General features: G+C 43.5%; 9 protein-coding genes across 12 annotated transcripts; 3 read left to right on the top strand and 6 right to left on the bottom strand.

Annotated features, from left to right (window-relative positions):
• LOC110432855 (succinate dehydrogenase [ubiquinone] flavoprotein subunit, mitochondrial) lies at positions 8,822-14,633 on the top strand. Its single transcript, XM_021453840.1, has 16 exons — positions 8,822-9,081; positions 9,322-9,477; positions 10,870-10,957; positions 11,136-11,282; positions 11,361-11,501; positions 11,873-11,958; positions 12,040-12,132; positions 12,218-12,281; positions 12,412-12,555; positions 12,645-12,832; positions 12,921-13,095; positions 13,184-13,354; positions 13,510-13,579; positions 13,682-13,802; positions 13,885-13,922; positions 14,245-14,633. Exons 1-16 carry the CDS (start codon positions 9,007-9,009, stop codon positions 14,345-14,347), a joined length of 1,860 nt encoding a protein of 619 aa, XP_021309515.1. The 5' UTR covers positions 8,822-9,006; the 3' UTR covers positions 14,348-14,633.
• LOC8086387 (protein app1) lies at positions 35,819-36,607 on the top strand. The gene has a single exon (XM_002461386.2). The coding sequence runs from the start codon at positions 35,910-35,912 to the stop codon at positions 36,396-36,398; it is 489 nt and encodes a 162-aa protein (XP_002461431.1). The 5' UTR covers positions 35,819-35,909; the 3' UTR covers positions 36,399-36,607.
• Positions 36,613-40,239, bottom strand: LOC8086386 (transcription termination factor MTERF2, chloroplastic). The gene is made up of 6 exons (XM_002459280.2): positions 39,677-40,239; positions 39,089-39,494; positions 38,449-38,664; positions 38,141-38,248; positions 37,151-37,425; positions 36,613-37,039 (listed from the first exon to the last, which is right to left on the bottom strand). The coding sequence occupies exons 1-6, from the start codon at positions 40,213-40,215 to the stop codon at positions 36,775-36,777; spliced, it is 1,809 nt and encodes a 602-aa protein (XP_002459325.1). The 5' UTR covers positions 40,216-40,239; the 3' UTR covers positions 36,613-36,774.
• Positions 41,390-42,554, bottom strand: LOC8079904 (BTB/POZ and MATH domain-containing protein 3). The gene is made up of 2 exons (XM_002459279.2): positions 42,529-42,554; positions 41,390-42,098 (listed from the first exon to the last, which is right to left on the bottom strand). The coding sequence occupies exons 1-2, from the start codon at positions 42,552-42,554 to the stop codon at positions 41,390-41,392; spliced, it is 735 nt and encodes a 244-aa protein (XP_002459324.2).
• LOC8086385 (BTB/POZ and MATH domain-containing protein 1) lies at positions 42,553-44,022 on the top strand. The gene has a single exon (XM_002461385.1). The coding sequence runs from the start codon at positions 42,553-42,555 to the stop codon at positions 44,020-44,022; it is 1,470 nt and encodes a 489-aa protein (XP_002461430.1).
• On the bottom strand, positions 45,747-46,317 carry LOC8086384 (alpha-amylase inhibitor 5-like). Its single transcript, XM_002459278.2, has one exon. It carries the CDS (start codon positions 46,259-46,261, stop codon positions 45,818-45,820), a length of 444 nt encoding a protein of 147 aa, XP_002459323.1. The 5' UTR covers positions 46,262-46,317; the 3' UTR covers positions 45,747-45,817.
• Positions 48,941-49,327, bottom strand: LOC8079903 (alpha-amylase inhibitor 4-like). Its single transcript, XM_002459277.2, has one exon. The coding sequence runs from the start codon at positions 49,325-49,327 to the stop codon at positions 48,941-48,943; it is 387 nt and encodes a 128-aa protein (XP_002459322.2).
• LOC110432552 (60S ribosomal protein L5, mitochondrial) lies at positions 59,237-62,203 on the bottom strand. Of its 4 annotated transcripts, none has more exons than XM_021453227.1 (3): positions 61,969-62,203; positions 59,811-60,489; positions 59,237-59,719 (listed from the first exon to the last, which is right to left on the bottom strand). In XM_021453227.1, exons 1-2 carry the CDS (start codon positions 62,092-62,094, stop codon positions 59,812-59,814), a joined length of 804 nt encoding a protein of 267 aa, XP_021308902.1. In that variant the 5' UTR covers positions 62,095-62,203; the 3' UTR covers positions 59,237-59,719; position 59,811. The 4 variants fall into 4 exon arrangements, with proteins under 4 accessions (XP_021308902.1, XP_021308904.1, XP_021308903.1 ...); XM_021453229.1 differs by having other exon boundaries at positions 59,237-59,734; positions 61,969-62,196; XM_021453228.1 differs by having other exon boundaries at positions 59,237-59,734; positions 59,816-60,489; positions 61,969-62,194.
• On the bottom strand, positions 62,365-66,910 carry LOC8060696 (probable LRR receptor-like serine/threonine-protein kinase At2g16250). Its single transcript, XM_002459276.2, has 4 exons — positions 64,943-66,910; positions 63,919-64,047; positions 63,293-63,315; positions 62,365-63,153 (listed from the first exon to the last, which is right to left on the bottom strand). Exons 1-4 carry the CDS (start codon positions 66,523-66,525, stop codon positions 62,570-62,572), a joined length of 2,319 nt encoding a protein of 772 aa, XP_002459321.1. The 5' UTR covers positions 66,526-66,910; the 3' UTR covers positions 62,365-62,569.

Genomic DNA, 69,840 nt, shown 5'->3' with positions numbered 1-69,840 from the left:
TGAAGATTGCTTCATTCCTCGCTTTCCATATCGTCCAACTCATCAAAATGATTGCTATCATGAAAAACTGGGACCGCAGTTGAGTTCTCAGTGCCTGGATGTTTTGCACCGTGTCCCCATCTTCTACTATCTGTAAGCCAATAGTTCCCCAATAGTGTTGTGCGTATGGGCATCCCCAGAACAAGTGAAGTGTTGTTTCTTCCTGGGCTGATGTACAGAAAGCACAATTGAATGAATCCAGTTGCATTTTCCTTCTCTTCAGGATGTTTTTTGTGCTCAATCTATCTTTCATTAGTAGCCAGAAGAAGACTCTATGCTTCGGCTGGCAGTACGACTTCCATAACCATTTGATGGCAGGTTGAACCGGCTGATGACCCATTAGTAATTTGTATGTTGTTTGAACTTTGTAGGTAGCGCCTTGTGTTGAGTATGTCCATACATCTTTGTCCTGGTCGTTTCTGCTGTACATTTCCATCTGTTGTTTTATTTCCTGGGCTTGTTGAAAAGCTATTTGGGATAGTGGTAAATTGAATAGGTTGGTGATATCCTCAATGGTGAAAGCTCTCCTGACATTGATATTCTTGTCCTTTGCAAAGGAGAATGCTTGCGGGAATTTGTTCTGCAGAATTTATGTTCCCCATTTGTCCTTCCAGAACTGGCAAGTCAAGCCAGTGTTCACCTGAACTGTGGCCATTTCCTTGAATTTTGGCAATCCTTTTAGCACGTCCCTCCACCAGAATGATCCTTTTTTGACAGTTCCTGGGAGTTTGTCATTTGGGTAGTGTTTTTCCCAGACCATGTTGACCCAAGGCACATCCTTTCTGTTATAGAATTTATCTAGGTCTTCATCAGCAATGCTTGATTCTGAACTTCTAGATTGATTATTCCCAGTCCCCCTTGTTCTTTGGTTTTGCAGACTAATTTCCAGGCAGCTTTCGGCATTCCTCTCCCATTAACATCACTACCCCTCCACGGACAACTTTTCCTCAGTTTATCGATTTGTTTGATAATTGCCTTTGGCAGTTCCAAGGTACACATGTAGTAAGTTGGCAAAGCAGACAGCACAACATTTGTTATTTGTAATGTCCCAGCTTGGTTAATTTAGTCCTCACCAATAACTGAGGCCTTGTTTAATTTAGTCCTCACCAATAACAACTAATGTAATAGCACAGGCTTTGGTAGCCAGGAGCTGATGGAGTATAAAGCAACTTTGTTGAATGCATGCTAGCTGCTTCTCGCCTGTTGACCACGAGGCCTGCAGGGTGCCGGATGTTTCCTTGTTGAGCTACCCGCTAGGTACTGCACAAGTGCAGCACGCTGCACAGTGCACCGGCCGATCGATGGGCAACACACACGGCTCACCTATAGCCACACTGGTGCCAGCCCAAGCCGTGTCACGGGGGACATCACTGGCATTGGGTCCTTGCTGCAGTTAGTTTGTGGAAGAGTACCCTTGTTTGTAAAGAACGTTAGTGAAACAGGTCCATATATATCGATGATAAAATCATCTGGTTGAAGTTTCCTTAGTTTGTATAATACGATATAAAGGATCCTTATTAGCTTATTACTATAATAACAATCTCCGATTGATATTGGGAGATTACGGTGGGTGTCACTTTAAACTCATGCATGGGACTGATGATTGATTTTGGATAACAAAGGCGGCGACATGCGTTAGTACACTGATCCATCATGTCCTGGAGGGGCAGTGTATCATCGTCTCAACTGATCTATGTTGCTGGCAGAAGATGAAGCAACCACTGCTGCAATGCTTGCTGTGAGGTTAGGGCTATATACAAGCGTAGTCTTCTACTCGTTTCCTCCCACACCTTGTGGCTGCAACTTTCTTTGCACAAAACGCTGCATTCAGTCTCCATCTGACCAGATGTGCATGTGTTCTTTTTGTTTCCTGCAGTTGGTAGCAGGGAGGGTACCCACTTACGGATGGAACGAAGATCAGAGTTCATGTAGCTCATTGTCTAAATTCCTATTGCATCTCACTCCCTATTAGGAACATGGACCGTATATGGCAGTCCATATTCTCTAGTCTCCCTCGGTCTGCCATTCTGTTTGGTGAGAAGATAGCTATTTAAAGGCGAAATGTAGGTGTGCCGTGTGACAAAGTGACTTGATTTCTTCACCCACATCTTGTACTCAGTGGCTCGTTTCAATACACTGTTTCCAAAACAAATTCGCTGACAGGACATCAATGAAACGAATAATGAAACAACCTCCACAAGACCACAATGCATGAGTTTCACCTTGACGTTTTCTAGGCTGGGCAAAGCATTTAATTACTGCAAAATGATTTGATCACATGCAAGATGGTGAAACGATTTAGCCCTCAGTGGGGATTTCATCCCGTTTCACCGCGTGGGAAACAACACCCGCGAGGTTTCACCATGGTGAAACTACTTCCTTCTCTCTCCTCTTCGTTTCATGCAAAAAGTACAGTTTTGCTGACATAACGCTCTAATAAATGTGCATGACATCCTGGTGAAACCCCTACTGAGATTGGTCTTAACCCATCTTGTTTCTAGCAACACTTATATCCAATTAATCCATGATTAAATAGGACCAAGAGTAGTACTATATATATGTAGCTAGGTATATAACTACGTACGGGGGAGATGATGGACCTTGCTTCCTACTACGTACGTACTCTCTGCGCTCCATTAACTTATAGGTCACTTTGGTTTCATTCCGAGTCAAACTTTAATAGTCTTGATTAGTAGGTTTAGACAAGAAATACACCAATAATTCATTTATTCATCAATTTCTAGCTACTCACGCCTAGTTACATTGGGTTTATATATACCCGCCTCGGGCACTGCCTTGCAACCTCACACACACCACTGACATCACAATAATGACAACTCGGGCCAGGCACATATATACATCAAAATTAGCCACTCCCAGCTAGCACCATAACACTGTTGCCTAGCTATGGATTTGGTGCTTAGCTTGGCTGCAGTTCTTTTTTTTTTTTTGAGAATATTGGCTGCAGTTCCTCGACTGGAAGGCGCGAAGGGCAGTACTGATTCAGCTCTACATACAAAATCACTACTCTACTACAAAAACTAATTGTAGAGACAGCTTTTTTTTAAGGTGGCTTAATCTAAAACCGCCTCTAGAATTGTTCCCAAAACGAACGACCTCTAGAAAAGCATTTGTATGGGTCGCTAGTATTTTCAGACGCTTCTACAAATATTCGTAGTAGAGGCGGCTCTAGATCTGACCGCCCTACAAATCAATTTCTAGATATGGTTGGATCTAGAACTGTCTCTAAAAATAGACGCCAAATATAGTAAAATTATATATTGAAATTCAAAATTTTCAAATGACATCAGATAGAGAAATGACCAAAATAAAAATTATAGATTTTAATAAGTTGTATAACATAATAGTTGATATTTTTTTTATTTGAAATCATCTATAAAAAATAAATTTGAAATATAAACTTTTCCAAACGATCTCAAATGGAGAAATAACCAAAACAAAAGTTGTAAAGCTTGAGAAGCTATATAACTTTATATATGAAAGGAAAGTTACATTTGAATTTCTCACATTTTTAGAAAAAAAATCAAACGACCTCAGATGAAGAAATGGACAAAAACAAAAACTGTGAATCTCGAAAAAGTTATACAACTTTATAGTGGATAACTTTTTATTTTAAATAATCTATCCAAAGAAAAGTTATGATTAATTTTTTAACATTTAAAATCCAAAATTTTCAAACGACCTCAGATAGAGAAAAGACCCAAATTAAAGCTGTAGGTCCCAAAAAAAGTTATAAAAATTTGTAGTTGATAACTTTTTTTTGAAGCTGTTTAGGATCCCAATAACACACTTTAAAATCAGATGAAGATAAAATAAGGATAAAGCCCCAAATAAACACAAGTGTCTTGTGGGTAGAGTGGTTAGGAGAGGAACATACAAGGGCAGAGGTTGTGGTTTTAAACACACGCTTGAGCGTGAGTTTAAACCCCCGCGGCCGCATAGTGCTTGTTCGTTGCGGGACTTGCCGCTTCAGAAGGCGCATTACCGCTTCCCAGATTTAAAATAGTACTTTTTTGCTATTTTTTGGACTTAGATTTGTATTTAAAAAACATTTTGTAGAGGTGGCTCAGTTTTTCAACTGCCCCTAAACATATTCAGCCACCCATACAAACTGCTGATTTAAGAGGCAGACGGATATGGGGGTGGTTGGCTCAACCACCCCTAGAAATTCCTTGTACCGTAGCGTAAAAAAAGTAAAGTTAGGCAAATCCAATCATAAGCATATCTAGTTTAGCAAGAGAACAACATTATTTAATCAGTCTTATAGTCCACAAATCTTACCAAGCATTAAAAGGCTCTTGATGCATGTTCAGTGAGTGAGATAATGTCTACTCAATACTAAATGCTTTCGACAGGATGAGTAAAAACATTTATATATGCACGGACCTGAATCCACTAGTTGGTGCTCCTTCCACACATTAGTTCGCTCTAAGAGAAGCATTGAAGGCTAAAGATTTGGACACTTTCAACAAGAAATGAATGGTGAAACAACGATTGACTTCAACTATATGGCCTTATTTAGTTCTAAAAAAATTTGCAAAATTTTTAGATTCTCGTCACATCGAATCTTGTGCGCATGCATGAAGCATAAAAATAATAACTAATTGCACAGTTTGTTTGTAATTTGTGAGAGGAATCTTTTGAGCCTAGTTAGTCTATGTTTTGACAATATTTGTCAAATACAAACGAAAGTGCTACAGTATCCGTTTTGTAAAATTTTTTCGAACTAAACCTATGGCTATTTCCTAGCCTGTGCCCTCATTTATCCCTCTTACACGATCAGTATAAGAAACAGACCGCTGTGTGTTGACGACTTGACGTTAAAAATCAACACACATGGTCCCAAGTAATGAGATTGCTTCGCTTTTTCTAGAAATGCACTGATTTCAAAGCAAACTAGCAAAACTAATTTTTAATTGGAGGTGAAGAACCAGCTATTCTACGTACGAGCAAGTACAGCTATGGAGAATTGCCAAGATTGACTCAATGTTCCTAAACCTAAACTGAATCAGTTTTGCTTCCACAGTCCCACATGCCATCAGCCACTACTAACAGCCTGTTGCACACCAGGCCTGAGTTGTCACACTTTTGCTCCACGTACGTAGCTGTTGTTCATTGCAACTATAACTAAAAAGAAATAATGAAGCAACTCGAAGGGCACTCCCAGTGCTAAAAATTATATGTAGTTTCTATAACTATTAATTTTTACAGACACTATATATAGAAACTATGGTTACAATGGATAGTTTCTATACAATAATTTTTTATCCAATCACATTCATATTCATTCTCTCTCTATTCTCAACCATTCATATCACTTCATGTCTTGATCTCGTGTAGACATAGTTTCTAACTTAGACCCAGTTTCTATGATTTTTGCTATTTCTCTCTCTCTTCAATAACTACCTTGCCACATCAGTAAAATACTAATTAGGTGACACCATAATTAATATTTATAGAAACTATGATGTACAGTCACCTCCTACTGCACGGTGTCCCAAATCAGTTTGCAGATCACACATGTCATGCACCGAGTCCAGAACAAACCAGTTGCAATGGATGCAAGAGAAGGTGTGGCGGTGCCTTTTAAGTTGCAGCAAGTAATAAGTATACAAAGTTAAGAAACGAAAAAACGAAACAAAGAAAATCAAAAGAATTATACATAAGCTTCTAGCCATATGAACGAAGTTGAGGTCGAAGCTGCTCTTTTCCCCGGCCGGAGGATATAATAACCCCCTGCAAACCCTTCTCTGAAAATTGACTGGCACCTTTTTGGACCGTTACTGGCCGATTCTTGAAGAAATGGTCATTGCGCACTTCCAAACACCCCAGGACATGCAAATCAGAAGTTCCAGAAAGAAAGGAACTGCAAGTTGGTTCTTGAAGCTAACCAGAATATCAAAAGGATCCAACAAGCCTCCAACTTGAAAATGTAGTGTGCCCCAACATCGATCTGACAGCGAATGGACAGGCTAGGAGGAGGTGGATGAGGCTTTCTTCGACACCAGCTGCAAGGTTTCTCCACTTCCATTAATGATTGGCATATGTACTCAACACTTGTAACATCTATTTAATTATTTACTTCCAGCATTCAAAGCCACTAATACTAGAATTAGCTGTACCAGTAGTCATCATCCATGCATGCATGCATGGTAGCTGGTCAACAATATAATGCACTGATAAAACATAACACACTGTGTGTCTGTGTTGGCCGTTTAACATTAGGTAGGAACGTGCATGGACTGACTGACTGACAATTAACACCTATCCACGGAGTCTTTCTCGATCTTCTAAGTTATGATGCTCAGTACAGTGATATTACGCGTGAGAGTGAGAGCTTTACCACCTGACAACGACAAAGCTGGAATGGGCCGAAGAGTCGAATAGGATATCGTGTGCTGGGCTGATCGATCGGGCCTTGTAACAGACTATGGGCGTATTGTACGTACATGTGCGTCTGTCTGGCCTGAGCTCATATAGGCCGTATTTAGTTTCTGAAGCGAAAAATTTCGCGACGATGTTCGTTTGTTTGTGATAATTATTATCCAACGATGGACTAATTAGGCTCAAAAGATTCGTCTCGTCAATTTTGATCAAACTGTGCAATTAGTTTTTATTTTTATCTATATTTAATACTCCATGCACGCGTCTAAAGATTCGATGTGACGGGAAATCTTGAAAAAATTTAGATTTTTTGGTGCAACTAAACAATGCCATAATATAACCGGATATAAGCAGTGCTTCGACGTTCAACAGGAGAATATGACCAGCTTCATAAGGGTAGAGTGTGCGTATGTGCGTTTATAGGGATGAGTGTGCCCTCGTATATGAGAGCGTCTGCGTCTGTAACTAAGTCTCGCAAAAAAATAAAAGTGGCAAGCAATGCAATGGGAGGAGAATCGAAACCGAAACAACCTTCAACCCTACTGTCACGTCACGTGAGTACGTACAAACGCTGAATCCTTTCTGATTTTGAATCACCGGCTGAAGTAGCGGTTTGAGCCGATTCTTCCGATTTGTGTGAGGAACAGAAACAGAAACAGAAACGTTTCTCTTCTCCGGCCCAATCCCAATTAGCAGTAGGTGACAGGGAAACAGGGCCCAATCCCATCTTCCTTGCCATTTTTAAGCCCATGGGCCAGGCCAAGCGTAGCCATGGATGCATCTCATTCTCGTGGGCCGTCAGCTTCGTTGCGTTTGCGTGTGTGAAGACTCGAACGCTACTGGAAAAGTGTAATCCCTTGTTCTCAGGTATCTTCTTATCCACCAACTCCAAATACCATTTTGTGTCAAAAAAAAAAAACTCCAAATACCATTTCTCATATAACTTGTTCACCTCCTTATCTCGTCTCTCGTGGAATTTTTATTCTATCGATTGATTGAGAAGGAAATCTCTTTTCGTTCCAAAAACTTTGTCTTTTGGTTCAAAAATTTGCATGGTCTCTCACCACCTCCAAAACTACACAAGTGTTGCTTGTACTGTAACTAGTAGTTTTGAAGTCTGCTCGGTCGGAATACACAAGTGACATGTCATGTAAAATATTTTTTGTTTTCTAGTACAAATTTAGCCCAAGTCTGATCCAGAATAAAATTAGAACCAGCTTACATGCTAGATAATAGATTATTAACAGGGATCAGTTAAGTAAGATATATGCTAGAAACAGCTGCTGCATGCCTTAGGTTTCTGCGTGCATGGGGGACGTTTGTGCCGCGTATCCCTCTGTGAAGCCACATTCGTGGCCATGGCACTCTCCACTCATCAAAAGAGCAAAAAAAAGAAGAGTTCCCTCACGACAAGGAAACGAACCAAGCAAGCCAAGCCGGTCCAGCCACCGTGAATTAATGCATCCATGATTCCGAATTTACCATCCACTCCTTTTCGAAAGTCAAGCTACCATCATCTGCCCATGATTATTTGCACAAGAAAAATTAACCCATGGGTTCTTCTTTATCATCTGTCTGCTAAATATATATCCCCTTAGAATTTGCCACTAATCGGATCCATCTATTACGATTTTCTCGGTAGGATTATCTGTGCTAAGACGTGCCTTGGTTGGTCTGATTTGTTGCCTATGAGGATTCCTCTACCTTAATGCGAAATGATGAGGAGGCACATGATATCTTCCGCAGTCTGAATTTTTTTTATATATATGTATGATGTCATAATGTAAATCCTAGTTTATCTACCTCTTCCCCTCAAGACAAATGATTGTGAATTGTTTACACTAATAACTGGATAAATCATCTGGGAACAACAAATCTAGAATGCAAACCCAAGTTTTGGGTAAGGGGAGACGTGGTTTGATAATCAACCAAATGTAGCACAATAGCTACGCCCTATGTCCATCAATATAAATATATTTTTTTTCACTCAAGGAACCCTTTAAATTTTCTTTTATATTGTATTATATGAATAATAATACCAATTGTTAAAGGAGCACATAATCTTAACACCATTTTTAGTGTGAATGGTTTGATGATTTTTTCTACATAAATGTGCACTTAAAAGGTGGCAAACTTATACAATTTGACTTTTCTATCTATATCAAAACTTGTCTTGATTTGATGAACTTGTTAAAATATTTCATTCTGAGGAAATAAACACAGCTCAAAATTCTCATAACAATTAAAAAACTGAAAAAAATCACAAAAGAATGGAAGAAATAAAAAAAAAAAGAAACAGAAAAAGGGCCATGGGCGCACTATAGAGAAGAGAATCTTCAAATCGGAAGGGCAGAATGGTCCCGTGAAAAGCCCTACTTTCCTCGAATAAACAAAACGACCTCCCCTTGCCAACCTCCCCCGCCGTCGTCATCTCCACCTCCACCGCCGCTCTCCTCTCCTCTCCTCTCCAGTCTCCACCCCGGTCCGCGTCTCCCCGGCCGCGCCGCCGCCCCCAAACCCACCTCCCCGCGCGTGCGCCGCTGCCGCGAGATCCGGGGCGCGATGTGGCGCAGCTGCGTCTCGCGGGGCCTCTCCAGGGCCAAGGCCTCCGCCTCCAGGCTCCTCTCCACGGCATCGGTACGCCTGATCCGCCCCACTCTGCTCGATCGATCCTTCGGGATTTTCCCGCACTTTATTTGGGTTCGTTGATCGTGGATTCGGCAGCGATTTGCGGTTGTTCAGATGGATGGGTTGTTTGGGATGGGCAACTTGCCTATTTTCAGAGCAATTTAGTCTGTAGTGTGATCCGGTGGGAGTGTTTACTTCCGAGAATGTGGGGATTGATTCCACTTGTTCATGGGATTTGCCCGCCTGCAGTCGTCCTACACGGTGGTGGACCACACCTACGACGCGGTGGTGGTGGGGGCCGGCGGCGCGGGGCTACGGGCGGCGATCGGCCTCTCCGAGCACGGCTTCAACACCGCGTGCATCACCAAGCTCTTCCCCACGCGCTCGCACACCGTCGCGGCACAGGTGAGACTACGCCCCTGCGGCATAACATTCCTGCTACTCTAGCTGATGGTTTGTGGGGGAAAAAAATGGAATCAGTTGTTTTTGTTTAACAAATCAGAAGTGCAGTTGATGAGAGGATATTGTTTTCTATGGACAACTGGACATGGCTTGTTGATAGTTGCTGTTGTTTGTTTCGAGTCCCACTGATATGTCGAAGATGTGCAAAATAGTTACTGTTTTGTTAGGGTCCTTATTTGGTCAGTGGAACGACTTTAGTGTAGTATTCTAATTGGATGTGTGCAAGAATGCAATTTACTTGTCTGGATATCAGCTACTACATAGACCGCTCGATTGGATTGCATCCATGATGTTGCAAGTAGTAGAATGGGCCATCGCCCATCGGCTCTTAGGTATCCACTTCCTGGAGGAGGAAGGAGGATGCTGGCTTTCAGAACTCACTGTCAGTTATGTCAGTTAAGGTTATTTTTGTGTGGAATAAACAGAGCTTCTTTTCCTATATGATTAGAATATGGAAGCTAGTATAGCTTTCCACCTGTATCATTTTGCCTTCTGTTTATACTCTCAAGCTTCCATGGTGCTATTCTTTGTTGAAACATAGTTGGCATGCAGGAACCGTTGTGTCATCAGCATAGGTCTAAGCTTGTGTAGAAGTTTTAGCTTTTAGTCATGGCACAGTTTGCTCTGTTTGTATTCCCTATCATAGAAGATCAGAGTTTCCTGTAATAAGGTGGCACTTGTTTTCTGTGGACATGTTTGTTGACAAATAATTTTTGTTTGGCTCAATTTGTAATGAGACTGATGCAACTACCATTTGATTGTGCTTCTCATTTGTTCAGTGGCATGATTTCTTTGGAGCTATGTTCTAATTGAATGCTTGAGGCCTTAAGCTTGTCAGATGTAGTTAACTGGTGCTGAACTGCTAGCTTGATTAGTAGCTTGCATCCATTGTGTTTCACCGAGACATGGGCGATCTGCTTCTAATCCAGCATTTCCTTATGGAGGGAGTCTGGTGTTGTGGTTTTACAATTGGCATTCAGTTATGAGCGCAAAATATGATGCACAAAACTGGTATATATTTTAATCAAAATCAGTTCCAAGTTTATACATATTGTTGATGCACGACTAATGTGCATATATATGGTTTGCCATTGAATTACTCCTATACTCCATTGTTATGCCAGTTATTTCTAGTTGGGACTTTTCTTTTTTTGAGACTTTGTATAACCCTAGTTCACATTGGTCAACCAGCAACAACAGTTTATCCTTTTAAGTAGGCCTAAGGTTGCACAAAAGTTTTTCAGCATGAGTGCATGGTATATTTTTCTCTAGTACCATGCACTGCCAATTTATGACCTTCAGTTGTGCCCTAACCTGCAAGAACATGTTATGTAGGGAGGCATAAATGCTGCGCTTGGAAACATGAGTGAAGATGATTGGAGGTGGCATATGTATGACACTGTTAAGGGAAGCGATTGGCTCGGTGAGCTACTTCATCATGATTTTACCCAACATCTATTTTTATGTTTTAGTGGAAAGGAACTGATATCTTTGGTTCATAATATATTTCCTTGATAAGAACAGGGAAACCTTTAAGCAATTATTGATTTGTCTTATGTTTTGACATTCTTTTTTTATTTGACATTCTCATCCATTTCCAGGTGACCAGGATTCTATTCAGTATATGTGCAGAGAAGCACCAAAAGCTGTTATAGAGCTTGAGAACTATGGATTACCATTTTCAAGAACTGAAGAGGGAAAGATATACCAACGTGCCTTTGGAGGACAGAGCTTAGATTTTGGCAAAGGTCATAGTCTGTAACTTTGTTTGGAAAGCACCCTTTTACTTATTGTATTCTGCTTGGTCTAACTATTTACTACATCAGGTGGACAAGCCTACCGTTGTGCATGTGCTGCTGACAGAACAGGACATGCTATGCTACACACACTATATGGTCAAGCAATGAAGCACAATACTCAATTTTTTGTGGAATACTTTGCATTGGACCTTCTCATGGACAATGAAGGTAAGATATTTTGCATTGCAAGATCTAAAAGGTGAATCACAGGGGCATGTCTTTAAGGTCCTGTTAGTTGTTTTATTTTAAATTTCCCAGCATGTCTGCTCCTTAGTCCATTGTTTCTATGTTGGCCTGTTTAAATCACTATGCTTTTTCATGAACCTTGGTTTGCTTATAATTGTTTTCTTTTGTGGTCGATGAAAGACAGTAGTTGGCAATACTTGGTTACTCCTATGTAATTGCACTTTTGTTCACAATGCAATTCATGTCCCTGTATTTTTCTTGCTGCTGTTTTGATTTGATGATATATGAAACTCATTGCAACTTTTAAGTATAGTTATAATTCATATATTAATCAACTAGCAACAATATTCCAGGAAAGTGTCAGGGAATCATTGCCTTAAACATGGAGGATGGAACTCTTCACCGTTTCCGTGCTTCTAATACAATTCTAGCCACAGGAGTAAGGGTTCTTCCAATTTTTAAGTACTGATTTTTTTTGTTTGCACCAACTCTGGTGATGAATTTTGCTTTATGAACACAGGGTTATGGCAGAGCATATTTCTCAGCAACCTCAGCACACACTTGTACTGGAGATGGCAATGCTATGGTTGCACGTGCTGGTTTACCTCTTCAGGTCAGTCTTTTCATCCAGGGTTCGATTACTAGTTATTGGTCCATTTCCTGTCCTGATCATGCTTACCTGATACATGCAATTGCAGGATCTTGAGTTTGTACAATTCCATCCTACAGGAATTTATGGTGCTGGATGCCTGATTACTGAAGGTTGTATATATGCAACCATTGCTTCCTGTGCTTAGCTTAGGCAATTCATTTGTTTGTGAACAAAGTCCCTTTATAGTGAAGGTTTTCTTTTACTGAGAATTTGTGTGTCCTGTTCTCATTGTGTCACCAGGTTCCCGTGGTGAAGGTGGTATCCTTAGAAACAGTGAAGGTGAACGGTTCATGGAACGATATGCTCCTACTGCAAAAGATCTTGCTTCTCGTGATGTTGTTTCAAGATCAATGACAATGGAAATTAGAGAAGGACGTGGTGTAGGTATGTGCTACAGCACTAGATTTGTGTTAGATGCCTGATTTTCTTTTCTTCCTCTGCTTGGAACTTATCTTTTGATCTGATTACTACAGGGCCATTGAAGGATCACATTTATTTGCATCTGAACCATCTGCCGCCTGAGGTTCTCAAGGAAAGGCTTCCTGGTATTTCTGAAACTGCTGCTATTTTTGCTGGTGTTGATGTCACCAAGGAGCCCATTCCAGTTTTGCCTACTGTGCACTACAATATGGGTGGTATCCCAACAAACTACCATGGGGAGGTTTGTATTGAGCATGTAGTAGACATGATTAGTATGGGTCAAAACCTGCTGGTATTATAATAGAAATATATTCTGCTATGCATAACAGGTAGTGGATATCAAGGGTGATAATCCAGATGCTGTTGTTCCTGGTCTAATGGCTGCTGGTGAAGCAGCCTGTGCATCTGTCCATGGTGCAAATAGGCTAGGCGCAAATTCACTTCTTGACATAGTTGTTTTTGGCAGAGCTTGTGCAAACAGGGTAGCAGATATTTCTAAACCAGGCAGGTTCCTTATCTTTACTTGGTTTTTTGTTTCCTTTTGCTCTTCCTACGCTCCTAATATCCATGTTGCACTCTGACTCTGTTATAGGTGAGAAGCAGAAACCTCTGGAAAAAGATGCTGGAGAGAAGACCATAGCCTGGTTGGACAAGCTGAGGAATGCGAATGGGTCATTGCCAACTTCCAAGATCCGTCTGAACATGCAACGTGTTATGCAAAATAATGCTGCTGTGTTCCGTACACAAGAAACACTTGAAGAAGGTATTGTTCATGCTATTTGTGTAGTTCCTCTTACTACTATTATCAGCACTTGAAGGAAGCATGGCGGAAAAATAGCATAGATAAATAAACACCGCTAGGAGTGCATTTTGGAAAATGTATTCACCATGTGTTCTCACTGACCTTCTGTCTATTAGGTTGTGAACTGATTAGCAAAACATGGGAAAGTTTCCATGATGTGAAGCTCAGTGATCGGAGTCTCATTTGGTATGTTCTTCCTCATAAGGAAGTGTCAGATTCATTTGATTTTCGCTTTTTGCATTTATGATCCATTTTTTTCCTTTGTAATTTTGTAATTTGTTTTGACAGGAACTCTGATTTGATAGAGACCCTTGAGCTGGAAAATCTTTTGATAAATGCATGCATAACTATGTATTCGGCAGAGGCTCGGAAGGAAAGCAGGGGAGCTCATGCTCGTGAAGATTTCACGGTTTGAAGCTACTCTTAACTCTTTGTATTTTGATGGCATGCTTCTATGTCAATTAACAGTAACTTTTCCTACTTGCTTACAGACAAGAGATGACGAGAAGTGGATGAAGCACTCACTGGGGTAATTATCTTCTGTTCACTAAGCTACCAGAAATAAAATCAAAATAAGTTTTCTGCTGATTGTTGCACTGTTTGACATGCTTGTCAGTGTCGTAAAAAGCCAATCTGTTGACACTAGACAAATCGTACGTTGTTTAATTTGTGTTTACGCGAATTGTTAAAGGATACCTGTGCACCACTAGTGACGTGTGTCATGCATCAGCAGGTCATAAAAAGGCTCAACACATCATAAATTCAACAACTTATATCTCTGGTGGCATGATCCGAAATGTACTGCCCTTTCAGTAGCGTTATCCTGATTCACTGATGTTACATGTACACAGGTACTGGGAGAACGAGAAGGTTCGATTGGCATACAGACCGGTGCACATGAACACATTGGACGATGAAGTAGAGTCATTCCCGCCGAAAGCTCGTGTCTATTGATCGATTCGAGCCTCACACCTCAGGAATTCCTTGTAAGGTGTTAATAAAGCAGATGGGCATTCCTGGCTGAGAACATGACCTCAATTTGTGTCCCTCTTTTTTTTCTGTGGTTCTGTAATTTGTCTAATTTGCTAGAAATAAAAGGGTAAGGTAGAACACAAGCTAATGCCTGACTGACGTTTGTGTACATGAATTTTGCATGGGTTACTTGTTGATGCCTACCTGGTGTCCTGAACTCATGATGATTCAAGAATGTTTGGTGAATAGTGAGTGATTCATGGTGTGATGTTGGTTGACAACGTAGATTTGTGCGTCTAGTCCTTGCCGCTTGGATACACCTAAGTAGAAATGGTTTGGCCATCAGCAAGAAAAATAATATTATCCAGCAGTGATCAGTTCGTGGCCCGACAATTCAGATTCTGGCAAAGTGGCAATGATGTTTATATACATTTAGAAGTCTTGTGTCCTTACAAATTTAACCGTAACGAACTTACATGAGTACTTGCAGTGTTCCAATAAAATACACTCGTCTCTAGCTACAGCTGTTGTAGCAGTAGCTATAGCTGTCGTAAGGAAAAAATAGTCTGTAAACTGAAACTGAGGCCTTGTTTAGTTCCCACCAAAATCCAAAAAGTTTCGTGAGACGAATTTTTTGACCCTAGTTAGTCTATGATTGAACAATATTTGGCACAAACAAACGAAAGTGCTACGGTAGCGAAATCCAAAAAGATTTCGCATGTAAACAAGGCCTGAATCGTTGTCCCGCGAACCCACTGCTGGATACGTATTACTTTTCTAAAAGATGGTCAAACAATTTCTTATTGTATTATATCATTTATCATAGTGTGCGTGGATCTTGTTCAACTTGTTATACCCACAAGTCGGTGGCCTTAAGTAGAAGACCACCGAAGTCCACAATATATCAGAACTTTTTTTTTGCGAAGAATATATATCAGAACTTAAGTGTACTTAACCCAAATATACTTAACCTAAAAGACTAACATGATCACAATATATCAGAACTTAAGTGTACTTAACCCAAATATACTTAACCTAAAAGACTAACATGATAGGTGAGGTCATGAGAGTTGTCTAGCTTTACATGTTATGTTCTTTCATCGTCAATATTCAATGTAGGATTAAATCTAATAATCTCCTCCCATAGTAAAATTGAATAAAAAGGTACATTGTGGATAACCAATTCTCTTGAAATATGTAGTGCAAGCACAATAAAGACCCGTAGCATGCACAGGACACACATAGTATCCATTGTTCACAGTACAAACATACTAAGAAAGTAAGAAATTCTAGTTCAGCGGGCAGGTCATTTCAAATTTTTCAAATCTAATTTGGAAGGCTTAGGTGACGCCACGATGTAAGTTCTTCATGTGGCTGCTCCTACAAGACCGAATGTGGACAGCGGCCAAACTTCAGTTAAGAGATGGGAGACCAATTATTTCTGTGTACTATGCGAAAGGAGCCTAGAGACGGCGATCCACCTCGTACATCGAATGCCCCTATGCAAGGAGGGTTTGGCACCTGGTTGCATTGTGGAGTAATTCTCCAAAATTACATCCTAGCTGTTGGGCAGCATCGTCTGATATAGAGGATTGGTTCCATGTCATGATCATAGGGGGGAACAAGGATACACACTCGATCTCCATTCTGACGCTATGGCACATTTGGAAGGAGAGAAATGCCAGAGTTTTCAACAGGACAAGAAACTCCGAGGAGGTGGTGGTCACAAGAATAAATGATGTATTCGCTAATTGGGTCTCAGCTCGGAGGGGTAATCACCCGCGGATCGATATAGCTAATATGAGTAATTAGCTTTAGAACCTTGTAAAACTCATGTGGCGATCTGCCATATGAGTTAGCGCCTCTCGTACATATAAAGCTACAACTCTACTTCTTGTTTATCAATATAATGCCGGTAAAACCAGATCTTTCAAAAAAAAAAAGAGTAAGAAACGCCAACACGCAAACACTGCCATATATTTGGAAATAAGCATACTGATGGATGGGAAATGACAAGCTAACAAATTTGTGGCCAAAGGGAAATCACAAGGGGGCAGGGCTTGAGAAGGCTCCTGTGGCGCCGTTGACATGAATCATTCATACAATCTCTGCCTGTGATGAGGGAGCAGATGAGCTGAGATTAGTAGCCACCTGCGTCACCTGGACGCCCTGGCCCTGCTGATCCTTGTCCCTGTCAAGAATGCCAGCGTGAGCAAGCAGAGCCCAGATGTGGGTGAGGAACTCTCCGCCATTTTCAAGCTGCTGCATGTGTTGCTTGGTGGTGTAGTGCAAGTCTGCGGCATGGATGATTTTCTTGGCCCAGAAATCTTGCATCACAAACCAGCGATCCCCATCCGTCATTTCCTCCAGCTGCTTACCGAGCTTCACCCCTTTTTTGAAGACCGTTGTAGGGTTATCGCCCTCCTCTGTCCCTTGTAAATTCTTCATTTTATAGTAACGCTCCCAAGAATGTATACAGGATCCAAAAAGCTCATCACCTTCTTCCCTAACCTTTTCTGTCACTTCTCTTATATAAGCCTGGTGGTATGGAACAAGTTCTGGGACAGACCCAATCAAGTATGCGCAGTATCTAGACAAATGAACTGCAACGCCTCGGTCACCATCTCGAGCAATATTGTTTCTTCTCGGGTTTGGACGAAGCAGTTGTAGCACATACCCAAACAAGTGTGCGCCTCGGCGATTACTACTTGGAGTAGTCCCATTCCCATCACTAGGATCATCAGAAATTGCATCGCAGTATTCAGTTGCAATGTGCCAGATTAACATGACCTCCAGCTGAGAGAGATCCTTGAGTGCCCAAGAATACTCGCCCAATATTTCGTTCCGCACCATTACTGATTCTTTTTCATTGACAGTTAGGTTGTTGGCATACGTTAACCTGAGCGATATAGCAATAGCTTCCTTCACTGCATCAGAAACCTCTACCGGGTCTGGCTGCTGTTTCGGTGCGAAAATGAGCGAGTGCTGGTCAATCTTGTTTCTCAACTTCGTAGAAATCATAATCCACCTGAGAAGACAAATGAATTTTCCAAAAATATATGCATTGGGCTCAAACCAATGTTTCTTGACATGCATGCAGGCTAGTGATACCTGGGCCCAATTTGAAGCCAAATAAAACGCTGCCTGCACTAGCTCCACTAGGAGGGCTATACTGAGAACTAGTAGAGTGATGATGTAATCAGCTCTTGAAATTTGCACTTCTATGATAGGATTTGGTGTCTCAAGAACCAGTGATTTTCTGATGGCAAACACTCCAACGATTAAAACTGAAAAGATCTTGAGTAAAAACAAAGATTGAATGAGCGGCAACGGTGAACCCATCAAGATGAAGTTATAGTAGTACTTTGTGAAGAAGAAATCGTAGCAAAAACCCAACTCTACCTCAATAATTCTGAATGCTCTTTTGAAATCCCCTTGAGGTGGCAACATCTTTTTGAATACAAAATCATGGTTTGTAGGAATCATGGGATTGAGATAGACTTCCCCAAAATAGCGCTGTCGCACGAGCTGCCCAAATAAGGCACAGGATAGGCACAGGTCTTTCAACGCTTTGCCATAACCAGCTGAGTTGATGACACAGCAACACCATATGTGGTCAATGCTAATGAGTCGACCATAACGGACTATATAGTTGCAGCCCTTCATGTTGAGAGGGTCAGAGTTGTCACACGCACCATCATTTCCATTTTCCTCCACATCTTGTCGGCGACGGCTCAGCATCGTTGTGGCTAAAACAATCCCCTTCTTATGATATCCAAAAACTACTAGAACGTAGGATTCAATGGCCTTTGTGAAGAAAACGACAGTAACAAGACCGGAGACACAGTATGAACTTGCTGTACCATTAATCTCTTCTAGGCTAAAGACTTTCCGTATCTCAGTATCTGGATCCAATAGCAGAACGAACATCGTTATGTAAAATAAATCCCGAAAAAGCTCACAAGGAACCTGTATATACATCTTGTAAAAAAAGCTGCCATCGAAATCATATTGCCGGACGGCGGTGGTGCCTGCTGATGCCATGATGAGAAAACCAGCACAGACCGGATACGACGAATTCTTGATCGGAGAGGATTGCATCGTGCCCAAGGTGTAGACGGTGAGAGGGAACATAATTCCATTACACACCTGCAGGCCATATTTGAGGAAGGAGTTGTGCCACCGCCGCTTGCAGGAGCCCAAGATGAGCTGGAGAAGCAGTAGCGCAGCGGCCGCTACCACTAGACCTTCCATCTGGATGATCGTCTTCCTTGGGTGGTTCAGCCAAGGGGACAATGCCTCCATCGCCCTCGTCATGTTAACCGCTCCATCTTGCTTGGAGTTGGAGCTCGGCTCCATGGAGGGATATAGATCAGAGATGAATGGAGGGGTGTGTGTGTGTGTGTGTGTGTGTGTGTGTGTGTTTTGCTATTGCTCTTGAGGAAGTGGGTGTTTGTCTCGGAGGTTGTACAGGTTAATATGGTGCTGGCTAATTCCTTCAACTAACACCTACTCTTTTTGAACCGGTGGTCCGATTGATGAATGGAAGGGTAATAGCATCAATTTCGTATTATAAAAGTTTGAAATTACATATTGCTCAAAGAGTCTTTTGTTAACACATATCAGGTACTCTGCTGCTTCCTTTTACTTTCGCTTTTTTCTGTCCACCGTGATGAGCACTCGCGAGTCGCGACTCTCTAGATTGGCAGCCTATGGTGTAAAGGTCCTAAAGGATCCTATAAATTACAGGTAGATTGTTTGATTATGCCAAGTTGCTGACAATTGTTTGATTATGCCAAGTTACTGACAGGTAGATTGTAATTTATAGGCCAAGTTGCTGACAATTGTTTGATTATGCCAAGTTACGCTTTGGGCACAGCTGCAGTGTGATGAGACAGCCAAGGACGTGCTCTCCGTGATGAGCAAGAAATTGGAAATCATTGCTTTAGAGATATCCAATAAAAGATGGAAACATTTGTATTGTTTGAATTAGCGTCTCTGGTCGATCTATGAGACTATGACTTTCTCTTTACATATCCTCAAAACTTTGTAATAATGGGCTGTGTACACCTCTGGGTGTAGAGGCCGGATATTTAGTATCCATTATTTAAAAAAATGTATAAATATATAAATATAATATAGTTATGCACGTGTTGCAAAAAAAGATTCCAATTGAGCTATGTTATATACTCCTATATACTAGGTGAAAAAGCAGAAACCTCTCTGAAAAGATGCTTTATGCATGAAAATATTTTTTGCTGATTTATTGTGAGAGAAAAATACCGTTACCTAACAGAATAAGTACGGCTCCAACTCATGCTGCTCACAAGACCCCACCCCGAGGCATACGAAAGTGCTTTAGGAATATATAAATCGCTGCTTAATTTAGGAGACATATCCTTTTTTCCTGCACAAAAATGAACATATCTGATTAAATTGGCTCAAAAAGAACTAGGTCACTGTTACAAAATGAATTCTATGGTCAAAATCAATTTTGAGGGCTACTCCCTTTGTCCTGAAAGCTGCAACTTTTAGAGTTGTCCTAAGTCAATTTTTTTAAACTTTGACCAAATTTATAGAAAAAAAAAACGCTAAGATTTATAGTACCAAATTAATACCATTAGATTTATCGTTGAATATATTTTCATAAGATACTCATTTTATGTCATAGATATTGATGCTCTTTTCTATAAAGTTGGTCAAAGTTAAATAAATTTAACTGGCACGGATTCTACGAGTTGAAGCTTTTAGGGACAGTATTTCAGAGGTGGGCAGACCTCGTAAACTTCCCAACTCTATTAATCGGATTAAGAGCAAGTATTATAGCAGGCTGTAAGCTGGCTAAATGCTGAGGTGGAAGAGAGAGAATAGGAGAGAGAGTAAAAGCGGGCTGTAAGCTTACAGCTGGCTCAGACACAAAAACCAAGAAAATTTGTGAGACAGATAAGTGGGTCATGTATTAATAGTGATGAGCTAACCATTATATGAATGGGCTGCAAGAAGGCTGTAAAGAAACCTTACAGCCAGCAGCTGACTGTATTATTATTATTAGCCTTGCTCTAATAACCTGGTTGGACAAGCGCTAAGGAATGCAAATGGGTCATTGCCAACTTCCAAGACCCTGATGGGTAATGCTGCTGTGCTCCGTACACAAGAAACACTTGAAGAAGGTATTGTTCATGCTCTTTGTGTAATTTCTGTTACTACGGCCCTGTTTGGTAGAACTTCCACCGGCTCCAGCTTCTATGACATATTTACTGTTTATGACCATTCATAAGAGTTTCTTTTCTCTCTCCTCTCTCCTCTCATAGAGCTAGTTGAAGCAATTGAAGCTAAAAAACTGGTTTCACTTGCTCCCACTGCTCTGTGAGAGGAGAGAGAGAAAGAGCACATGTGAACAGCGTATGAAGGAGCGGTAGGAGCTTTACCAAATGAGGCCTACTATTACGAGCACTTGAAGCATGACAAAAAAAAATAGCATAGATAAATAAACATTGATAGGAGTGCCTTTTGGAAAATCTATTCACCATGTGTTCTCACTGACCTTCTGTCTACTAGCTTGTGAACTGATTAGCAAAACATCGGAAAGTTTCCATGATGTGAAGTGAAGCTCAGTGATCGGAGTCTCATTTGGTATGTTCTTCCTCATAAGCATCATTTTTTTTCGCTGTTGCATTTATGATCCATTTTTCTTCCTTTGTAATTTTGTAATTTGTTTGAACAGGAATTCTGACTTGATAGAGAGCCTTGAGCTGGAAAATCTTTTGATAAATGCATGCATAACTATGTATTCGGCTGAGGCTCGGAAGGAAAGCAGGGGGAGCTCATGCTCGTGAAGATTTCATGGTTTGAAGCTACTCTTTTAACTCTTACTCTTTTAACTCTTACACTTTCATGAGTTCGTACTAGGTCGAATTGTTTTGATTCCGATTTCGTTGATTTGGTAGCCGCCTCTTTCTCTGAATCTCTGTGTGTTCGTTGTTTTTCTCTCTGTTCGTAGAAGCCGAGCACTAGAACAGGCTCAGCGGCAGCGGTATCCACGCCGGCGCCAGGCACCGTGCGCGCTCCTCACAGCAGTGCTCGCACCACTGTCCAGGCTGGCTCGGCCCCAAGCGCCCTCGTTTCGTGCGAGATCTGCTCTCTCTGTCTGTTCATATTTTCCAGCGTTGGGAGTTGGATTCAGACCCCTTAGTTCGATTTCCAGGCAGAGGAGAGGAGTCCGGTTGCTGGCTCTGTTTTTGCTGCACGTCGAGGTGCTGGCAGTCCAGCATCAAGTGCGTCAGCTCTGTGCACTAGTCCAGCACCTGATGCACTTATAAATAGAGTTGTGATTCTTCCTTACGCTAAGCGCATGGCCCATATAGACATAGGATACTCCTACCTAAAATAGCATAGATCTATGTCCGGAATACTACCCCTATGATGTACTATCGCAATACATAAACTACCAACCGAACACTAAATCATACTATAGTTAGCACGAGTTGGGAAAACTACCATGCGACCAAAGGGCTTATCGGCAAGATTAACCCTTAGAACACCTCTCTTGTGTTGAGAGCAGGTGAAGTCTTCGCAATGAGGGAGTCTTCGCATTGAGGACGGTGGCAAACAAGCCTTTGCATCGACGATGATGACAACATCGGCGCTGATAGGAGTCTTCGCGCCAAGGATGGCTGCAAAGAAGCCTATGCATCATGGATCGCGTCGATAGCGGCAAAACTGCCGACAGAAGTCTTCGCCCCATGGACGATGGCAGAAAAGGCTTCGCACCACGTTTGGCATTGGCATCGGCAAAACAGCCAACAGCATCGGCCAAATGGCCATCCGGAGCCTCAACGCCATGGGCTGCGACAGGCGGTCTCCTCACTACGAACAATGTCGACCCAAGTCTCCACGCTGAAACAACAAAGACAGTACGAAGACCAACGCTCTGCGAAGACTGATGCCCTACGAAGATTGCACATGGATTGTAAGTTGGACCTCTTCATGGGCCGAGATGCTAGAATTGGCAAGGGCCCATTAGCCAAAGGAGTTGTAGAAGTAAAAGACCTAAATGCCCTCGAGAGTACATGTAAGGGAGCATAATATTCTGGCATATGTTGTAGTTGTTGCATGGGCATTTATTTACTGTAAACAGATTGTAACTGTACTCTATAAAAGGAGAGCTCGACCTTGAGGAGCGACGAGAATTTTGAGTGACTTGAAACCCTAATTGTTGTCTCGGCAAACATGCAAGTTGCATCTCAACATTTGAACCTTTGCTAGTCGAAGGCCTTAGCCCTCGAGCGGAGCCTCCGACCCCTTGTGTGTCGAGCAGCAACGAGCTTGCCCCTCATCTTCACTCTCTGTTGGGATCCCCATACGCCAACATTGGTGCCCACCGCGTGTTGGCCAGCAAAAACCCAAGATGGCAGGAAAGAGAAGTGCCTCCACAAGAGCCCCAGTAGCCTCCGCACCAAGGGGAAGGCCAAGGCATAACACTCGTAGCACGTATGCTACAACACCAAATAATGAAGCGGAGGATGATCAAATGGTACAAGATCAACCTCCGCCCGCAGAAGAACAACCACAACCACAATCCATAGCAGCTCAAGAGCTTCAGCAACTGTAGGCCTAGCTGCAAAGCATGCAGCAGGAAAGAGATAGTCACAATAGCTTTTATGGCCAGCCCGTGAGCAGCCCAAGCCTCAGCTCAAGTAGCGGAGATCAGGCAACAACTCATAGTCCTGCAGGTAGAAATACAGATCATGCAGCCCTCGCTACAACCTTCTGCTACCCTCAGTGGCAGACATCCTATAGATCAAAACAACACCAATCCTTTGCCAGCTTAGCTACACAGCTGAGAGTGAAGACCCAAAGCCTCTAGACATGCCAAAAGGCAAAACAGATTTGGCGGATCAAGAGGAAACAAAAGCCATCCCACTGGAACAAGCAATACTAGATAGGAAAGTCATCATTGGTGCCAACCTAAGCGAAGAGGAAGAGTTAGAGCTCATGGAAACACTAGCCAAGAATAAAGATATCTTTGCCTGGCCTTCGAACTCAAAGGAGTCAGCAGAGACATAATACAACATGCCGTGGACATCAACCCGAAAATGGGGCCAAAGAAATAATGACAAAGGCAGCAAAGGCCAAAGTGCAAATGCTTTTGGACACAGACGTCATTAGAGAAGTCAAGTACTCGGAATGGCTTGCAAATATGGTCCTAGTCCCAAAAAAGAATGGAAAGATGAGAATGTGCATAGATTTCACCAATCTAAACAAAGCTTGCTTTAGACCTCTTTCCATTACCACATATAGACGCCTCCGTCGACAAGGCAGCAAGTTACCAAAGATTTTCACTCTTGGACTATTTTTCAGGATATCCCCAGATCTGGCTCAAGAAAGAAGATGAAGAGAAAACAAGTTTCGCCACACCCTTCGCCACTTACTACTACACCAGAATGTCAAAAGGACTGAAGAACACAGGGGCAACCTTTGCTAGAATGACCAAAAAAGTCTTAGGTCCTCAGCTGCAGAAAAACATAATTGCATATGTCAATGACATTGTGGTGATGAGCAAAAATAAAGAGGATCACATAGAAGACCTAAAAGAGACCTTCACCAATCTCACGACAACAGGACTCAAGCTCAACCCAGAAAGGTGCATCTTCGGAGTCGGCAAGGGTAAGATGCTTGAGTACATCATCAGTGCTGAAGGTATCAAAGCAAATCTGGATAATACCAAAGCAATAATGACAATGACAGAACCATCAACCAAGAAAAAATTGCAAATGCTTATAGGCAGAATAGCAGCATTGAATAGATTTATTTTCAAGTCTGCAGAGCGTAGCCTTTGGTTCTTCAAAGCCCTAAGTGGCGGAAATAAGGTAAAATGGGGAGTAGAGCAGTCAGAGGCCTTTAGGCAGCTCAAAAACTATATGGCAACTAATCTATTGGTAACAGTACCAGATCTAGAGGCCCCATTGCTATTACACGTAGCAGCCTCTAAACACACAGTCCGTGCAATCCTTGTGCATGAAAAATAAGAAGGGTTGAAGGCCTTGCAAATGCATGTTTACTTCGTCTCTCTGAAGCACTATCAGGAGCAAAGCTAAACTATACGAAGATAAAAAAATTACATATGCAGTCTTGATCTCCTCAAGAAAGCTGAAGCACTATTTTCAGGAGCATGAGATTTAAGTCCCAACATCCCAGCCACTAGGAGACATTCTAAAGAACAAAGAAGCCTCCAGGATAGGTAAATGGGCCACAAAGCTATCTCAATTTAAAATTACATATGTGCCAAGAACTGCAATCAAATCCCAGGCCCATTTGATGCATGGTTTGTTCTATTTGTCTTAATTACATTTATTAGTGGAACATGATAAGGTTTGGCCCATTTGAAATTTACATATGATGCATGGTTTGTTATGTTTGTGTCTTAATTACATTCATCAATGGAACAAGATAAGTTTTTGCACGACGTAATTTTGAATTTCAAATATGAAAAAAATTCAAACATAATTTTTCTTGGATAAATGATTTCAAATAAAAAGTTGTCAACTATAAAATTATATATAAAACTTTGGTTTTTTTTTATTTCTTCATCCGAGATCGTTTGCATAATTTAAATTTCAATATCTAAGGACTTCAAAGTAAATTTTTGGACCATAAATTATTTTAAATGGAAAACATTACCAACTACAATGTTTTATATTTTCTTGAGATCTGTCACTTTGGTAGTGGTTATTTCTTCACCTGAGGTCATTTGAAAAATTCAAAAAAACTGAACTTTAAAATGTGACACCTTTAAAACAAGATGTGCTGGATGAATAATGATTTCAAATAAAAAGATAGTCAGCTACAAAGTAGTAGATCTCTTCAAAATTTACTATTTTGTTGTAAAGTTTGTCTCTACCCGACTTCTTTTGAAAGAGTTCTGCACCTATTTTTAGAGATGGATCTAGATCTAGCTGCCTCTATAAAAATTGAATTTCAGAGGTTGTTCTAGATCCAGTTGCCTCTAAAAATGTATTTGTAGAGGCGGCTAAATCTAGAGCCGCCTCTAAAGATACTACATGCAAGTGTGATTTTTTTTAACAAAATATGATATGTTTGTGTGGCGGCATGTGTCCTCACTCACATATAGTTCCGGATCTGTCCTCGTGAACCACCATTGTTTGTGTTGTATTCTCGGGTCAGAGCAAGGAACGTGTTTAATGTGATATATGGGTTCATTTCAATTCATAATATTATCTTGGTTTTTTTTGACATTTTTAAAATCTCCACAAGAATTGATGATCACAGCCAAAGTGACATGAAATTGATAAGATCTATATGATCTTTTGGTTATCGGATTTCCTTTATTTGATATTTTTTTCTACATACTATATATGTTCGTTGTCTGAGCATTTTGAATTGATATAATCATTTTGTGTTCTTTTTTATATCAATCATATCTTTGGTGTACCACTACTAAAATTTCTACTTTGTCTGCCACTAGTGGAGAAACACAATATCCATCTTATTCATAAATCAAACATAAGAAAAGCCAACGTACAAACAATACCATCTTGAAAAAAAAAATACTGATTGATGGGAAATCACAAACTACTAATAACAAACATGTGGCACAAAGGGAGGCAGTGAAGGCTATCATATATCAACTGAGGGGCCAGAGCCTAGATTATCCTGGCCTGCCTGACCCTTGTTCCAGTCAAGGCCCAGGATGCCTGCATGAGCAAGCAGAGCCCAGATGTGTGTGAGGAACTCTCCACCATTTTCAAGATGTTGCATGTGTTGCTTGGTGGTGTAGTGTGAGGCAGCGGCATGGATGATTGTCTTGGCCCAGAAATCTTTCAACACCTCCCAACGAAGATTCGTATTCGGCACTTTCTGCAGCTGCTTACCGAGCTTCACTCCTTTTTCGAAGATCCTCCTAGGGTCATCACCCACTCCTGTCCCTTCTAAATTCTTCATTTTACCGTAAATCTTAGAACGCCTATAGAAGAACCCGAAAAGCTCTGTACGTTCTTCCATAAACTTTCTTGACAACTCTGCTATATCTGCCTCGTGGTACGGAAGAAGTTCTGGGACATATCCAATCAAGTATGCACAATATCTAGACAAATGAACCGCGACGCCTCGGTTATGAGTAATAATTCTATTTCTTTTGTGGTTTGGAAGTACTCCACAAGAAGTAGTTTGTAGCACATGTCCAAAAAAGGGTGCACAATATCTAGAAAAATTAGCTGCAAAGCCTCGGTGCTTATTGCATCGGCATCGAGCAGCTCGATTACTAGGAGTAGGACATTCTGTATCACAATCACAATATTCTGTTGCGATGTGCCAGATTAACATGACTTCCAGCTGAGAGAGGCCCTTGAGTGCCCAAGAATACTCCGCAAACATTTGGTTCTGCCGTAGTGATGTTTGTCCATTGCTAGTTAGGTTGTTGCCACATGTTGATATGAGCGATCTAGCAATAGCTCTCTTCACTCCATCAGAAACCTCTACTGGGTCTGGCTGTTTGCAATTCCATTGGAAAATAACCGAGTGCTGGTTAATCTTGTTTCTCAACTGTCTAGAAACCCTAAACCTTCTGAGAAAACCAATAACATTTTCAATAACAAATGCATTTGGTTGCCACCAATATTTCTTGACAAACATGGAGACTAGTGATACCTGGACCCAATTTGAAGTCAGATAAAACCATGCCTGCACTAGCTCCACTAGGAGGGCCACACCAAGAACTAGTAGAGTGATGATGTAATCAGCATCTGAAATTTGTACTTCTATGATAGGATTTGGTGTCTCAAGAACCAGTGAATTTCTAATTATAAACACTCCAACAACTAAAATTAAAGTTATCTTGAGTAGAAACACAGATTCAATGAATGGCACCGGTAATAAATTCATCCGGACGAAGGTATGGTAGTACTTTGTGAAGAAGAAATCATAGCAGAAACCCAACTCTACCTCAATAATTCTGAATGCTCTTTTGAAATCCCCTTCAGATGGCAACAATTTTTTGAATACAAAATCATGGTCTTTTAGAAGGCTGGTTTTGGGATAGACATTCCCGAAATAGCGCTTTTGCACAAGCCGCTGAAACAGGGCACAGGATAGGCACAGGTCTTTCAATGCTCTGCCATCAGCTGAGTTGCCACAACAATCCCATATCTGGTCAATGGTAATGTGTCGACACAGACGATGACAGACTGTATACTCGTAGGCCTTCATGCTCTGAGGGTCAGAGTCACTCGCACCATCACTTGCAGTTTCCTCCGTCCTCGTCTCTGCACCTTGTGTGCGACGACTGCTGTTCCTAATGATTGGGGTGAAACGACTCCACTTATGCTGGTATCCAAGACCTACTAAACTTACAGAATCAAAGAACTTTGTAAAAAAGATGACAAGAACAAGAGCAAAGACACAGTTTGAACTTGCTCTGGCATTCTTGATCCCATGACGCTTTAGGTCAAAGACTGCCTTCAAGGTAAAAGTATTTGGATCCATTAGGGCAAGAAACATCAGAACATAGAAGGCATACCGAAGATACTCGACACAAGCCTGTATAGCCTTCTTGACATAGCTGTCACAGAAATCATATTGTTGTACGGCGGCCGTGCCCGCTGAAGCCATGATGAGAAAACCAGCCCAGACGGGATAGGACGAATTCTTGATCGGGGAGGGCTGCATCGTGCCCAAGGTGTAGATGATGAGAGGGTCCATAAGTTTGGTCCACAGCTGCAGGCCATATTTGAGGAAGGAGTTGTGCCACTGCCGCTTGCAGCAGCCGAAGACGAGCTGGAGAAGCAGCAGCACAGCGGCCGCTATCACTAGACGTTCCACCTGGATGATCGTCCTCCTTGGATGCTTCAGCCAAGGGGACAAAGCCTCTATTGCCCTCGTCATGTTTACTACTCCATCTTGGTTGGAGCCCGGCTCCATTGATCCGAGATGAGAATGAAGATGTGTGTTGCTAGCTGTTGCTCTTGAGGAATTGGGTGTTTGTCTCGGAACTATAAATGTGCAGGTTAATACTGTATATATAGTGCTGGCTTCTTTGTGCTCCTTCTGAATTAGGGGTGGTCCGATCGATAGGATGGCGAAAGTACCATGCGGTTTTAGGGATTCCAGCATAAATAAATGGACCTCGGAGTCCATGTCTTTTTGTGTATTATATATTAATTAACGTATATCTTATCTTCTGCACAGTACTACTCCGTGGTTTCCACAAACTTTGGTTACCTTTCCGTTCATCGTGATAGATTGATGACCATTAGCCACTCTGTAGATTGGATCTAGCCAATGGAGTATAGGATCTTACAGAATTGAAGAAAAAAGTTGCTTTGTAACGCCCATTATTTGCCATCAAATAACAATTATTTACTAAAAACGTTCACTTTCTCGTCAGTCGGTAGTTCATTGCCTTTTCTCTTGTGCTCCAAAAGCATCTCCAAATGGTCCTATTTAAATCCAAACTTTTTTCTTCAATTCTGTAAGATCCTATACTCCATTGGCTAGATCCAATCTACAGAGTGGCTAACGGTCATCAATCTATCACGATGGACGGAAAGGTAACATGGAAACCACGGAGTACTGTGCAGAAGATACTCCTCCATATCATGAAGGTAGACGTTTAGGACATGATTGTGGTAACCAAGGAGTGATTAATTAGAGGTTAATTTTCCATCTTTACCCTTATTAAATAGCAGTGTGCGTGCTATCTAAACAACAAACTATCCTAGCTCAGTTGGCTTGCATTGCGTAGCTCGAGGCTGGTGTCCCTGGTTCGAACCCCTTGGGCAACATAATTTTTTGCATGCATTATGCATGGCACTGTAGCTCGTGCACTCGGCCGTTCACAGGCGCTGTTGCTGCTGGTTTTTGCTTCGCGTGCTGCTGCTTTCACTTTCGCGCGCGGCGCTGCTGCTCTTTGCTTTGCCGCCGGCGCATGCATTATGCATGGCACTGTAGCTCGTGCACTCGGCCGTTCACAGGCGCTGTTGCTGCTGGTTTTTGCTTCGCGCGCTGCTGCTTTCACTTTCGCGCGCGGCGCTGCTGCTCTTTGCTTTGCCGCCGGCGCTCGCCATTTTCAATTTAGAATTTCGGCTTTGAGTAGCGTGCGGCGAGCGGCCATCGCGCGGCGAGCAGCCAGCACGCGGCGAGCGGCGAGCGCGATCACAGGCGAGGGAGCCATCAGTGGACCACCAAGAATAGCAGAGGAAGATGGAGAGCGCGCGCGAGCAACCAGCGTGCGGCGAGCGGCGTGCTTAGCTTTGAATGCTGGGCAAGAACCGATGAGTGCATGCATGTATTAATGCTGCGTCGAAGCTGAACAGCCGGGGGCAAACAAGTCCGGTTTTGATCTCCCACACTCAGAACGTCAACTAACGTGAAATTAGCACCAAAGCCTAAAACGTCTACCTTCATGATATGGAGGGAGTAAGATATACGTTAATTAATATAATACAAAAAAAGACATGGACTCCGAGCTAGGTCCATTTATTTTAGGAATATTCATCGATCGGACCACCCTTCAGAAGGAGCTAGGTCACAATGCAGACTCTATCATAGAGTCTAAAGTTATTTATTACCTCGTACAATGTGGACTTAGAGTCTAAATAAGACTTGGAGTGTTATTTTTTCTATATCTTTCTTCAATAAATATGCTGCGACATCAGCAAAATACTATAAATAATATGTAATTAATTGTCTTGGACTCTGTGATAGAGTCTTGCATTGTGAGTGCCCTTAGGCTAGTCTCAATGCATGTTTCATGAGAGTGTCATGCACATTAAATAGTATGTCACATAAGCAAAATTGCTGACGTGGCAGGGTATTAAATGAAGGAGTTTCATCAGATGAGAGAGGAGTTTCATCCCTATGAAACTCATGTGGCTTGGTTACCTAGTTTATAGTCTTGGTAATTGTGCCATGAAACTATGCATTGAGACTGGTCTTAGGAGCAAAGCTCTTGTACCAAGGAAGGTGGTGAAGTATCTACATACCCCTACTATCTATGATTATAACTGGTAAAAAGTAGTACTAATAGTACAAGCAGCAGTAGGATTTGAATGGGAGGAGCCAAAGGATAGGCTGGGAGCTAGCCGTTGGTTAGTGGACAAGACAACTGCTCGTGCGGCACCTATGTTCTGGATCCAAACATAGCCAACGACGTTTTTTTTGACAACATGTGAATCTCAGAACGACTCTTTTAAAAGAACGGAGGGATTATTATTTTGTGTTCAAGTAGTATTATTCTTTTATTACTGTTGCAACGTACGGACACATCTACGTCTGATACGAATCGTACTGTACTCCGAGTTCACCTAACTAGTTACGAACAAAGACCGGATCCATATTTCAGCGTCCAATAAAAAGTTCTTGGAGCTCATGTGTAGTGACGTTCAATTCAAAAAAAGGGTATATATCTAGTTAGAGACACAAGGATAAAATTCCAACATATATAAAACTAGGAGGATCCCCCTCCCCCCGCGCTGCTGTGGATATATGATAGTGAATTGTTTAGTTAAATAGCTTACATATTGACAGAAATATGTAGTGAAGTTTTGCTTTATAATAATATATATACTAGCAAATTTGCTTGCAACGGAAGAAAAAAATCTATTAAACCTTAAAGTAAAATGAGAACGTTACATACTTATTTTTTTATACACTTCCCATTAGAATTTACAATAATGAGTTATAGTTTATTTTATAATAATCATGACATCTATGGAGTACATTATAAGTTAATATTTGCAATAATATGAAAGTATCCGGTTAAATATGTTTTGAATTAAAAATTTAATTTTGATAGATATTTTTTCTTTTGTTGTAAGACATAAAACTATTTAGTCATAAATGTATTGTAACTTTAATTTTATATTATCATTGTGTTGGTAGACTTACATCTCTCTCAATTTAGTGGCATATATGTAATTATATTATCTAATCTAAGTCGGTAATGGTTTTTTTGACAAGGATTGGTCTATCCATTCATGACTATAATAGAGGTTTCTCTCAATTTTCTTATAATAGCCCACATCGAGAATCACATTATTATATGCATATAGCTTAGAGGAGCTACTTAAAATTTCAGTTCACGGATGGATTAATTGGATCCTCAGCTCATTCAAATTCTAATAAATTTTTTTATTACTTATGAAAACTAGTTTAACATTTTATGGTTAAAATATTTGTTTATTAATAATTAAAGAAAAGTTAAGGGTTCAATTTCTACAAAGCCGGCCTGCACTTGACGCTAAGTTACTTGCCTCTGTATTTCTATTTTATATGGACTCTGTTATGCAACGACGATCCGCACCACTAGATATATCGCTAGACTCTTTAATTTTTTTTAATTAGCACATCTGTTGCACGCACCTTATATAACTTTGGCCTTTCCTCCGTCCATCGTGACGAGCACTCGCGATTCCCTGGATTGGATCTAACCTATGTGAAGGTCCACTTGTCAAAAAAATAAAAAAAATATGGAAAGGTCCTAAAGGATCCTATAAATTTTGAGTAAAAGTTTGTTTGTTTATGCCGAGTTGCTGATAATTGTCTATCCAAATTCACTTTATTGTTCATTACATTTTCTCTCAATCGTGATGTTACTTTAGCATTTTTTTTGAGAAAAAAAGGTCGTGGTATAAGAGCAAGGCTAATAATACAGCCAATTGCTGGTTGTAAGGTTTCTTTACAGCCTTCTTGTAGCCCAGTTATATAATGGTTAGCTCATCATATTAATACATTACCCACTTGTTTCTCTCATATACTTTATTGGTTCTTGTGTCTGAGCCGGCTGTAAGCTTACAACTCGCTTTTACTCTCTTTCCTCTACATCATCATTTAGCCAGCTTACAGCCTACTATATAATAGAGCAAGTATTATAGTGGGTTGTAAGCTAGCTAAATGCTGATGTGGAGGAGAGAAGGGAGAACAAAAAAACTTTGTGAGAGAGATAAGTGGGTCATATTAATAGTGAATAGCTAACTATTGTATGGGTAGGTTGAAAGAAAGCTGCAAAGAATCTTACAGCCAGTAAATAGGCTATATTATTAAACTTGCTCTAAGAGCAAATATTATAGTGGATTGTAAGCTGGCTAAATGCTGAGGTGGAGAGAAAGGAAGATAGAGAGGAGAAACAGGTTGTAGCATAGAAACCAAAAAACTTTGTGAGAGATAAGTGAGCCATATATTAATAGTGAATAGTTAACTATTGTATAGGTAAGCTAAAAGGAGGCTATAAAGAATCTTACACTACGATTAAACTTGCTCTAAACATATTTCGGCGTCAGGATGTGTGGGATGTATTTCGAGATGGGTCAGCGCGGAATCGAGGCAGAGAGGTGGAGGGGAATCATCCTGGCAGCGCAGAGAGTGCGGGCCGCGGAACGAGAGCGCGGCAGCTAGGCCATCAGCTGCGTGGCTACCTGCAGGCCAGCGCGGGGAAAGGGCGAGTTAGGCCGCGGCTGGACCGGGCTGATTGTTGGCTAGTACAGTAGTTTTTTTTCAAGGCCTTGTATCAATTCGATATATTACACTTGACAGTTTCTAATTTTGTCATATTTGTAATCTGAAAACACTGAGATTACTTGAGCGCAACACCAGGTGTGATGGATCAGATACCTCCAAGGTTGCCTTTATCTGCAAACACACACACACACACACGGCTTATGCAACTGAGTAGAGCTGTATGAACACACGACCACCTGTTAACAACGGGTTTTTGTCTAAGAGCAACTCCAGCCCAAGTCCCTAAATTAAGTCTTTAAATTTTTATTTACATGCTATGATAAAAAAAGTAGGAGCTCAAATTAATACCCAACTCCAACTCACCTCCTAAACAAGTAGGATAGAGGTTCTAGATGTGAGGGGCTGAAACTATAATTTGGGAGGGCATGAAAAATGGGAGTCCAAGTAAGAGGTGAGTTGGAATTGATTTTTTTTAAGATCAAATCCCTAGATTTAGAATAGAGACTTGTTTAGGAGGTGAGTTGGAGTTGCTCTAAGGGGTCGTTTGGTTATCCACGAACGGAGGAAGAAAGCAATCCAACTGACGAATTGTCATACAAATCACACAATCATTCCAGCTCGAAATAGTCCAGAGCATGGATCCTAGACAATCAAGCAAGCCCTAAGTGAATTATCTTTCCCCGACAGAGCTACTATACTTGTTTTCTCATGTCTACTGCACAAAACGAATTCTAAAAGTTATTACAATGCTTGTCTATTATGTTTTTCCTGGTAGAGCTATTATAGAACAAACCACTCTCATGATGGACGCGTTTCAACAACTAATAAAGGTAAAAAAGTTTTATCACTAACCCACCATCATGATGGACGATCGATCAGAGAGTGAGCCAAAGTTATTTCATATAGTTATTTCATCGAACACCTGGAAGGAGACAAGGCAGATGAGTGGACAAACATCGCCATGGCAGAAACCAAGTGTTTGATGAGTATTCTTGGGCACTTAAGGATCTCTCTCAGCTGGAAATCATGGTAGTCTGTCACATCGTAACTGAATACTGCAATATTTATGATGATCCTAGTATTGCAAATGAGACTACTACAAGTAGTAATAATCACCGTCACCGAGGTGGACACTTGTTTGGATATGTGCTAGAATTGCTTCGTCCAGACCCCAAAAGAAACATGATTGCTCAAGATAGTCACCGAGGCATTGCAGTTCATTTGTCCAGATACTGTGCATACTTGATTGGATCTGTCTCAGAACTGCTTCCATACCACGAGGCAGATATAGTGGAGTTGTCATATGAGGTGATTGAAGAACATAAGAAGCTTTTTGGATCCTGCTATAAACTTCCTGCGATTTACAATGAAATGAAGAAATTAAAAGGGACAGAAGAGGAAGAAGATGGCACTATGACAATGTTCCAAAGAGGCGTGAAGCTCGGTAAGCAACTAGAGGGGAAGGCAGATGGGGATCGCTGGGAGGTGCTTAAAGATTTCTGGGCCGAGACAATCATAATTGCTGCTGCCTCGCACTACACCACCAAGCAGCACATGCAGCATCTTGAAAATGGTGGGGAGTTCCTCACCCATATCTGGGCTCTGCTTTCTCATGCAGGCATTCTGAGCCTTATCAAGGGCAAGGATAAGGAGGACAAGGCTAATAATCTAGGGTCTGGCCCCTCTGCTGTATGACAACAGATTCAAGTCAACGGTGGCACATCCTTCACCGCCTCCATTTGCCACAAGTTTGTTATTAGTAGTTCGTGATTTTCCATCTATCTCGTTTTTTCCCTACTTTCTTATGTTTGTTGTATGAATGAATGAAATGATGGATACTATGTGTCTTTCATGCATGCTATGGGTCTCATTGTGTTTGGAATATGTAACGCTTGCAATATGTATTAATTCAGAGAATTCAGAGATTGGTTAACCACACTGTACCTTTTGTTTCGCAACTAATATAAGAAGGGAATTGCAATCCATTTGTTGTAGATTTCTTTCCAAGAATCACCACTGTTTAGGTTGTGTTTTTTTTATCATGTTTGGGTTGTGTTTCGGCTATGTAACTCACACTACAATTAGCTTCTTTTCGTCCATTTCCTGTGCACATCTTAAATTGTTTGCTAAAACATATACCGCCTATTGCTTGACTGAATTGCATTGCAAAATATATATTCCCATAGCATTGGCATGTGCGTTGTTTTCTACAACCGCAAGGTACTAGGATTCAAAATTTCTCGAATTTCAATAACTTCAGGGGCGCCCGAAAGAGAAATCCAAAGTTTCATATTATTAGCTAATACATTTATTTTATATTTTTTTTGAACGCAATACATTTATTTTATATTATATAACTCTAGACTCATACTTTCTATTGTTTATTATATATTTTCTTCTCCTCAATATTTTTTTCAGATATAAAATTTTGGAAATTTAATCTTTATGCTGAAGTCTCTCAAAAAAATTCAGCGAAGTTCCAATCGAATTCCGGTAATTCTGGGAGTAGCCAAAGAATTCTAATACTTAAATTAAGACCCATCAATAGTACTGTTTTCATTGAAATGGAGCGCTAAATGTCGCTTTCAAGGAAGTGCTTCCCAGGCCAGACTGAATTTCTGTTTCAGATTATAGCACGTCCCTGCCCCATTTCAGGAACAGCTGAACAAGATTAGCCAAGAAGGTGAGCTGCTGAACCTGAACCTAAACCATGCAAGACGATCCAGCTTCGGCCAGATGGTGACCTAACTCTGGAAGAAATATATATACATGGTCACATGGACACGCAACGTCATCCACCTCGATGATCCGTCGTCTCACCAAACGAAACAAAAGCATCTTGAAACGGCTCGGGAAGGCCAACAACGTACCAATGTCAGGTGATGGCACGTCGACGACCATTGTCGCTTGTCGGACGATGAACTACTCCAAGTTTTTTTTTTCTTTTCGATCACAGGGCCTCCAACAGCTATAAATCGCTAACCATCTCTCGTCTCTTCTTGCATCGCAATTCACAAAGACAATCGAAATTGCAGCAGCAAACTGCTGTGCACCAGTAGCTCTTGAGCCACCAATGGCATCCACCTCGAGCCTCCCTGCAGTGGCCCTCGTCGTGGCGCTCATGCTAGTCCTAGGCAACAGCGGCACTTGCCATGCGGCTCGCCTGCTCGCCGACGCCACGGCGCCTGCCGCGGCACCAGCTGCTGCCGTGCCAGGCATCCCGGCTCTGCCGAAGCCGACGACGGTGCCAGCGATCCCCACCGTGCCCGTGGTCACCATGCCACCAATGCCTGCCGTTCCTGCGGTCACCGTACCGTCCATGCCAGCAGTGCCCGCGGTGACGCTGCCACCAATGCCTGCGGTGCCTTCCGTCCCCGCGGTGCCTGCCATGCCGAACGCCGCCGCGCTGCCACCCGTTCCCGCCGCCGTCGTGCCTAAGTTGACAACACTGCCACCGATGCCGTCGGTGCCTTCCATCCCCAAGGTGACGCTGCCGCCGACGCCCTCCTCCATCCCTGGCGTGCCAACAATGCCATTCCTCGCGCCACCTCCAAAGGCCTAAGAGAGTTTTACTGTCTTGCACCCAAGCCTCTCTGCTTCTGCAGTTGTGTGCTCTGCTCCGTTCTGCACTTGCTTTGTTCTGTTGTGCACACCTTTCCCCATATTTTTGTGTAAAGTTTTACATACTTTATTTGGTCAATTATGTATTTATGTATGTATTCACTCATATATGTATGATCTTAATTTCGATTGATGATAGCATGTCTACAATTCCATCTTCGTTATTAATTCGTCGTGGGTCACAACATTAGCATTTTCACATTCTTACCCACAGTAAAATATGTTTCATTTTTCTTTCCTTCAGAACAACATGTACAGGTACAAGGTAAGGAAGCTGTGCTGTGCTTGTTTTTGCAGAACTACCTGCGTTCATCTATCTAATCCACCACATCTATGCTATCTTGGCATGCTGGTGCTACTGTACCTTCTGTTTCCCTGGATGTCTCTGAAGAACCTGAAAATGTCTCCGGACAAGCCTTTCTAGCTTCAAATCTCGCTCTCCTCTCGACAGCCTCTCGCACCCTCTGTGCAAACTCTTCGTCAGAGCCAGTCAGCATGTACCGCAGCTTCATGTTGATCCTGTTCGCCACCAAAGTTTGGTGTCGAGGCTCTATCCTGTCCTCCAGGGAGTAACTGAAGAACCTGGAAACCATGCAGTGGCAGGCATTAGGGGGTGAGGCTCACAACAATGACAAAAGTCAACTAGGCTACCAGTCTTTTCATGTTAGAAGCAAACATGAGCTCCAAACTCACCGAGGAAATTCAATGAGGTCCTTCAGTGGCCGCACCATTACACGCCTCAAGTACTGGTATTTTGGTCTCAGGATATCCACATTGTATCTGAGAAGTGTTGGGAAGTCGGCAATCATCTGACCCAGCACAAAGTGGTAGATGCCCAGTGACCGGAAGTACTTGACACTAACTTCTAGCTTATGGGCAATACTACAGCCCAAGAGCTGTGGATCCAAGGCAATAACCTTTCCGATGTCATCCTGTTTTACTCCACCTTTCGTCAGCAGGAATATAACCTATGATTTACACACGTGTGAGACAGATGGAGTAGCATATAAGGAATAAGTAGAAGTTTTTAAAAATTGAAATTATACACTGAGCCACGGTGAATTTCATCCCTTGTTGTCAGTCACAACACTAACATATCCAAACAAAACACTAGGACAGTTATCTAATTCTACTTCACTGTTACTAACTTTGGTTGTTCAATTTCAAGTAGTGCACGTCATTGCTGCAAGGTTTGTATCAGGTCCACTTGGATAGAATTATGTCCCTTGTTATACACCACAACACCAGCACTTCTAAACAAGGCACTAGGACAGTTGTTGATGTTTAATTTAAGTTAATGCATCATTGATGCAAGACACATATTAGGTTCAAACATTTTATACCTAACAGCTATGCACAAAGTAACTGCTGGGTGTTAGTTCATCATGGTAAACCAATATTAAGAAGTACTGTATGTAAGTACCAACACGCTGTGTTGTCAAAGGTTTGGTCATACAAAACTCCAGTTATATGAGTTTAGTGCCTTTGATAGAATGTAGCTTTCTGAGACTACTTAGTTGCTACCTATACTGTCCCAACAGCCAATTGACAGAAGTCCCTACATTATGTACACTAACTTCCTATCAAAACTGGTAGTATAAAAAACTGATGCAATAAACTCCAAACAAAATGTAACAATACTTACTGAAACTGAAAGAATAATAATGAGATATAAGAACAAACCACTGGGCGTATTTTCTTGTACAGGCTATACGTTAATACAGGAGGGAACTTCACAAGCACATTGCCGATTGCATCACTCCTCACACCAATATCCATTAGAAATTGTACCTAAAATTTAGATGTTTGTATAGCAGATTTCAGTACATCAGAGCAAAATCCCAGTAGAACAGAAATACGGAAACACTTAGTCCTATTGGACAGTTTAACATGTTTAAAAGTCATGATATTTTAAAGAGCAGCTTAATAAAAATCATAACATCTACACGAATTGAAGTGTGTGAAGAGTGTCAAAGCAATTAAGAGATTACCTTTGGTACAATCACTGTCTCCAAATCAAGACAGAATATTGTTGGTTGGACCATCAACATTCGTTTCATGCCATCCCTTGTAATGTTAAGGTGATACAGGTATTTCACAAGAGGTTTCCACCTTTCTTCAATGCTACAGGCCATGAGCTGTGGCTTGAAAGCCAGTAACCTCCCAAGTTCTTCAGTGCTTAAACCAAATTCTTTCAAATATTGAACCTGTGACAAAGAATGCTTTTCGTTAGCGACTAGAAAAATAGATGTCAAGACTCAAGAACTGAAAACAGTACTTAAAATATATCAGTAACTTTACGTACAATGAATGCAATTTTAACAAGTTCCTCCTCAGTTCCATTAAATGGGTAATATCATATGGCACTCTAAACTTGAGATCTGCACCAATCAGGATATTAACACTATACTAAAAGGGAGGAAGTAGATCAGGACATTATTTTTGTTGAGCCCTCTCTCTTTTATTATTGGACAGATCCAACTCAATCTTAAACCATTCTGAATATCAAATAGACTCTTGCTTGCCCATAGCAAGTGGCAGTAAATAAAATACAGAAAAGGAAAGGTGCATCTACACATATGCAATGAGCAGCAAAAATATCACAGAACTGAACTAAATGCAAGCAAACACCTTACTGTTCATCTCTTCCAGGCTTAAAAATCCAAGAACTCTTGGATAATCATAGACCATTGTGCCAAAGTCCTTCTCGTCCATTCCCAAATCCGTATAAAACCTGACCCGTGTCTCCAACTCATCCATTGGCAAGCTCAGCAGCTGTGGACATCTGCTGACCACATAACCAATCCAATCTCTCCTGACACCATGGCTTTCCAAATAGCCGATAATCTCTTCCAGTTCTTCAAAACTTCGGTTCAAGAAGGATCCACCATTTGCAAGGACGCGCCCCAAAAAGTCTCCTTTTACATAAATGGACCTTAGCCACTTTATCATCCTCCTAACTTTCCCCAAATCGCCAGAACATGCGCAAACGACTTTTGCGATTTGGGGATATGTCATTGAATTGTGCTTGAACCACCTGAAGTATGCAATGTAACAATCTCAATGCTAATTGGGGTCTTAGGGAACTACATGGCTAAACTACAAAAACTGCATTTTTATGACTTGCAAATTGCAATGGTAATCTCAATTCTTATGCATACTGAACAGTAGTTCTTCGAAGGAAGAAATAGATGAAAGAAGCAAAGCTGCGACATTTACTTGACTAGCTCGACGAGGCCGGACTCCAGGATGTACGCCTTTGCCCGGGCGTTGAAGGACATGTGGGCGAGGTCGGGACGGTCCCGCCGCATCGCGGCGGCCTCGACGACGACGCGGTCCACGAACGGGCCCATCCGCGACATGAGGTTCTTGACGTAAGTCAGACCGCCGACCTTCCCGCCGCCGAGCGCGGCCACGAGCGCCTCGGCGGCGACGGCGCGGCGCACCTGGAGGGCGCGGCGCACGACGGCGTCCTCCGCCTCGGAGAGGCCGGCGGAGGCGGAGCTTGTTGGAGAGGAGACCGAGCCCGGGAAGCGGGGCTCCCGGCGCGGCGCGAGGGAGGCGCCCTCGGCGGCGAGGAGCGCCGCGGAGGGGGGCGGAGCCGGGGGTGGCAGGACTGGGTGGGTTGTGGTGGTGGGGTTCTGAAGGCGCGAGACGGCGACGACGGAGGGCAGGCGAAGGCGGGGGCGACGGCGGGAGGTGGGACTTGGGGTGTGGAGCGGGAGGCGGAGGTGGGAGTGCGGGAGAGCGGCGGCCATTGGAGTGGAGTGTGTGACTGAGGTGGAGCGTACCTCCAATGTCCTATCCATCCTCTCTTTATTTATTTTTTTACCCGTTTTTTTTAATTGACTGCCTTTGGGCGTGTGAAAAAACGTGAACATTTCAAACATTCTCTGGATTTTTATCTTGATAATTCTGTGTTATATAAGAGATTTGGTGGCAAGTGTGTAGTGTAGTCCACTTCATGTTTATGAGTAAATCCAATCACTATCAAGCAAGGACACAATTACATCCAATAGGGTTCTTTTTCGCTAATATCAAGACGTCATTATTAAGAGAGAATCAAAGCAAGTGTGTCGTAGTGTTTTAGAAAAAAAGACATGATTTATGGGTATTTCTAGGAATACACGGTGCAAAAAAATATAGTCCATGACACCTTCAAAGAAGTCACGTCAATGATTCTTGGTCACCAGACTAAAAACAAGGTTAGTTTTCACACTGCCTCTATCTTAAAATACGAGGGAATGCGCATGGATATGCATCTCATAAGTACATATCCACATGCATATAGTCAGTCTCTTATGTTATAGGATGAAGATAATTGGACAAGAAGTGACACCAAAAGATGCCAAGAAGGAAACAACACGCACAAAAGGTATGACATTTAGGCTCTCGTTCTGGAGGAAAAACACCCACAAGGCTTGACATTTAGGCTCTCGTCCTAACCTTTTATCGATATTCTCCTAAAAAGTGAACCCTAGACACGCCAGTGGTGCCATCTTCACCACACCTATTGAAGAGCTAAACCTTCCAAGGTCTCCCACCTGGGTCATATGGAGAGAGATACATCAAGCGAGGTTATTGGGCATTAGGGATCCGGCGAAACACTTCCAAGAAATCAACGATAGCAATAGCAAGTCCAAGCCCTGATATTATTGATATAAAAAGACATCAAGTTCACTTTATCCGTATCAAAAATAAACTGATAAACAGGACTATCGGATTTATCGAAAAACTTCATGATAAAAGAAAACAAAATAGTGGCTCAACTTTTGCACAAAATTATGTAAGCGGTCTCTAAAGCATTTAACATTGAGAACTACTAGCACATAATAATGTTCGCACAAGATAATATCACACACTTTCACATTGGTGGACTAGTAAAATTGGAATTTCAGGTGATAAATAAATAACTAAATTTCACTGGATTATTCAAACGGGGCCACGGCAGATGGAATAGCAGAAGTTGGCAAATTTCTCCAAGAAATTAGTCTCGGCAGGCCTGCAGGCATGATCGCGCTTGCACAGGTCGTCGTCGCACTCGCAGAGCATCCCCAGGCCCAGCCTCGCCATGTCGTGCGCCGGCACGACGACCTTCTCCTCCACGGTGGTCCGCTCCTCGACGACGGTGACCGTGCACCGGACGGCGAAGCAGTCGTCCTTGAGGAACCTGGACCGCTCCAGCTCCTTCACGCTGATGAACTTCCGGTGACCCCAGCCGCAGTTGTCGCCGCCAAAGGTGCGCAGGCCCTCCGACTTCTTGATCAGCGTGCCTTGTTGGTGACCGTACGCCGTCGCCGGCGGCGTGCCTTGGTGACGCACCAGAGCCAACTCGTACTCGGCGAGGACGACGACGGAGTCATTGCAGAGGTTCTTCAGGTACAGCGAGACGAAGCCGGCGGCGTCCTCCTTGGTGTTGCCGTTGAGGTAGCATACGATCCTCCAGGTGTGACCTCCGACCTCGAACGCAGAGGACTCGATGTAGCTGCCGTTCTCGCCGTGCGTCGCCTTGAGCCTCGAGTAGCCCTGGACTTTCAGCATGTGGTGACCGGTGGCGACCGCCGTGGCGGCGACAGTGTGGACACCGAGACCTCCACCGCCTCCTCCTCCGCCTCCTCCGTGGCGGTGGCGCCGCTCGCATCTAAGGGCACGTAGCTGACCGGCGGTAACGGCGACATATCGCCGGATTTTTGTTCTTTTAATTTGTTGCTAAACACACGATAGATGCAGATTACAAGGTTTTGGAAGATTTATGTATATATATATGGAAAATTTATTTGACTCGATCGCTCTTGAAAAGGGCCGTCTCCTAAGCCAACACGTTTTATCTCCCAACTAGATAGGCACTCCAGATGCCGGCCCAAGACTTTGCGCGGCATCGCTGATCTATTTCTCTCCATATATATACAACAAAATTTCGTAGCTTCCAGAAATTAAAAGAAAACATATTTTTTTAGAAAAAAAAATGTGATCGCACGCACGATAAAATCTGCCTCCACCGTTGCATATATATAAGTATTTCTTATCGTTTCGGTCGCCAGCCCAGCCCTGGAAATTAATCTTACTTCTACCTTTCCACGTCGCCGGCGCCGTACATGGAGTACTTCAAGAATCACATGACGATGAAAATCGGCTCCTGCGCGGAGGCCAACAAGCTGGGCAACGGCAGCTACGTCAAGTCCGACAGTTCCAAAGCTGGCGGTCACTCCTGGCGCATCGCCTTCTTCCCCAACGGCAGGCTCGCCGGCACCACCGCATCCATGTCCCTCTTCCTCCTGCTCGACGACGACGACGACAACGACAACGCCAAAGGCGCCAGAACTGCCACCGCCGCCGCAGCCGACGGGGACGTCGTCCACGTGAAGTTCAGGTTCATGATGCACGAGGTGTACGACGACAGGTCGCCGGTTTTCATGTCTGGCACGGTCGCCACGGCCGCCTTCAGCAGGCGGAGCAACGCGCACGGCTTCGAGCGCTTCGTCTCGCGCGACGACTTCGAGAAGACGGCGCTTTTCAAGAGAGATCGCTTCGCGATCCAGTGCCGCCTCACCGTCTTTCCCGCCGGCAGTAAACGGGCCGCCGTCCAGATGTCGCGCTCCGTCCGGCCGGATCCATCAGTCGTGCAGGCGCCGCCGCCGTCACCTGCCTCGCCGAAACCATCTGTAGTGCGAGCGCCACCGCCGACGCCGACGGTGCCGCCGCCGGCGCCGGCTGCCTCACCGAAACCACCGGTGGTGACAGCAGCACCGCCGTCGCCGGAATCTGCCTCGCCGCCGGCACCATCTGCCGCAATGTCGAGTGCGCCGCCGCCACCGTCTGTCCGACCAGAACAAGTCGTCGCAGGGGTGAGTGGATCGCCAGCATCTTTCCCGGCGAGACAGAGGCCCAGGGCGCCGCCGCTCTCTGGGCTGCCGGCCGACCTTGGCCGCCTCCTAGCGACAAAGGAAGGGGCAGACGTGGAACTGGAGGTGCAGGGCAAGGTGTTCGCTGCGCACAAGTCCGTGCTCGCCGCCCGATCGCCGGTTTTCATGGAGGAACTCTTCGGACCAGCGAAGGAGGAGGACACCAGCTACGTGCGCATCATGCCCGACATGAGTCCAGAGGCGTTCGAGGCTCTGCTGCACTACGTGTACACCGACACGTTGCCGCCGGAGATGGCCATGGCCATGGCCTCGCTGGAAGAAGGCGTGGTGCTAGCTGAGGGTTTGCTTGCCGCCGCGGATCGATATGAGCTGAAAGATCTGAAGCTGCTGACTGAGCAGAAGATGTGCAATCATGTCGGCGTGAGCACGGTCTTGCCATTGTTGGCGCTAGCGGAGCACTACCAGTGCTGCAAGCTTAAGAAGATGTGTCTAGGGTTCATCAGTTCTTGTGGGAACACAAGGTTGGTGGTCATGGCGACCAATGACCTCGAGATTCTAGCGAGGAGCAGCCCGTCTGTCATCAAGGATGTAATCACCGAGATTTTGGATGCAAGGGAGGAAAGGAGGAGGCGTCTCATCAATTTCTGTATTTTTGCTTTCAGTTTCATCTTGCCATTCTTATTGTTTGCCATTTTTTCTTGAGAAACTATATCAGTGGCTTATTACGGCTGACCTGAACATTGTGTTAAAGCATGCTAGGCTTAATTTTGTGATGCCTGTTTGGTTATTTTTCATCAACAAATTAAGGTTTTTTTTCTTTCGAAAACGTGCGCTGCACGTGCCTCATTAAGAAGAAGAGAGTTTTAAAAGTTACATCTCCCCAAGCCAAATGGCGAAATACCAATGGCACGACAGGCAACACAAATTACAAAGGGCGCCGGCTACCACGGCGGAGCTTGTTTGGTTGTACTTTCTAGGTAAGAAGCTGTGCTCCTAAGAGAGAAGGGTAGAATAAAGAGACGACGCTCTAGACAAAGTTGAATATCGTCAAGTCTCGAAACCCTGCAGCCACCCACTCGGCGGCCTCCTCCTTGGTTTTGCGTGTCCTCGTGGCTCTGAAAGATAACCATACCTTTTTTTAAGTACTAGGTTCATGCCATCGCATTAGGTATTTTTAGTAGATACGAATATACGGATATTTATATTATAAATTTTAGTAGATATATGGATATCAGATAATTTGGAATCTATTTCCAGTTTTGATCCCTAGTTTAGGTATTTTTCTTGATGATTTTAGGCAATTAAGATAATTTAGGATTGCGGCAGGGGAGGCTTCTAAAGTCCTAAGATGACGTATCAGTTCGTAGCCCACAAGCGACGCACCGGACGTAAAACCAATCCCTCCTGCACAAATTTGGCTCAGAGAAAAGAGAGAGAGGGTGTTGGGGGATACTTCTTCCATTCCAAATTGTAAGTTATTCTAAGAATCTTAGAGAGTCAAATAATCTTAAATTTGATCAAATTTATATAATAAAATAATAATTATTATAATACCAACTAAATATCATTAGATTCTTTCTTAATTATATTTTCACAGTATACTCACTTTATATTACAAATCTTAGTATTTTTCTCTATAATTTTAGTCAAATTTGAAAATATTTTAACTCTTCAATATTCTTGAAATAATTTATAATTTAGAACGGAGAGAGTAGTGTTGTATTTGTATACGAAAGTACAATTAGGTTAAAGGCCCGTCTCTTAAAATGGTTCTCATTTTTAGAGGCGAACCTTTTAATAGATTTTTTAGACTGTCTTTTATTTGGTGTCTTCTCCTAGAATGATTTGTCCTTCTTCAAAAATTTGTGCCCGCCCCTATTAATTCATAGGGCCTGTCTCCCAATATGTTTTTAGAGCAAGTTTAATAATACAGTCCACTTGCTGGCTGTAAGGTTTCTTACAGCCTTCTTGCAGTCCACCCATACAATAGTTAGGTATTCACTATTAATACATGGCCCACTTATCTCTCTCACAAAGTTTCTTGGTTTTTGTGTCTAAGCTGGCTGTCTTCTCCTCTCTCCTCCATTCTCTCCTCCACATCAGTATTTAGCCAGCTTACAGCCCACCATAATACTTGCTCTTAGTAGTGGTGCATATCTTCTGATTTGTGCAAACGCAGCAACCAGCGAGGTATAGAGAGAACAAGAAGACAGTCTTATGGTCCTTGAAGTTCATATAAATGTTACTTCATCCATTATAAAATATAAAATGTTTTGACTTTTCTTCACAATGTTTAGCTGGTAATTAAATCAGTTTTAATCATGAATGATCAAATCCTTCTCCACCACTGAGGACAACCAAACATCCATTTTTTTTCTCAACACACCTGGATCACTTTCAAATTAAAGAAAATAAAAAGACCATATATAGCTTGTTCCCTTTATTATTCAGTATTTCAGTGCACATCACCGGCATAATGTACATAATTTCCGGCAATCTAATCGGTCGTCGTTCCTTCAGCTCCGAGCGCGTAGCAGAAGGGCCGGCCATGGATGGTCATCAGGTTGCACTCCGCCTCCGACACGAGGGTCGGTGCGAGCTCAAGCTGCCCGCCCCAAGAGCATGGCGGCGTGTCCTCGCCGCCGCCCGGCATGCCGTCCATCATGATCCTCAGCGCACCGCACCGGCAGTAGGGCACGATCTTCTCCAGCTCCGTGCAGCACCTCCCCTTGAGCACCGGCAGGGGGACGAAGGGGCCGCGGCCGAGGCCGCAGGTCCGGCGAACCAGGTACGTGCGGCAGCTCGGGAGAGGGTTCAGCGGGATGACCAGTCCTGGCTCGCACCAGTTAGTCCTGGCAGCCATGGCGCCGCCGACGACGGACAGCAGAACCGCCGCCGCCGAGAGGAGGATGATGTAGCTGGACCTGGTGGTGGACGCCATTCCTGCTCCTCCGTGTGTTTTCAACTTTCTTTGAGTAAAGATGCAGCAGGCTTGGGAAGATATGCACTTTATATAAACTAATTAACTAAGAGAGCTAGAAGCAACCTGCAGGCAGGTGACGACGTGACATGCTAATTTTGTATGTACTTTTTGCTAATTTGAATTGGAGTCTTGGCATCTGGTGGAACTGAATCTAGCAGAATGCATGCATGACACCAAACTTGTATGACTCAGTTAAGCTTTATTTGTTGAGACAGAATTTGGGGTGTCCTGCAGCCATGCATTAGTGTTCTGCTTGCCATCATTGAAAACCTTTACAGCCAAATTGGATTTTAGCAACTTAACTTTCATCCGCAGAATGTGTGTGAAATCACGCACGTGATCTACACTCAAAGGAGCTTTACTCTTGGGTTCTTCTCTCCAGAGATGGAGAAGGCGAGAGCATGACACAGCAGACTGCATGTTTACAAGCTCTCACACAAAGTTAGAGAAGCAAGCTGGCGTATAAAATCGACGTAGATGTATGTACTTTTTTGCTTAATGCATGTAATCTTGCTTGTGGAACTAAATTGGAGTTGCACCACACGTAAGAGGAACTGGAGCTTTATTTGCTGCGATTGAATTCTGGCGGTGTCTTGCAAAACTAGTATCTTCCTTGTTACCATGGAAAGCTTTACAGCTGCAAACCGGCCTATGGGTTTTAGGAACTTCACTTTCATCATCATTGAATTCGGGCCTTGTTTAGTTTCGAAAAAAAATTTAGATTTCGGCACTGTAGCATTTTCATTTTTATTTGACAAATTTTATCCAATCATAGATTAACTAGGCTCAAAAGATTCATCTCGTGATTTACAGGCAAACTGTGTAATTAGTTTTTATTTTCGTCTATATCTAATACTTCATGCATATGCTCCAAGATTTGATGTGACGGAAAATCTTGAAAAGTTTTTGGTTTTCGGGGTGAACTAAACAAGGCCTCAGTATGAAATCCATAATTCATCAAGTTACTGTTTATTAATATTTACAAGATGATGTTACCTCACACAGTCCTTTAGAGGTAATTGTTGGGAACCATTTGAGTAGTGTGTCACTGGATCATTCACGACCATCGATGATGCACGGTGCAGGGGAAGAACAGATAGATATATATATTCCAGCCCAATGTCACTTGTTTTGCGTTGGGTGCAGAGAATCTCGAGGAGTTGATAATTGTTCTAAGAATTGAACATCATCTTGGTGCCTCATTTATATTCACCGCCGATCATCAACGTAGTAAATGATCATACATATATACATTAGGGCCCGGGATGCAGACAGAGAATCCCATCATCACTTGATCTAGAATTAATCAAGAATAATAAGCAACATGCATGATCAAGCTTATATTTATTGTTCATCCAGTGCACAGTTCCCACAAAGTACCGCACTAGTACAAAGAAGCACTACGCTGGCAACGGAATATAATTTTTACAGGCAGTTTTAATTAAACAACGCCTATGGAAAGAAATCGGCTTGCCCGACTAAAAAAACGCCTGTGAAAGCGGTTCTCAGTTACCCGTTTGTGAAAAAGTTTATTTTCACAGGCCACCAGCGCAGGCGGTTCATCAATCCGCATGTAAAAAGGAGTTGCGAACCGCCTGTATAGTACCTCTATGTACTAGTGGCGCAGTACGTATATACTGTTGGAAATAATAATAGCAATTTAGTGACGCATAATTTAATTCCGACAAAAGAACAACAGTATGTATCAGAGATAAATGATTTATCACTAGCACTACGATCTGAGAAAAAGTTGAACTCTTTAGTATTAATGACAGTAGGAACAAAAGAACGAATAACAAAGAAAGAATAGACATTCTTACAGTGGGATTGTCAGCGCTAAATAGTGCAAAATTAGATGAAGTAGATCGTCGATGGAGATCGGCGAACACGGCGTACAAGGAAGAAGACGTCCAGCGAGTAGTCGCGACGGCGCTTCCCAAAAACCTGATACGCCAGGCTTCAGAGACCTGCTCTCCCGGTGCCAATATCACATCGACGTCGGGATGGAGAAGATGACGGCAGCGCAACACAGTGGTAAAGGGAAGAGATGAGTTCTCTGTATTCTGAGAACGACGTCTCGTCCCATTATATACACACGGGTCGCGGCTAAGGAAAGTAATTAGCTGCTCAATCACAGCACTAACACAATTGACCTGCCGTTAATCAGCTTGAGCAATCACCATTAATGCAAGAATAATTGCTCGCCAAAATAAGCCAGTGCATTTTTCTTCATGTATGCAAAATTATAGATTAGCAAAAGAAAGTAGCTCACCCGCAAGCACAAGGCGTGAAATTTTGCTAGACCATTCACACTGTCACACACATGTCGCGCGCCCATGCCCATTGCCTTGGCCACGCTGATGAGGCGAGCGAGTACGTGTTTTTCTTCCTTTTTCTCTCCCTCATAACTTCAACTCGATAAAGACAACTTAACTTTTTAAGTTGGCCTTACTTCTCCTAAAGTAGCAATAGCAATATAGGATTAAAGTTCCCCACCATATATATTATGCATGTGTGAGTGAGAATCTTATTTGGGCCAGCCCAAATCTTCTAACACATACAGATATGATACACAGATCATTCCAAGATGCATCCGCATGAAACGCTAGTTATTCTCGGTATACATGATATGAACTACTACACATGAGACGACGGCGCTTTCATGGTCAGTTTGTGGAAAGTAATTCTATATATGCCGGGCCTAGAGCTAGCGAGCGAGTGGCACATGCCGCCGTCGACCGTCGGCAGGTTGCACTCCTCCGCCCTCGTCAGGCGGCGAGCCAAGTCCCTCTGCATCTCCCTGGTGCAGCCCCTGAAATCCTGCAGGCGGCCGAACTCGGTGTCCATCATGTAGTACAGAGCGTCGCACCGGCACCGCGACGGCACTGCGGCGAGCTCCTGGCAGCACCTCTCCTTGAGCACCGGCGAGGGATCAGCGACGGGACCGTAGGGCCCGCCGAGTCCGCAGGTCCGGCTGACCGCGTAGATACGGCAGCTTGGCACGGGCGGGATCGGGATGGCCATCCCTGGAGCGCACGCCGTCGGGTCGCTGCGCTGGTGGCGGTGCAGGCCGCGAGAACGGAGAGCAGGACGCCGGCGGCGGAGAGGAGGAGGAGGAGATGATTGCCGCACACCATATTTTTGCTACGACTATTTATTTCCTGACGCAGCACTTTTAGTGTACAAGCGTACGTACGTATTGTGTAGGTACGTACCTACTCCTGTATATATAGCAAGAGATATAGAGAAGCAAAGCTGGCAATTCATGTATTATGTGCTTTTCTGTTTGCTTTATCCTGTCGTGCCTTGCAAACATAAAGTGTTCTTCTGGTTAGTCTTAAAGGATAGAATCAGCACAAGGGAACTTTTGAGAAGGAAAAATATGAATCTAGAGGACTATAGCCGTGTCCTCTGCAACAGCAGAATGGAGGAAACATTGATGCACCTTCTTTTGCAATGCCCCTTTGCTACTCAGTGTTGGGCATGGATAAATGTCCAAGTACCCAATGATCTAGAAGCGTTCCAAGTTCTTCAGAGTTTCAGGAACCAGCTATCAGTATCTTTCTTCATGGAGATCATAATTCTGATGTGTTGGGTGATCTGGAAAGCTAGAAACGACTTAATCTTCAGGCAGATCAATCCGCTTATTCTGAATTCCAAAGAAGACTTCAGAAGAGAAATAGGTCTACTCAAGTACAGGGTGAAACACAGCATCTCAAATAGCTTAGATCAATGGATTGCAAATCTCACATAGCCTGGTTTCTTCTAATCCTGTGGAGTCTTTTCTTTGTTTCTTTTTTTGTTTCCTAGGCTAGCCTTGTCCTCTTTCTCTAATCCTTCTCTGTTTTTGTACTCGAACTCTTTCTGGGTTTAATTCATTTTCAGTAGGGGCCTTGCCCCTCCTGTTTACTCAAAAAAAAACCATTGCATACGTACTGTGTGATGAATTGTTGTAGTTTTGTTGTAAGGCCTTGTTTACTTCCACCCCAAAACCCAAAAATTTTCAAGATTTTCCGTCACATCGAATTTTTAGACACATGCATTGAGTATTAAATATAGATGAAAATAAAAAGTAATTGTACAGTTTGGTCGAAATTTATGAGACGAATCTTTTGGCCTAGTTAGTTTATGGTTGGACAATATTTGTCACATACAAACAAAAGAGTTACTGTAGCAATTTTGCAAAAAAAATCCGAAGTAAACAAGGCCTAAGCTAGCTGTGATGTGTGAGCCTCTGTAACAGAATTTGGATGTGTGTAATGTAACTTTGTGTTCTGCAATTAATTGCCATCATGGTAAAGCTTTACAGCCACTCAAGATCAACTTTTTCATTGTCATTTGTCGATCCATGGCTAAGATACGGTTCTTCGGTCTTTCTTTTTCTCTTTCGATCTAGCTGGATAAAGTGAAGTTTATTGGAACAGAATTTGGGGATATCATGCAATTTGTGTTTCTTCTTGGTTGGTATGCATTATGTTACTAGAATATATACACTTTACTGGTTGGTTCCCTTGCCTAAGGGAAATCCCAATGCTAGTTAACTACACTTAAATTTCTGTGTCTATTAATCTATGTAGACACTATACATAAAAACTATCTTCCCACTAAATAGTTTCAGAATAATCTTCTGTCCAATCATATATATTTCTTTTCTCTTATCTACCTATCCCATCTCTGCCAACGGAAGCTAGTCCGATTGGTCTAGCACTCCTGTAGCACCCTACTGGCCGGGGATCGAGAACCCCCTTGGGGGCAATTTATGCTGTATGCGGCACTCTGCTGGCCGGGGATCGAACCCCCTTGGGGGAAATTTATGCCGTACGAGGTTCGGGGGTTTTTTCAACATGTATGAGTGGTCTTCTTCTTAAAGCGCAAAGCTCTGGAGCTTTTTGCAATTATGGTTCGGGGGTTTTCTCAATCTGTATGAGTGGTCTTCTTCTTAAAGCGCAAAGCTCCGGGCCTTTTTGCAATTATGGTTAGTCTGAGAACTGTAGATGTCTCTTATAACAACTTGGAAGGACCGCTGCATCTACAAAACGTGTCAATAGATTGGTTTGTCCATAATAAAGGTCTGTGTGGCAATCTCACAAACTAGCTTGCACCATTTCCTCCAGCAACACCAGATCATCACAAGGGGAAAGAAAAATTCCATTCTCTGATGGTTGCAGTTTTTGTTCCAGTATGTGCAGTTATTGCTCTTACAATTGTTGCCACTGTTATGCTCTTCTACGAAAAGGGAAAACAACAAGAAAAGGTTGCTGTTGAAATAAGAGAAGTGTTCTCCGTATGGAACTTTGATGGAAAACTAGCATTTGATGATATGGTCAGGGCAACTGGAAATTTCAGCGACATGAAATTTGATGATATCATTGGAACGGGAGGATATGGCTCAGTGTACAAAGCACAACTCGGACATCTAGTAGCCGTGAAGAAGCTTCGCCCAGCAGACGAGGAGACTGATGATGAAACAAGGTTTCACTCTGAAATTGAAATCTTAGTAAAGGTTTGACAATTGTAAGCACAAAGGCACTGTGAGAATTCTATGGCCTGATTCATCAAATTGGAGTAATTGGAGTGCCTTAGCAGGAACATATGGGTACATAGCTCCAGGTATGTCTTTTCTGTCAACCACTAAAAACAACTAGTCTTTTTGGAAGAAATAAGCCTAGCTACTGATACTCTGATTTTCTTTGGAATAGAGATGTCATACTCTGTGGTGACAGAGTAGTGCGATGTTTATATCTTTGGTGTGATTGTGCTGGAGGTGCTATTGGGGGAAAACATCCAGGAGACGTACTCTAATGTCATATAGAGGATCATATGCTAGTCAAGGAAAATCTCGACCAAAGCCTTTTCCCGCCAACAGAAATAGAGGAGAATAATGTGATTGAACTAGCTAAGATAGCACGGGCTTGTTTGCAAGCTTCTCCTCAAGCACGGCCAACAATGAAAGAGGTTTATCAAGGGCTCATCAGAAAGTCTGGACCTTCAAATTCCTAAAGCACAGCTTTTGGTATAATTACACAAGAATACAAGATCAACTAAGAGATGAATAAATAATGTGTTCTGAAGGATTCGTTACAATGTTCTTTAAGTTATAGTATTTCAAGTAAGGTGAAACTTATTACTATGAACATATCCAGCTCTATTGCTAGATTTCTATATGACTTCATATAAAAAAAGCAAAAAAAAGTTTAGGTTGTGTAGTCTGCAAGTCCACTATTATTTGTTCATTTCTTTGTCAAACGAGGGTACAGATACTTGTATTGAAGAGTTATGACAAGCTACTCTACTGTGTTCTGAGGGCCTGCACGTACGTTTGGCCAGATTTCTTATGATGTATTGAAATCGCAAACTTGTTAGCAGTCTAAGAATCTATTGTTAACTTGCAATCATGTTGTTTTGGCCTGCCTGTTGTTGTGATCTTGTTTCTGTTACTGGGCACACCTCTGAATTATTTAAACATATATTTTCCTTCATATTCTGCTACTAAAATGAGGTGCTCATAGATTAGTCGAACAAGCTAGACAATTTGCTCCTCAATCATGTCCTTTTGTTTCTAAGAAAAATAGCTATGGAATACAGTAATTTTATAGAAATTGAGCAGGAATTTCAGAGAAACCAGTTCATTTTCACATGGAAACGCAGGAAGCAGGAATTCCACAGAGGCCTTTAGTCTGGTATCTGTGCCATGATTTGAGCTGTCTAAAAATATTCATTGAGAAACGTTTAATGCCCGTAGCAATGTATTGTCACGCTTTATTATATTGTGCTGGTATAATGTTTTACTGTCCTTACAGTAAACGTACAGGCGCAATGTATTGTCATTCTTTATCACATTGTGCTGGCCGGTCTAATGTTTTACACTTCTACTCCCGTTGCAATACACAGACATGAAACTAGTATTTAAAAAAAGTATAGTTTATTTGTTATGGCTGGAAGCAGTTTTTTTATCCTTAAGGACACATGCTCTCACTCTCCCACTCATTAAATTCACTTTAAGAAGTGTGCAAACACATATCTCAATGCAAAACTGTATTGAGATGTGTGTTTGCACACTTCTCAAAGCGAATCCAATGCGTGAGAGAGTCAGGGCACATACCCTGGGCAAAATAAACTTTAACCCAACACCAAAATATGGAATTATCTTCTCTTAACCTTAATTTGGCGATGAAAATGACCAACCAAGCATCACAAAATTATGCATATAGTATGATTTAACACAATGTTCAGGTCAGCCGTAATAAGCCTCCATAGTTTATCAATAGAAAAAGGCCGGCATCTACTGTTCTGTAAGTTGTAACAAACAGAAAACAATAAGAATGGCAAGATGAAACGGAAAGCGAAAATACAAACGTTGATGAGACGCCTCCTCTTTGCCTCGATCCTTTGCATCCAAAATGTCGTGGATTTTACGTCCTTGACAACAGATGAGCTACTTCTCGCTGGAATCTCGATGTCACTCACTGGTCGCCATGACCGGCCTTGTGTTTCCTGCAAGAACCAATGAACCCTAGGCATATCTTCTTAATTAAGCTAGCATGCAGAACTGGTAGCGCTCCGCCAGTGCCAACATCGGCAAGGCTGTGCCCACACCGACATGATTGCACAGCTTGTGTTCTCAGCCAGCATCTTCACATCTTTCAGGTCACATATCGATCCGCAGCGGCAAAGCAAATCCTCGGCTAGCACGGCGCCCATGTTCCGACGAGTTCATGGCAATCTCCGGCGGCGACATGTCGGTGTCGTAGACGTATTGCAGCAGAGCCTCGATCGAACGCCTCCTGGTGCATGTCGGGGATGCGCACAAAGCTGGTGGTGCCCCTCCTCTCCTTCGCCAAACCCAAAAATTCCTCCTTGCAAACCGCCGGCGAGGCGGCGACCGGGCCGCCTTCACGATATGCTGGGACAGACGCCGGCCGTTGTGTTGTCCTCGTCGGCTGTTGTGTTGTCGTCGTCCATCATCAGGAGCCAAGTGGAAGAGCGAGGGACATGGATGCGGTGGTGCCGACGAGCCTGCCGTTGGAGTAGAAGGCGATGCGCCAGGAGCGGCCGCCGGCGATGATCAGGTCAGACTTGACGCACCTGGATGCTGTCACTAGGGATATTTTTTTTAAAAAAAAAAAAGACGCTAAATTTTTTTGTCGCGATTTCTATTGTTAGATAGAGAAACAAAGAAAGAAAGAAAAGGATAAGTGTTCCGCCCGTTTTTTTTTAATGAAAACTAGGCCAAAAACCATAGAGTATGTAAATCATTCTTTAAATGTAAATTTGGCTAATATGATGAAACAACAGCTTTCAACAAATTGTCTAGATGAGTCTTCAAATTGGAAAACTCTCGATCCCGGAAATTTTGCCATCCAAAGATGGATATCCTGCGCCGCTCGCTATTCGGCTTCTGCGCGTGCCCGCGAAGCTTTCCCGCGCGGGAGATGCCTTCTTTCCGCGCACAAGCGACGCACGCATCAGATTCCTCCGCCATAGCACCTGCACATGTTCCTAGGGAAAGCACGCCTTCAGCTTCCTCTGCCATGGCCCTTGCATCGGTTCCCCAACCAATCACCGGCGGCGCAAGATGTCTTTTTTTTTCTCGATCGATGAGCTCGTATTTCATTAAGCGGAGGAAAGGAAAACAGTTACAAACGCCTGGCCGAAGTGGGCGAGGAGCCCTCAAGCACTGCCGACGCCCCCTAGCTACTTGAAGCAAGAGTTTGTTATTACAAATTTACAACGCTGGAAAGAAATGCGACCAAGTGCAGCAAGCAGCATTCAGGGACTTAAACCCCGCCTGAACCCACAACTCCCCCTCAGCGACGATTGCAAGGAACAAATCCTGGGCGGTAGACGACGAATCACGGAAGGTTCTATTATTTCTTTCTTTCCAGAGATTCCAACAGGCCAGCAGCAGGATGGAGTCGAACACTGGCCTTGCCTCACCCGGGAGCCGAAGCCACCAATCGGCCAAAATCTCTTCTTGTTGCGGCATTAGGGAGACCCATCCAATCGGATGCAGTAGCTTGAACCAAATTTCTCTTGCAAACACACATCCCAGAAACAGATGTGATGCTGTTTCTGGCTCCTGACCGCACCGTATGCATTCACCGTGATCCTGAAGCCCGTGCCGCCTCCGACGTTCCGCTGTCCAAAGACGACGATGAAGAGCCAACCAAAAGAAGAATTTGACCTTCCCAGGGGCTTTTGTCTTCCATAGCTCTGCAGCCCCAGGCAACGAAGTGGACCCTACGAAGAAGGCGCGATAGGTCGATGAAGCCGAGTAATTCCCATCCGCAGACCACTTCCAGACGAAGCGATCAGGCTCAGGCTGAAGGGGTTCCAAAACGACATCGCCGAGCAGCCTCCAGATTTGCAAGTACTGGCATAGCACTTGCGTGGTTGGGGCACCCACGACGTCTCGAGCCCACCGATTCTGGAACAAACCTTCCTCCAATGTTCGCCGCGACCTCGTGGTCTGGCACCTCTTAACAGTAATGGCTGCAATCATATGTGCAGGTTGCCGTGTGATGCCTAGCCAACAGCGATGTTGCTATGGCCATCCGCCGCCACGACCAGCCTGTTGCCTGCGCGTTGCCGCCGTGCGGGGCCCTTGCCCGAGTGTTCTGGCTGGCTAGCAGATCGGGCTTTAGATGACGTAGTCACTGCGATAAAGGCCTTGTTTACTTTCAAAAAAATTTACAAAATAGCAATAGTACCATTTTCGTTTGTATTTGACAAATATTGTCCAATTATAGACTAGCTAGGCTTAAAAGATTCGTCTCGTCAATTTCGACCAAACTGTGCAATTAGTTTTTATTTTCATCTATATTTAATACTCTATACATACGTCTAAAAATTCGATGTGACGAAGAATCTGAAAAATTTTGCAAAATTTTTTGGAACTAAACAAGGCCAAAAAAAAAAGACGGGAGATCAAGGGGGAGATGTGACGTGGCAGGACTTTAAATATAGAGAGTCTTAATTTAGATAATCTGCTGTAGTAGTCTAGTTTTTTCAAGTAAAACTCGTTATACAAAATAGCTAAATGTCTAAATTTAGATAATTAGTTTAGATAATCTCTTGGAGATACTCTAACTGAGGCCTTATTTAGATTCAAAAAAAATTGAGATTTTGACATTGTAGCACTTTGATTTTTTTTTGGAAAGGAATAGCATTTTGATTTTTATTTGACAAACATTGTCCAATCATTGAGTAACTAGACTTAAAAGATTTATCTCGTGATTTATAGACAAACTGTACAATTAGTTTTTGTTTTCATCTATATTTAATGCTCCATGCATGTGCAGTAAGAGCATCTCCAAGAGATTAGCTAAATCATTTTCTAAAGGTAAATTTAGCTATTGTTGAAGGAAAAATATTTCTAACAGACTCTGTAAATGACTCTTCAAATTTAGTAGCTCTCCATCCTACAGTATTCGCTCTCTACTTTTGGATAGCCAACCTCACTAGCCATCCTTCACAGAGTCTGTTGGAGTACTCTAATATTTTTTTTGTCAAATCTATTTTAAAGAGTAGCTAAATCAGTAAATTTGGCTAATGTTTTTGGCTAATCTCATGGAGATGCTCTATGATTCGACAGGGAATCTTGTAAAGTTCTTGGTTTTTAGAGTGAACTATACAAGCCCAGTTCCATTCTAGTAAACGTTCATTAGAAACTAATCCAGCGAACGATCCCGTCGGCATCTTCCACTCCGCTGACGTCGCACTGACATTATTAAAAAATGCAAATCATTCATTTTAAATTGCTATAACTTCCAAATGGTTTATCCAACTTTCACCCCATCTGCACCATTGTATTCCTCGCGACGAGACAAACAAAAAAGGATCCCACTTACATATATTCTAAGTTATATCTAATTATTTGGTACTCATAAGCTATTACATGTAAATGGTGTGTTCTAAGTTATATGTTCTAAATTATATATAACTTAGTATATATAAGTTATTTGTAGAACAAAATTCTTTGAAACATATCTAAGTGGGTCTAGTTTTATTCGTCGCATCGTGTAGAACACACTGGTGCAGACAAAATTAAAAATGGACACACTGTTTTTAAGTTATAGCATTTTTAAAAAATATTTTGCTTTTGTGGGTTATGTTAGTGCTGACATCATAGCTAGAGAAAGAGAACGAAGCGAGAGAGGCAATGCGGATGGATGCACGGGATGAGTATTTTCTAAAAAGGAAAGAAGTGAGATTTTTTTCTAAAATAGAAAGTTTAATTGATTGAAAAATCGTTCGCTTGATTTAGTTTGACGGTTCGTTCGCCAATTAGTTGCGTCGTACAAGCCCAGTTAAGAGTAGGATGAGCCACTCTTTTTTTTTATTAACTTTGCTACAATAACTAGATAACTATCAACACTCAGACCGCTACTTGCTCTTAACTACCCTAACTAACAACTAGCAACGACTGGGCGGCCGCGACATGGCCGTTCGATCTATCGCAGTCGCAGGGCAGAGGCAGACCAAATATTTTGCCGGCGCCTGGATATAATAAGCGCGTCCAGATTCACAGTAAAAATTGAGGAACATAAATCACGGGAGGAAATATATCAGAAAAACACGGTTCCCCTAGAATATATGGTAAACAATAAATCTGTTTCAAGTCCTGTTAAAAATTTACAAATCTGCCCTCTCGTACGGTCGTACTCCTCCTCCTGATACTACGTCTGAAACAGATCACGCTTGATTCGAGCGGAAACAAATCCTCCAGCCACCTCTTCTCCAATAAAAGAAGAAAAAAAATTGCCATCTCCATCGCATCGGTGGCCGCGCGCGTTTTGCCATGCCGGTGTCGACAACGAAACCCCCCGCCCCGACGTCAGCGACGAAGCCACCAGTCCGCCGGAGGCCAGCGCCGCCGCGACAAATTAGCGGCGGCGGCAGCAGGTCGCCTCCACCGGCACCGCCGGTCTTAAGGGCACTGCCGTGGCTGCGGTCCATGTCCGACCTGCCCGCGGCCCTTGCCCGCCTCCTGGAGACGACGACGACGACGACGACGGACGGCGCCGTCGGCGCGGACGTGGAGTTCGAGGTGGGCGGTAAGGTGTTCACCGCGCACAAGCTGGTGCTCGCCGCCCGGTCGCCGGTGTTCCGGGAGCAGTTCTTCGGCGCGGCCAAGGAGGAGGCGACGGGCTACGTGCGCATCTGGGACATGCACCCGGACACGTTCGAGGCCCTGCTGCACTACGTGTACACCGACTCGCTCCCGCCGCCGGCGGTGCTGGTGCCCGTGACCAGAGGCGCCGGCCGCGGCGGCGCACGGCGGGAGGAAGAGGCGGCGGCCGCCGCGGCCGTGCTGGTCCAGGACCTGCTCAGGGCCGCGGACCGGTACGGCCTCCGGGGCCTCAAGTCGCTCGCCGAGACTCAGCTTTGCAGGCGCAACAACGTCGTCGGCGTGGACACGGTGCTGCCGATGCTGGCGCTGGCGGAGCGCCACCAGTGCTGGGAGCTCAAGAACAGGTGCCTCGAGTTCATCGCGTCCGGGGAGAACGCGAGGGCGGTAATGGCGGCGACCGACGACGTCGAGCATCTGGCGAGGAGCTGCCCCTCTCTTGTGAAGGAACTCGTCGAGATCTTGGAGGCCAAGGAGAAGGCGGCGGCGACGACGAGCCGCCGCCGTCCTCTGATGGACAGCGCAGATGCATTATTTTTCTTGTTCCTAGCTTTGGGCTTCATCTTGGCCTGCATCTTGCCCTTGAGAATGTGGGGTTTTTTTGAACAAAAATAAAGATTAAAGATAGATGATGTGGTGATTCAAATTCTTAATAATAAAGCTTATAGATGCACGACATTCTTCCTCCCTCTTGCAAAGGTACCCGATAGTTTTGGGCCACAATCTCTAATCTGTGTAACAGACAAAACACTTACGAAAAAATGGGTTTTCAATTGACCTGAAAACAGTAAAAAAAAAAGAGGTTTTACAAGCATTTATTCAATAATTTCTACATGTTGGAACAACGATTCAATGTGACATCAAAGAGAAAAATGATCAGGATCACACACAACACAGGCATATATGCCCTCTTACAATGTCTTCGAGAAGGCAACCTTTCCGAGTACAGGAGCCAGAGATCAATAGATCAAGTTCACAGGACGAGTAAAGATGAGGAGCTCCGTTTCGTTGCCCTATTTTGCAATGGTTTTTGTCGGCAGAACGGGCATTCCATATTACTACAGCAGGAACCACAGAAATAAGCAAAACGATGCTTATTAGAGCCTAGATTATTGTGTTCATATATAGTGCTAGATGTAGTTATCAAACACGAGCTCCACACATCGCTATGAAAAAGTCATGTAATCTCATTCAGTCTACAAAACAGAAGGATGCTGCATTGCACTCCTTGAGCATGAACCACCGAACTCCAAAATCATTTTGACAGCATCAACAGCCTTCAGCCCCTGCCAAACAGTCAACTGAAGGTTCAGTTCAAGCAGGGCAGCAAGTACAATATCAGGGAGATTAAGCAGAAACAAAGATCGGCAGTGCTACCTTACTTAGTCTCTCCCTCATCATTAAGCGTGAAGCCACTCCAAAGTAGTGAGGTCTCATCCTTTGTATCGGCTGAAGTAACGATAGTCACATTGAAACCTCGGATGTGCTCAAAGATCTCGAAATGGTCTTCCAATTCCGGAGAGAACTCGCAGAACTCTGTTTCCATGAAGAACTTTATAGTGTTTTCCCGAATTTCGGCCCGCGAGTCTAACATGGACATCACTGTCAGCATCCTCACCAAAAAGTTGTACATTGCATGTCCTCGGAGAACAGTCGGTTGCGCAAAGGCGGTGCTACTGTCCTTGTCAGCCCCGATAAATGGATTGGTTCGAGAAGACTTTCTTGCTTTCGCAAAAGGGTCACTTTGTGCCTCTTTGAATCTCTGACCACTCAAAACCTCCATAGCCATTTTTCCAATTGGGATCTTGAGATCGGAGCCTGCTTTTGGTGCTAGTTTGATCTCAAACAACCCTGGAACTTGCATGATATTGGCATGATTCTGTTTGAGCAACAGATCCTGACGTAGTACATCTTCGTAATGGAAATGGAGTGGAAGCATCATGGCTGTTCCATTTTTCTTTGGGATATTTGACCGACGGTTTGCCTTGGGTGCATGCATTTCCAAGTTTTCCACTGCATCCTCCACACTGGACGGGGCAGCATAATGACGAAGACCCTGCGTGTAAACTCTGTAATTAGTTCAGAGAAATCATTTCCACCTTATATGTGCCAAAAACTTCAACGAAAAAAATTGAATCATATGTAGGGTGCTAGAACCAAAAGGAAATAGGAAATTGCATATTTGTCCAATCTGAGCTGTTTGGAGAAAGAATACATGTCAATCTTAATGTGTTTTTGGTCGGCTAGATCATTGGATGCTCCTCCTGAGGGGGCTCATGCAGTTAATAACAGTGTGCAGTAAAAGAGGTTGTTTTAGCATTGTTCAATTAGTGATATTTGCAATGCAATGCAAGAAGACTATTCTAAATTGGTGTATTTGTGAGGTCATTTGTTTTTCCTCATTCAACCAGCAACGCAAACTAAGTTTGGGCTAACCGAGAGAAATAGGCTGTCTGATTTGATTCATCTAAGGCTTTAAGAAATCTGTAATCATGTGTATAGTAAACTTGTTTTATAGAGATGCACGAAAAGATCAAGCATTAATTCTCTAGCAGCCTGCTCTATGTCTCATCTATACATATGGTGATACTGCATTTTCCATAAATAAGGATGAACCAATGCGGCAAGTGTGTGTGTGCACAAAACAATATGTAATCATGGTAGATAATGAGATGGCTAAATAAAACAATGCGCTTGGACTGGCAGCGAATTTTAAAATCCCAACATCACACTTCAACCTTGAGGAAGTGCTCAACTAAGAGCAGAAGACCCATGCCTCTCTGCTAGTTGCAACAGTGAAAATGCAATGCAACCTGGTGGTCAAGCTCAGATCAACATAGCAAAATCGAATTCTTCAGTTTGAAATAACTAAATTTAACTTCCCCTTCACACACATTCAATTAGCATACTACATTAAAAAAAATCATGCCGACAAACAAATGAGAAACCTAACAAAACAGCACTGATAAATACTTGTACACGGCCTCCCGTTCATGTCCAGTTGTTAACAATGTTCATCTCATCATCTGAGCTTCTAATTTGTAGCAAAAAATAATGAATTCCATTTGTTGCATCAGAGTAGCCTAGGTAGGCACATCCCATGAACAAACAAAATTGACTGAAATATTCTCGGAACTAACCATACATTGCATCACTACAAAACAAATTAATTTTAAACCATTCCACTGTATCACTACAAATTACAAGCCATTTCCGATCCCAAAATCCGAGTGAACCAACGGCGAAAACACCGATTCCAGGATCAACAAAGGAAAAAGGCGGAATTTTTTGGGAACAAGGAAGGTGGGGATCGATCGAAGCGGATCGGGAGTACCGATGCCGCGGAGACCCCCGCCGCAGCAGCGCTGGCGTGAGGGGTTCTGGGGCGGTGAATGGAGGAGATGGGAACCCGGTGGAGAGGAGAGCGACGGTGGAGAAGACGGCAGCGGAGAAGGCTGGCAGAGCTTGCTTGATTCGCTTTAGCACAGGAAGCCGGGAGAAGTAGGGGTTTGCAGGAGGTGGGGAATGGACAGACCTGAGCGGCGGCGCCGATGCTCCGGCTTCCAGAACCAGCAAGAGCGCCTGAGGGAACAGGGACGGGGAAGCGGTGACCGCACGCCGCCGCGTACGCCGCACGCCGCAGAAGGTTTCGCGCCGCCATGCCTCCGCCGCCGCCGCCGCTGCTCCGCGCTTCTCCCCGTGGGCCGTGGACCTCTCGTGTCAGGGCGGAAGCATGGAGGCAGCCCTTGCGTCCGGGCGGCCCCTGTGTTGTGAGCCAACTTTGGGCTATACTGGGCTTCCATCTAGTTACAAGACCCAGCTGCATTTATTCTTTTTTTTCCCAGCACAAGCTGCCATCTGTGCGCGTTCTGCGGCCCAACTGTATTTGTTTTTTCAGTTTTAAAAATCAACTAGGAAGACATACTGAAAATGAAGTTCAAAACTCGCTCAAAATATTCAAAACATGCTCTTTATGCACAATTTTCTTTTTTGTCATGTTGGAACACGGATGGACGCATCAGACAGGAACAAATTATACACACATATGACGACGTGATATCACGAGTGAGAAAAGAATCAAGAATGCCGCCCTGTAAAAGAGGCTATAAAGAACCGGGGAACGTCCTCCTCCTACACTACACAACAAGGGTGTCCTCGTCGAGCACCGCCGCCGCCGGCTCCGGCTCCGGCTCCGGCGCCGCGTCCGTCCGCTTGAACGAGAACGACGCCTCGCCTCCGCTACCGTGGGACCGCAGCGAGTGCCGCCGGTCCAGCGCCGCGGCGGCGTCCAGGCTCTGCACCCGGTGGTTGTTCCCCTGGAACACGGACTGCCACGAGCTCCGGGACGACGAGCTCCGCAGCTGCTGCCGTGCCGAGCTCGACCGGGAGGAGCCCTGGCGCACCACGCGCAGCGGGCTCTCCAGGGCGCGCAGCACGTAGCGCGCCGTGGGGCGGCGCGACGGCTTGGCGCTCAGGCACGTCTTGGCGATGATGGCCACCGCCCATACCTCCTCCAGGTGGTCCTCGTCCACCAGCAGCAGCGGGTCCATGATGCCCGCGATGCTCGCCCTGTCGCCGTTGTTGATGTGGTTCAGCGTGTTCGACAGCCATTCTTCTGAGGCCGCGTCGTTTGATCCGCTGATGCCGAAGTTGCCAGTCACCAGCTCCAGCAGCACCTTGCCGAAGCAGAGCACGTCGTAGGAACAAGTGGCCGGTGGACCTGTCATTTGGCAACGTCATAAAGGAGAAAAATTTTAGAACTTCTATCCGGGGACAAATTGTTCCCTCATTTTATTATTATTCAGATGAACATGGATTCTTAAAGGTACTGCAGCAGCATATGTGGAAGATTTACGCACCTGATGTGTGCTTGTCGAGAGACCTGCCACAAGAAAGCGTCAGATACCAACGTCAGTCACCAACTTCAGAGGAAAACAAAACAATGGTTTCAGACATACGAAAGGTTGGAGTTTGCTCAACTAATAAAGACAATAAAATCAGAAGGCAGTGAACTAACAAGTAGGAGTACCAACCACCACAAAGAAACCACAGCAGCAGAAACTAAAATTCACCACAATATCACTAAATCTATATAGATGTGTCCTTAACTGGGGATATAAATGCATGCTCAGCTCAGATGCCTCCAGAATTCAATCTGAAGTATAAACATGCTGATGTAAGATTTAACTACTGAACTGGTAAAACAGCAAGTATCAGGCAAAAGCATACTATACTGATAGGTTAAGAGAACTATTTCTAAATTATACGTAGAATTTTCCATGATTCGCTGACAAAGGTGTCACTTGTCTTTCCTTGCATTTTTAGTAGTATAATAATTTAGTGCCTGACTTAACACCACCTAGGCCCAAACATTGACAAAATACAAAACAAACTGGAAAACCATCAAAATCACATATTTACTAAGTATTGTTGTTCTTGATGCAGTATGTGGAAAAAATACAGATGGAACAAGTAGCAATCTTACTTTGACGATCTCAATATCCGAGTGAAGACATTCTGGCTTCCTCCACTTTGCTGGATGCATATGTCACTCATACTCCCAAGTCGCACTTCATATTTATCATCGAGAAGGACACTACTTGATTGGATATCTCTACAAAACAATAAAGACATGAGAACATAATAAATCAAATGTCCACATTGACATAAAGTAAAATCCAGGAAATGAGCACCATGTGTCAAATTGGAGGTAATTGTAAACTAAGAAAATTTCAAATCGCCTACTGACAGGATAGCCGAGTCAAATCAAAGTGATAAAAGTACAAACAATTAATCAAACAGATCATGTAGGAGGAACAAAAAGTGACTACCTCCAGTTATGTCAATGTACATTAAATAAAGATTCATTGAATGATTGATGACATCCGCATAACACAAAGTTAAACTGTCAAATGCAAATGCAGTTCTGTGATAGAGACTGAATGCCATGGTATGCTTGCTGTGGACTTCAATAAAAAGGAAACTTGATGCTGATCCAGAAGAATGCATAATGATTTCAAGACATACAAACTAGTACTGAAGTACTTTTCCCAACAAAACGAATTACACGGAAATGGTTAATCATACCAAATTGCATATTTTACACTTGTCTTTCCTGTAGCCAGTATACAGAGAGAGATCATATTAAACCTATAGGCCTAAGATTCTCTAAACCCTTGCAAGTGATCCATAAAAAAGACTGTTCGTGGAGATCATACTAAAGATCATGAGTTATCTCATCATATTATATACTTCTCACATAATTATTACCTCATCTGTGGTCTTCAACGTAACTGACACCTTAATTCACCAACATAAGTTGCTGAAAAGGAAGGCATGTGGTCCTTCCTGGTTTTCTGAACTATGATCTAAGTGACGAGACTAAATAAAACTAGGACATCAAGGACTTAAATTCTGAATGATAGGTGCACCAAGCAACAACAGCATATCATCACAGTAGCAAGTGAAACAAGGAGAAGCCTGGATCACATTCACATAGAAGTGCATACCTGTGAACTAATGGCGGGCTACATTCATCATGAAGGAAGCACATAGCCTCAGCCACGCCAGTTGCAATCTTCAGTCTAGTTATCCAATCCAGGGAGGGCAAGCCATCTGCAGTGTCCACAGGTTTCTTGTGCAGTGCATTGATCAAGTCCCCCTTTGGCATATACTTGTAAGCCAGGAACTCGTCATCATCATTGCTCAAATGCGCGAGTAAAGGAACAATCCTTTCGTGGGAGTACCTCGTGTAGAAATCCAATTCACTCGCATGTTTGTTGACACCCTTTGCACCAACCTTCTTAACAACGACATGGGAGCCATTCTCCAACACACCATGGTAAATGTCCCCCGAATGCCCGTGTTTGATGAGTTTGTCATCGCCAAAACCGCCAGTGGCAAGGACCAGCTGCTCATAGGTGTACTCACTGGAAACGGCAGGTGCATTCTTGGGTCCATCATCAGCACCTGGAGACACTGCCGGTGGCAATGACATCACCGGATTGACACTGCTATCCCTCCTCCGTGAAGAGCGCGTCCCTTCCTCATTTGGCTCCACTCCCCTCGTTCCTCTTGTTCCTCTGCTTCTTCTCTTGAACAAACAGAACAGCAGTGCAATAAAAAACAGAGCCAACAGTGCTCCGGCGGCTACAAGGACTCCAACGAGTACATTTTTGGAGATCCTCTGCTTCTTCTTCTCCGGTGAAGGCGGTGACTGTGGCAAAGGCACAGGCGAGGGCGCTGGAGCATCAACAAGCTTGACGCCTTGCTTCCTGTAAAACTCCTCACAATCCGCACTGCTGCGCTGACCCGGCACACCGTAGAAGCAATTCGTCGTGGCAAGCACTCCTGTGTCGGACCCATTCCAAGCTCCATCCAAGTAGTTGCTGGACACGTCGACGACCTGAAACCTCCTCGTGAGCGCCCCAATGGCATCGGCGGCGACGCCGAACAGAGAATTCCCGGAGACGTTAAACACGGAGGCGTTGGCTGCGTCGCCGGCGCCACGAGAGATGAAGACAGAGACGTTGGGCAGCGGTCCCGTGAGATTGTTCCGGGAGAGGTCGAGCACGCGGAGTCCCGCGACGGAGAGCAGCGCGGCCGGAACGGAACCCGCGAGGCTGTTCCCGGCCAGGTGCACGGCGGTGAGGTTCCCCGACGCGCCGAGACCGGGCGGCAGCGTGCCATTGACTCCCGCGGAGGTGAGGTCGAGCACGGCGAGCGGCGCGGGCAGGCCGGCCCCGAACCACGGCGGGATCTCCCCCGGCAGCGCGAACCCGGACGCGTTGAAGCGGGCGAGCGCGGTGAGGTTGCGCAGCGCGTCGAGCGCGAGCCCCGGGGCCTGCGCGGTGCCCAGGCGCGTGCGGCGGAGACCCGCGACCGTGACGCCCACGACGCGGCCGCTGGCGCAGTCCACGCCCGCCCACCGCGCGCAGGGGTCGGCCTTCAGCGGCCAGTCCCGCGCGCGTAGCCCCAGCGAGGCACGTAGGGTGTAGAGCGCCGCTAGGTCCGTCCGCGACGCCAGCGGCTGCGTTTGCGCCAGCGCTGCCGTTGCCGCCAGGAGCAGGCACCGTAGCAGTAACAGCGCCATGGCGCGCGGCGCGCGGCGCTAGGCAGCCGGGACCGCGAGCTGTTGCTGTTAGGAGGCCGCGGGCGACGGCGAAGGTCGCGGGGCTGCCATGTGGATGTAGGGCGGTGACGCGCGAGAGGTGCTCGCGGAAATGCGTGGGCTCGCGCTCGCGGGGGTGGGGGTGGGGGGTTGACCAACCCACGAGAGCAGCAGAGCACGACGGGGTGAAGGGAAGGGGAGGGAGAGGAGGTGGTGGCGCATTGGTCCGTGTGCGTGGGCGGAGTAGTAAACAACAAGAGGGCGGGCGGGGGAGGGATGGGTGGAGCCCGCGGCCCCAGCCGTCGCGGCCGCTTTCACGTGGGCCCGCCTTGCGTCACGGGCATCGGCCGCGCGTCAATGCGCCCGTGCCTCCTGCCGTGCACCGGTGGGGAGGCGGCCGGCGGCCGGCGAGTCGAGTCGAGCTCGACGACGCGGCTTCGCAGGAAGTCCAGAAGGGGAAGGAGGCAGCGGTGAGGGTCGGGGTGGGACCCCGACACGACACGGGCGCTGCTGGGCCGGGGGCACCGCTGCCATGTGGGGCCCATGTGCCGCCGCGGGCCGGGCGACGTGGGCCCCCCTCGGGTTTTACCGGTTGTAGTAGGGTCACCAGCGAGCGAGGAATGTTCAGCAGCAGGCGGCTCATGTGGTTTTTGTACCCTTGCTCCTTGTATGTATGACTCTTCTGTTCGTATTAACTGGTGTATAAAAATCAATTTTTTTAAAGTTATTTTAAGTCAAATCTTTTAAACTTTGCTTAGATTTTTTGTTATTATTTTCTATAAAAATAGTTAAATTTTAAAAAATTTGACTAACACGAATTCTAGGAATTAATTTTTTTGTCGATAGAGGAGTATATGTAATTTTTTTTTTAGATAAAAGAGGACTATATGTACATATATGGTGGTTTCCATCTTCCACAGCGATAAATCCGCTGGAAATTTGGACTGTTTAGGACTTGTTTAGTTCGCGAAAATTTTTAGATTTAGCTACTGTAGCACTTTCGTTTTTATTTGACAATTATTGTCTAATTATAGATTAACTAGGCTTAAAAGATTCGTCTCGTAAATTACAGATAAACTGTGGAATTAGTTATATTTTTATCTATATTTAATATTATATGTATGTGCCGCAAAATTTGATGTGACAGAGAATCTTGAAAAATTTTGACAACTAAATAGGGCCTTAATTTTAAACTTTGCGAGTATGGGTGGGTAGAGCGTGGCGAGTAGTGGTGTCGTTTTCCTTTCAAACTGAAGCGAGGTGTGAATGAGAATGACAAACGACAGCTGTGTGTTTGTATATATATACAAACATGTACAAAACGTCGTCGTAGGAATGTTTTCATTGAAGATAGATAACGAGTGGAACAAACGGTTGAATAGTCTATGGAGTGTAAATACAACAAGAATGGGACAAGTGTATGTACAGCCCGGCTCTGCTAGTATATGAAATCGGTTTTTGTTGACGCTTGTGATTGTTTTTTTTCCTTTCACTAACGGTTTTGTAATGTATAGGCGTCAATAGAAATGAAACTATGGGCATATGACTATGAATTGCCAATGTAAATTCATCTTCATTTGTGGTTTTCTTAAGTCTAGCGTCAATCATGTATTTACACTAGTAGTTCCTACCGTAAATATAAATATGTTTTGTACTGGCAGCATCCTTAAGAGAACCGTCGATGTAAGTACATGATTTCTACTGACAATTGACCTAAGAAAACTGACATTATTAAAGATGTATTTATACTAGTGGCTTTCTTAACCTAGCGTCACCACAAATAATTTAAATTCTTTAAACTTCTGGAAGTGACCACTTATGGAGAAACGGTTTTAACCAAGCACCACTAAATGACGATTTATAGTGGCGGTTATAGTTCTTATACGCCAGTAAAGTTCTCTGATTTTCACTGGCATTTCACACGGATAGTTGCTAGAAACGTCAATGGAAATATGAAAAATACTGCCAATAAAAAAATTTCTTGTACTAGTGCTCGAGCCATTTGCCATGTTAAAAATGAATGTAGCACTTTTTTCTGCTTCATTCAATTAAAAAGTCATGCCATGTTAAAAATGAATGTAGCTAGAATCAAGTGATGGCCGCCTCTGCTTCATTCGCCACATTTTGTTTTAATTTTCAATAAATTTCCCTTCAAGACCCAGCAAGTACCACTAAAGTACCCAACAAGTAACACATAAAGCAATTAAGCAAGTACCCAATACAAGCCAGAGGCTCCACAAGCACGCAGGCTGGAAAAAAAAACACACAGACAATCATCATGCACAAGGAATCCAAAGGAAAAGTGTGATTTGAGTTTTATGCCGCATATTCTTATTTATCTCGGCTCTTTCAATTCATTTGTTATTCCTATATACATGAATTCTTCATGTAGCGTCCAAATGGCTCTCTTTTGCAACACCAACAACACACATGGAATTTTGCTCTTATATTTTCCCTGTTGGCACGTTGTTCCTAGATGACACTCAATCTCAAGATTAAATATCATCCAGGTATATGTTCCAACTCAAAAATACAAAATCTTCCTTTAGCTGTAGGCTTTATGTACTGTTTTGGTACTTTACGCTACTGTTACTTCACGTGTAATTTTTTATTCGAATAAAGTAGAATGACAGCAAAAGGTAATGGCCAGAGGAAGAAGCAGTTACGGGTGTGCTCGGGTGTCTGTGACCAACTACTAGGAAACGAAAACTGTCATTTTCCAGGTTTGTAAGAGTGAAGAAGGTATCTCTAACCGTATCGCAAAAATCGTTTTCCAAATCTAGTTGTTTGTCAACTCTCAAAATAATATAAAGAGAAAAAAAAATTATCTTCAACAGTTTGGTAAATTTCGTTTCTAAAAACTCTAAACCCGTTATCGAAACAAAGAGCTCCGCTAAATGAACGAAGAGTCTCACTAAGCGAATGAAGGGCCCCTCAAAGCTGAGGAGAAAGATCGATGCCAAGTATGAAGCCAGTATACATATTTGCGCGCTAGACTGAAAGATATCCCAAGTTAGAAAAGATGGAGAATTGAGATACTAAACTGTTGGAAAGAATTTTTTTTATTTTACTAAAAACTATATAGAGAAGTCATTTACTAAACTGTTAGAGATACTCTAAATAAAGGTCATTTTTCAAGAGGAATCACATGTAAAGTAGCATAATCACACGACGACTGCGGAAAACCCAAGAAACTACCGTGAGAAGGAGATCCCTTTTACACATAGCTGTCTATGTTGAACTTTGACGTGTTCTTTTTATTAGATATAACATATTATTCCAGAGAGGATATGGAAT

This window comes from Sorghum bicolor, chromosome 2, assembly GCF_000003195.3.
Source record: "Sorghum bicolor cultivar BTx623 chromosome 2, Sorghum_bicolor_NCBIv3, whole genome shotgun sequence".
NCBI classification, from domain to species: Eukaryota; Viridiplantae; Streptophyta; class Magnoliopsida; order Poales; family Poaceae; genus Sorghum; species Sorghum bicolor.
This window is presented reverse-complemented; position numbering and strand designations above follow the sequence as displayed.

Excerpts from the sequence above, each read along its gene's own strand:
- LOC8086386 (XM_002459280.2), bottom strand. The coding sequence starts at position 40,215 with ATGGCCGCCGCTCTCCCGCACTCCCACCTCCGCCTCCCGCTCCACACC. Across the intron at positions 38,665-39,088 it reads TGGAAGAGATGAACAGTAAG|GTTCAATATTTGAAAGAATT; the intron begins GTGTTTGCTTGC and ends TCTTTGTCACAG. Across the intron at positions 37,040-37,150 it reads GACCTCATTGAATTTCCTCG|GTTCTTCAGTTACTCCCTGG; the intron begins GTGAGTTTGGAG and ends CATGGTTTCCAG.
- LOC8086384 (XM_002459278.2), bottom strand. The coding sequence starts at position 46,261 with ATGGCGTCCACCACCAGGTCCAGCTACATCATCCTCCTCTCGGCGGCG.
- LOC8079904 (XM_002459279.2), bottom strand. The coding sequence starts at position 42,554 with ATGTACGGCGCCGGCGACGTGGAAAG. Across the intron at positions 42,099-42,528 it reads GGCGCCGGCGACGTGGAAAG|ATGCGAGCGGCGCCACCGCC; the intron begins GTAGAAGTAAGA and ends ACGTGCCCTTAG.
- LOC8086387 (XM_002461386.2), top strand. The coding sequence starts at position 35,910 with ATGGCATCCACCTCGAGCCTCCCTGCAGTGGCCCTCGTCGTGGCGCTC.
- LOC8079903 (XM_002459277.2), bottom strand. The coding sequence starts at position 49,327 with ATGGCCATCCCGATCCCGCCCGTGCCAAGCTGCCGTATCTACGCGGTC.
- LOC8060696 (XM_002459276.2), bottom strand. The coding sequence starts at position 66,525 with ATGGCGCTGTTACTGCTACGGTGCCTGCTCCTGGCGGCAACGGCAGCG. Across the intron at positions 64,048-64,942 it reads AGCCCGCCATTAGTTCACAG|AGATATCCAATCAAGTAGTG; the intron begins GTATGCACTTCT and ends ATTGTTTTGTAG. Across the intron at positions 63,154-63,292 it reads TCTCGACAAGCACACATCAG|GTCCACCGGCCACTTGTTCC; the intron begins GTGCGTAAATCT and ends GCCAAATGACAG.
- LOC110432552 (XM_021453226.1), bottom strand. The coding sequence starts at position 62,094 with ATGGCGGCGCGAAACCTTCTGCGGCGTGCGGCGTACGCGGCGGCGTGC. Across the intron at positions 60,490-61,968 it reads GCATCGGCGCCGCCGCTCAG|GGTCTTCGTCATTATGCTGC; the intron begins GTCTGTCCATTC and ends GTTTACACGCAG.
- LOC110432855 (XM_021453840.1), top strand. The coding sequence starts at position 9,007 with ATGTGGCGCAGCTGCGTCTCGCGGGGCCTCTCCAGGGCCAAGGCCTCC. Across the intron at positions 13,580-13,681 it reads AGTGATCGGAGTCTCATTTG|GAACTCTGATTTGATAGAGA; the intron begins GTATGTTCTTCC and ends TTGTTTTGACAG. Across the intron at positions 13,923-14,244 it reads TGGATGAAGCACTCACTGGG|GTACTGGGAGAACGAGAAGG; the intron begins GTAATTATCTTC and ends ACATGTACACAG.
- LOC8086385 (XM_002461385.1), top strand. The coding sequence starts at position 42,553 with ATGGAGTACTTCAAGAATCACATGACGATGAAAATCGGCTCCTGCGCG.